This window comes from Anolis sagrei, chromosome 2 (assembly GCF_037176765.1).
Source record: "Anolis sagrei isolate rAnoSag1 chromosome 2, rAnoSag1.mat, whole genome shotgun sequence".
NCBI classification, from domain to species: domain Eukaryota; kingdom Metazoa; phylum Chordata; class Lepidosauria; order Squamata; family Dactyloidae; genus Anolis; species Anolis sagrei.
In genome coordinates this window covers 20,468,726-20,540,814 of record NC_090022.1, presented here as the reverse complement: position 1 = coordinate 20,540,814, position 72,089 = coordinate 20,468,726, and the positions used below count along the sequence as shown (strand labels likewise).

The 72,089-nt window shown below is 43.5% G+C and overlaps 2 protein-coding genes and 2 long non-coding RNA genes across 4 annotated transcripts in view; 2 read left to right on the top strand and 2 right to left on the bottom strand.

Annotated features, from left to right (window-relative positions):
- The first annotated feature begins 2,906 nt into the window (after nt 1-2,906).
- On the top strand, nt 2,907-19,571 carry LOC132766762 (lymphocyte antigen 6 complex locus protein G6c-like). Its single transcript, XM_060761068.2, has 3 exons — nt 2,907-3,076; nt 17,299-17,415; nt 19,309-19,571. Exons 1-3 carry the CDS (start codon nt 3,025-3,027, stop codon nt 19,440-19,442), a joined length of 303 nt encoding a protein of 100 aa, XP_060617051.1. The 5' UTR covers nt 2,907-3,024; the 3' UTR covers nt 19,443-19,571.
- Nucleotides 19,572-33,159: 13,588 nt separating this feature from the next.
- LOC137096007 (uncharacterized) lies at nt 33,160-45,459 on the bottom strand. Its single transcript, XR_010909122.1, has 2 exons — nt 45,164-45,459; nt 33,160-36,224 (listed from the first exon to the last, which is right to left on the bottom strand). It is a non-coding gene; the product is annotated as an uncharacterized lncRNA (long non-coding RNA).
- A 3,823-nt stretch (nt 45,460-49,282) lies between these two features.
- LOC137096373 (uncharacterized) lies at nt 49,283-55,332 on the bottom strand. The gene is made up of 2 exons (XR_010909406.1): nt 55,127-55,332; nt 49,283-50,142 (listed from the first exon to the last, which is right to left on the bottom strand). It is a non-coding gene; the product is annotated as an uncharacterized lncRNA (long non-coding RNA).
- A 15,729-nt stretch (nt 55,333-71,061) lies between these two features.
- LOC137096372 (uncharacterized) overlaps nt 71,062-72,089 on the top strand; it is a 5,843-nt gene continuing 4,815 nt past the window's right edge. Inside the window, exon 1 of the mRNA XM_067465526.1 lies at nt 71,062-71,129. The gene's annotated coding sequence lies outside the window, so the exon portion shown is untranslated. The remainder of the gene's footprint in view (nt 71,130-72,089) is intronic.

Here is a 72,089-nt window from a genome sequence, read left to right as displayed (position 1 = left end):
ATAGGAAACTTATGAGACTCCCCCTTCCATTCTCGGGACTCTTTCTTTTCTTCCTTTCAAGGGAGTCTGGGTTTGAAGAATGGGGTTAAGGAAGCACCCCTCCTGGGACCCTTTCTTTAGCTTATGTAAGACACGTTATGGCGTTCTTCTATTCTGATTGGCCCAACAGGGAGGCCTCACAGGGAAATCCCATGTGAGAAGCACGTGGCAGCATCTCTACACCGCGTGTTGCTGACTAGAGAAGGAGGGGCCATGATCAGCTGCCACATGGTCCAATAATGGTCCAATAATGGACGAAAAAAATATGATGGCTGAACCCTTACTGTTGGTCATCCCATCCAGCTAAGCCAACCAAACCGGATTGGCCAAAAAAGAACCAACCACTCCAAATTAGTGCACAAGTCTAGTCAATACTGCTAGTGGTCTATTGCACAAGTAGCATTGTGTAAATGAAGTGCTATTGGGAATTTGTAACAGGTTTCTCTAAAAGAATGAAAACATATGGCAAAGTCATGAAGTGAAACCTGAACAGTGAAAATATAGTATTGATGTATTGCAAAAAGTAATGCAATATGGCATTGTGATACACCCACAATCACACTGCCCTACCTTCTCTAAGTCCCTAGAGTTTTCTAGCTAATAATAATAATAATAATAATAATAATAATAATAATAATAATATCTGACTTTCCTCACTGCTTGAGAACATATTAATCAAAACCTCAAATAATCAAATCCACATATAATTAAATCTGCATAAAAGTGGAAGACGAGACTTTTAAAAGCAATGTTCTTGCCTCTCTGGAGTAAAGGAGGGAAAGGCACAGTCCCTGAGATTTAGAAATATGAATAAGAAGAAGACAATAGATTTTGATTGAATGCTCAGAGAAACATTTCAAGTAAGCAAAGTTGGACAGTGGCACCAATTGCCTGGAGGTTCTCGCTTACTGGATGTCTTCATACACCTCTGCTGGGGATCGTTTGGCTCTGAAGTTCTGAATCAGAGGTTGAATTCAGTCCTTCAAATGTAAGACTCTCGCCAAAACCTGCGCATAACCTCTTTACCAACTTTCTCATTCAGGTCCTGCCCATTAATCTGCCTTAGTTTGAAAGCATCCCAAGAATCTTTCTGGCTGTAGGGCACACCCAGACCGAGAGTCTGGTTGATGCAGGAATGTTTTTTAAATAGAAACTAGCGTGGTCTCCACTGAGCTAATTCCTGGAATTGCAAATGAACACACATTGGCAAATACATGGACGACACACTGTTTGTAACTCTGCTGTCTATCTATCCATCCAGTAAGTGAAATCAAGAGATCATTATATCAACATAGGTGATCCCTCATGATCGAGTATAATTGTTTTCCAGAAGTAGTCTTAGCAATGGGTCCGTAAGTGACTGTAGAGAACTTCTGTGATACCAACACTGGGACTAGGGTATTACAATCTGTGTCCCTTTTTTCTACAATGTGTTGAAAATAAGGATTCAGCAATGTTGGCAAAAGCATACCCAGTTCTATTATTAATGAAGGGTACATCGTACTTACTGTTGACTGCACTTTATGGCATTGAATATTTGCCGCTGTATGTTGTTAACCGCACTTGAGTCCCCATTGGGGAGATAGGATGTATATAAATAAAGCTTCTTCTTCTTCTTCTTCTTCTTCTTCTTCTTCTTCTTCTTCATCTTCTTCTTCATCTTCTTCTTCCTCTTCCTCTTCCTCTTCTCCTCCTTCTCCTTCTCCTTCTTCCATCTACACTGTAGAACTCATGCACTAATAGACTATCCACATTGCAGAATTTGAAGTGCCATGACTCAAAACTATAGCATTCTAAAATATGATATTTTTGTAAGGGAATAACACTCATTAGTGGAGAAAGCTAAAGACCTTGTAAAACTACAACTTCCATGATTCCTTAGCATTGAGCTAGGCCGTTCAAGTGGTATCAGATTGCATTAATTCTACAGTGTAGATACATCCTCAGAGGATTATCTCTGAAGCTTGGTTTAGATCAATGGTTTTTTGACCAGAGACCACTTGACCAGAGACCACTTTGACCAGGGACCACTTGACCAGGGACCACTTTGACCAGGGACCATTCTCTAACATTACTACCAAAAAGGTTACAAATCCGTTTTTGGTCAACTTTAGATTGGGTTTGGTTTTTGGGGTGCTGATTCAGATAAACCACATCAGCTCTAGTTTCTGATACAGAACATATGCCATCCAGTAGTCACCATCTGCTTGCACAAAGAAAACCATATTTAATTAGCCTTGAGACGACGCTTTAAGAGAATTTCACAAGACCAATCGCTCTCGTTGCAACAGTGGTGCATATTATTTTAGTTCTTGTGAACCACTGGTGGTCCACAGACCACAGGTTGGGAACCATTGGTTTAGATGTTCTGTGACACTTTTAACAGTGTGGGTCAACTCTGATTCCAGTTTTTCAACAAATCAAATTTTGACAACCTATATTTTGTACAGTCAGCCCTCTACTTTTGCTGGGGTTTGGGGCACAGGCCCCCCATGAAAGTGAAAAACCAATAAATAAAATTGCCTTTTTTACCTGAGAAAAAAACCTCTTTAGGAATTTCTGCTGGAAGTTGATCACAGAATCACATTGGAGAACCTTGAGATTCCTAAACAGAATATTCTTAATCAAATCCACCAATAATCAAATCTGTAAAAGTCAAAATGCAAAAGATATAGGTACTTCTTAGCAGGGTTCTGTGATAAAGGCACCCCATTAAGAATGGAAATATGCTTCAATTGGATTGCACCTGGATTCATGCACAATTATCTGCACTCACGTGGCATCATCTAGATACTTCTTTTTCAGTTTCTGTTGTCCTGGAGCCTTCATCCCATTGGTTGTTCCCAGATCTAGATGGACATAAATTCTTGACTCCAAACCTCCCATCTCTAAATCCACTTGCAGGGCTGATCTTTCTTCTTTCACTCTTGTGTCATTAACACACACATCTTTTCACTCTCTCTCTTCCTTAGCACAGTCCTCAAGATGAACAAATACCTTCTCCTGGGCTTCTCTGTTCTGCTCCTCTGTGCAACTGGTAAGAATATTTTTTAAATGGAAATATTTGCATGTTACTTTGCATGAAAGAGGAAGAATAAATAGATGGGCATCTGTTTGGATATGCCAGCCTAGATTTTAAAGTTTTAGAAAATTAAGATGGTGTGTTTCTTTATGTTGTATCCACTTTATCTCCAGACTTAGCGTCCAAACTGAGATTTTCCCCTGTCTACAATTATCTCAGGTTTGCAGATTTGATCCATTCTGGGATTGTTTACAAATGAGACTTCAAAAAACTTTTGAGGCTTAACATAATGAGTCTCTCTATGCATATTACTGTGTTAAGACTAATCCAAAAATTGTTGATGGGGAAAAGAGCCAGAATTATGTCAATGTGTTAAGGAGTTCAAATTGTTAAATAAGAGATGAATTATTTTCTCTTACACCTGCCTGCTGATTTTAATCTATAGTAGGGCTTCTTCAGCTTTTTCACATGTGACCTCTTTCTGCCGAATACTTTTTTACATAACCTCAGATATATTGGTATATAAAATAGGTATAAAATTGAACATTTGCTGATAATAAATAATCCTTCGCAATGGTTGCTAAACAAGCTGATTTTCCTTTTTGTGAAGTAAAGCTGAAGAATTTTCTACCAAAGTCAACTGTAAACACTGCATGTGTTGCTGCAAATGAGTGGTGCTCAGAAACCTTTTACTGCTGCCATTTTTTTCATGACCCCAACATTGAGCTAAAGTGACCCCATCTGGGGTCAGCATCCACACAATAACCAATGGCTATGGCACTTAAGTCAATTTTTTAAAGCTGCCATGATCTGGGACTGTAAACGTAGTAGAGATAGAAATAATATTTTTAAAATATTCAAAAAGTATTCTTAAAATCCAAGTTTCTCTCAAACTTGGCGAATGTTGACAAGAAGAGTCCTGGAGTGACAAGAAGCTTCACAGTTTGGGACTAATCCTTTGCAAAAAAAATAATAATTGACAATGGTTTGTGTGCACGTGCATGCAGAATATAGTATTGCAGAATAAATCCAAAATTGCAAACTTTTCTGTACTAGAAATCAAACTTTCTGTACAGATTTCTTCCATAAAACACTATTTTCAGCTAACACTATTTTCAGGGAAGAAAAACTAAGTGTAATGTTTGCACAGAAAAGGTCCTGAACTGTTAATACCTTTCAAAAACTGTACAGTCTGGGAAAACTTTCTCACAGTTTCATTCTTTAAGGGTAACATCAGCAAAGAATTACATCCCTAATAGGCATTCAGCAAACTCATGTTTCTGCTTTTGTCCTATGCAACTGAACAGCATATATTCAACTTTTCAAAACAGCCACCAAAAGTTAATTGTGTTTATATTACGGTGCCATCTAATGGCCAGTTAGACAATCTCTAATTTGATATACTAGTCTAGTATTTTTCAAACTCTGCTCCTCCAGGTGTTTCGGACTTCAGCTTCCAGAAATCCAAAACAACGGGAGAAGTAGAGTCTAGGCATTCAATGAGTAAAGAAATCAGATTGTAAAACCAAGCCAAAACAATTCTTTTAAAGGAAGCTTCATACAATGACCTCAAACTCTGTAATGTATATCATAGATATGATAGGGCACATCCAGTGCAAACTGAATAGCTGAAAGACATTACAGCTGGCTTGTGGTTCCAAAGTCTAATTAGATTCTCTGAGGGTTTTCAGCCACTTTGCCCTCTGCTAAGATTCGTTGCATAGTTTCTACAATACCTTACTGTACAATGTTTGGGGAACTCCTGTGGGTGAAAAACTGAGTAACAAATACTGTTGTAGTGGGTTTTGCACAACTATTTCTCAAGCCCTATCTACACTGGTGCATTAATCTGTGGCTAATCCAGAGCAGTGATATTTCAGGTCAATATACTCCATGCCTGACCTGCAGCAGCAGTGAAATTAAGTCTGTGTAGTCCAGTTCAGTCAAACTGATTTTGCCTTGTTGGACCATCATTTTATTGCCATTATTGGATTATGAGTACAGAGAAAAGAGATGGTGGACCAGCCTGCATGGACAGTAGACCAATTCACATTGAAACCACTCCTAGTTGTCCACACTCTTCCTGAAGTGCAGAGCTGCTCTGAGCTTCATCAAAACTCTGGAGCATTCTTTAACATTTCTTGGCACAGAGCTAAACTGGCTCACCCTCGTTCACCCCCATGTTAAGGACTGTAAGTCCTTGGATAGCATGTGGATTTCCAGGATCAACGTCTTGTCCACTTTGGTTTTTGGGCTGGTGTAGTTGACCGCTATGGATTAAGCATACCATTGCAGGTGTGGTTCCCCTAGCATGGTGGTTCTCAACCTGTGGGCCCCCAGATGTTTTGGTCTACAACTCCCAGAAATCCCAACCAGTTTACCAGCTGTTAGGATTTCTGGGAGTTGATGGCCAAAACATCTGGGGGCCCACAGGTTGAGAACCACTGCCCTAGCAGCTTAAGGCTCTCAGTGTGGTGTTTCAGGGCCATTTGGATACCTCCCCCAGTTCACTTCCCAAAACACACAATACAATGAACAACAGAGGATGTGCTACCCCTCTTTGCTTCTTTGAAGAAATAGATCAGGGATAGGAAAGGTGCAAGCCCAAGGCCCCATGGTGGATTGTTTCTTCTGGAAACCTCTGGGTGCAACAACTTCATTTTAAATCTGGCCTTAAGACCTCCTTGTAATTTTAGACATCAAAAAAGAAACATTTTTGGGAACAGAAGTTGACTTCCAAACATATTGGAGGGTTTTGGAATTTCATGCAGCCTCCTGAAGAGTCCTAGACTCACCCCTGGATATCCTGCAGTTACTGATACTTGAATCATAGAATCAAAGAGTTGGAAGAGACCTCGTGGGCCATCCAGTCCAACCACCTGCCAAGAAGCAGGAACATTGCATTCAAATCACCCCTGACAGATGGCCATCCAGCTTCTGTTTATTTATTTATTTATTTATTTGCTATACTTGTATACCGCTGTTTCTCAGCCTAGCCGGCGACTCAACGCGGTTTACAACACAATACAACAATCAACAGTATACAGTTTAAAACCATAAAAGCATTATACACAATATTTAACAGCTTCCAAAGAAGGAGCCTCCACCACACTCCAGAGCAGAGAGTTCCACTGCTGAACGGCTCTCACAGTCAGGAAGTTCTTCCTCATGTTCAGATGGAATCTCCTTTCTTGTAGTTTGAAGCCATTGTTCCTTGTCCTAATCTGAATTAGATGAGAAGAGTTATTGGTGGTCTTCTTTCCTTTTTTCTTTTCACTGCCTCTGTACCCACAGCCAAAATGGCTATTCACTGGCCTACAAAGTTTATTGAAATAGTACCAGTTGGATGTTGGGTCTGTCCAGTGATATCACCAGGGTGCCTTCTAGAACTTCTGCACAATACCTTGGAAATACAAAAGCAGAATTTCTGCAATATCAGCTCTTCAGTAGGGATTAAAGTCTTCAGCTAAGCCATCCCTCCTTCTATGAGGAAGCCCCTGAAACTACACTGTTTTTAATAATTCTGTGCCAAAATCTTCCGGTGGGGAAAAAAAAAATTCTGCAAAGAAAATTCCAAATTGTTTCACACAAAGAGAGGGAAAACACGGCTCAGTTTTCATGCAGAATAAATCCCAAACTATAAACAGCCTTGTTGGTTCAGGATTTTCCCCTCCTGAGTTTTCTCACTTGGGAACTTCCCTTTTCATTTGGATTTGAATATTCATGAGTAATATTTGCATGGCCTTCACAGGATCTCAGCATAATGCTAATACTAATGATGTTGCATGCAAGACTGCTTTAGCTCAGAGAGAGACCAGTTCCAAGTGGCAATGTTTGACATTTTTTGAATCCATACTAGCAAAAAGTCCCTTTTCCCTGCACTCCTGGTTCTTTTGTTGCATTGCCAGATATTGGACTATCTTGGAGCATCAGCAATGTTGACAAAGGGAAGTAAGGCCAAAGGGGAAATTCACTAGAATGCCTCCCTCAGGCAGCAGGATGCCCAACCTTGTTTGTCTTCATCCATTTCAAAATCTGCATTTTATTTATTGATGCCATTTGGGGGTCTCTAGTCACGACAGCTGTCTCTTAAGAGACTTATAAGATTCAACAAACTATCAAAAAATAATTTTAACTGCAAAACAAACAATAAGAGTTACAAACATCCAACTTACAAATGACTCATAGTTAAGAACGGGTCTGAGACAACAGGAAGTGAGAGAAATCTACCCCTTGAAATGGAAATTCACTCCTGAGAGAGTTATCATGCGGGAAAAGAGGTGTCTCCACTGAAACTTTATCAACAATCCTTGTTTCTATAACAAGCCAAATTTTCCAAAATCCAGTTATCACAAGTAAAATCTTCTGAACAGGGGCACAGGCAGCAAAACAAACACCACAGGGGTGTTGACCATTCCCTATGCTATCCAAAGTGTGTGTGTGTGTGTGTTTACACTGTATTTTCTGGCATATAAAACTACTTTGTAACCCAGGAAAAACTTCTCAAAAGTTGGAGGTCATCTTATACATCGGGTGTCATCTTATAGGGCAAGTGCTGAAACTTCTGAGCCGGACTGGAGAATCTGAGGTCACTTTATATGGTGGGAGGAGCTCAAAAATGGCCACAACTGCATCCCTGCCATATGCAGCGACAATATGAAAGCAGCAAGGGTGGGACTGTTCAAATACGGTAGAAGAAATCTACGCACCAGGATTTGTGGAAAGAAGTGACAAAGTGGTCCCGATGACGAGGTGATGGGGCGCCTCATGAGGAAAGTGTTAGTGAAGGGCGGAGAAAGCTGCAGGTATCCAGGACACCCAGGGTATGGAAAAAAGATATAGAGCAGTGCTGTGCCCAGACCTTGATGATGGGCAGGAATTGACGGAACGGAATGGATTTATGGAACTCTGAACACTGACCATGTTTACTATTGTGTTATGTACTGATGTTTTTAAATAAATAACTGTTTAATTGCTTTTATGTATGTATGTATTTTTGATATAGGAATCGAATTGTGCCTTCCTTTGTAAGTCGCCCTGAGTCCCCCCTTGGGGGTGAGAAGGGCGGGGTAGAAGTAACTGAAATAAATAAAATAAATAAATAAAAACATGCCTCTTTCACCCATCTGGCCCACCCTCGTATCCTATTACCGTACCTCCTTCTTTGCCTCTCAGATCTCACAGTGAAACGGTGCAGGCTCACATGTGTGAGATCTGAGAGGCAGAGAAGGAGGTACGGTAATAGGAAAATTACCATATTGAAATGGAATCTGATGTGTTTTTAAATTTTTATTTAGTGTGTGTTGGAAGAGGAGTACAGTATTCTCTCACTACTTCACGGTTCGCTTTACGCAAATTCACTGTTTTACAGATTTTTTTTAATAAGTATTAATATAAAATATTTACATTACAATTGGCCTCAGAAAAGGCGGCTGGTGTGTAGGCCAGGACTCCCTCCACCGGATCCGCTTGCCCTCCCTCAGCTTGGAGAGCTTGTGTAGCCTCTTCTTCTCCTGGCCCATCCTGAGGGCGCCTGCTTGCCTCCCTGGCCTCTGTGGCAGTCTGAGGCATGTCAGGGAAGGCCTACCTCCCTGGCCTCCATGGACCCCAACAGAGTGGTGGCCTGAGATGTGGCAGGAAAGGCATGCCTCCCTGGCCTGCTGCTGTCTGCATGGCTCTGGAGCTGGATAAGGAAGCGCGAGGGCTAGACTGCACATGCATCTTCTTATACATATGCTAAAATAATGTATAAATATTAAAATTTATATAGCATCCCTACTTCTCAGATTTTCACTTATCGCAGGTGATCTTGGAACACCCACGATAAGTGAGGGAACACTGTAGTCTTATACAGTGAGTATATACCAAACTCTATATTTTAACTGGAAAAGTTGGGGGTTGTCTTATATGCCCAGTCATCTTATGCGCCGGAAGATATGGTGTATGTGTATATGTGTGTGTGTGTGTGTGTTTATGTGTGTGTGTGTGTGTGTATGTGCGTGTGTATATATATATATATATAGAGAGAGAGAGCAAGAGCAAGAGAGTTACACCTAAAAATGTACCTGTTCTGACTTACATACAAATTCAAACCTGCAGAATCTATCTTGTTCATAACTTGGGAACTGCCTGTACACTGCAAACCACTGAAGGTTTTCTGATACAGTGATTACAAGCACATGAAAATTGGACCAGAGTGCTAGCTGAGAGTGATGCAAACATTGGGTGCTCCCTAAAAGACCACACATTGCAAAATTTCTCAAGGCTCATTTCCCATGGCAATAAATAATTGCTAGAGATCTTAATCTGCAAGATAGTTCCTGTGGGATCATATATTGGCTCAAACTATTACAGTTGGCTCTCCACATTTGCAGGTTTGATTGCAGATGTGGTTAAAATGTTCTCTCTACGTCCTCCAGTGTGACTATGGTCAACTTCTACTGGAAGTTGACTATAAAGTCACATTGATGGACTTTGTGATTCCTAGTGAGAACAGCTCTCTAGGGGTTTCTAGGTCCTCCAATCATAGTCTATTGTCAACTTGAGAATATAGATGTGTAGGAGGACTGAAAGATTATAAGAGAGGTGTTTTCTTGGGTTAAAAAAAAAAGTTCTGTCTGTGATTTTCCCACTTTTGTAGGGACCCCTAACTCCAGCAAATGTGGAGGCCTAACTGTATTTTAAAATCTGAAAGGGGAAAGGTCTGAAGGAATTCCTCACTATAGGATACCAGCCAAGTAAGTCCCTGGTGTAAACAGAGAGCCCAGCCCAGGGTGCTGCAACCAACAGCTGGAATGTGGAGGCGACTGGATGGCAACTTTCTGTTGAGTCTGCCAGGATGTGTTTTGTAATCTGAGTGATACCCAATTGTGATGCAGGGAAAAGGGAGAGAGGGAAGAGAGGGAAAATACCATAGTAATATATTGTGGGAAGACAGTCAGGACTCTTGGGCACTCTTGATAGAGCTAGAACACCCCTTATCCAAAAATCTTGAGACTCAATGTTTCGTATTTGCTTGGAATGCCTGTATTTGTATATACATCCAGAATGGTGTATTTTGGAGATGAGACCACCAAATCTAAACACAAATTTCAATGGATGTTTCATATACACATAGGCTGAAGGTGATTTTATACACAATTTTGTAATAATTTTGCACATGCAATAAAGGTTGTGTACCTTGAACCATCAGAAAGCAAAGGTGTCGCAATCTCAGATTACAGAATTGCAAATAAGGCAATCTCAACCTATGCTATCTTTATTTGTAAAGTCAGGGGTGGCAAAAGAGTAAATTCTACTCAGTTTAGCTGTGACATTTCCTGACCTGGAAGTTCTGGATCCATTTCCCAGATCAATGTAGCAGATGGTTGTGGCTAAGGGTTAAAGATGGTTAAAGTTCCATTTCCAGATCTGGATGAAGCTTCCATTGAACAGAAGATCAAACATGCAGAAAGAGGAGATATAACAGTAGGTAAAGTAAAGGTTTCCCCTTGACATTAAGTCTAGTCATGTCCGACTCTGGGCGGTGGTGCTCATCTTCATTTCTAAGCCGAAGAGCCAGCATTGTAAGTAGACACCTCCAAGGTTATGTGGCCAACATGATTGCATGGAGTGTCATTACCTTCCCACCGGAGCGGTACCTATTGATCGACTCACATTTGCATGTTTTCAAACTGCTAGTTTGGCAGATATAGCAGTAATGGAAGATTTCTACTATTGTGATATTTGTTGGAAAACAAACTCTACCTAAGAGGACAAAGTCCAACAAATTTCCCTCTCACCTTGCAGACAATTGTATTGTCCAGAAGGGGGAAAAGGCAACAAGGGGACCAGCTATTTTGGATCTGAGCCTAATCCATTACTGAGGGGAGAGTTTTTTCATGTTTATGGTAAAGAACTTACGGCCACAAGATGAGGGCAATGGCCACTAAGGCCTCAGCCACACAGCTGTATAAAATCCACATTGAACTGGATTATATGGCAGTGTGGACTCAGATAATTCAGTTCAAAGCATATATTGTGGATTATCTGCCTTGATATTCTGGGTTATTTGACTGTGTGAAAGAACTCTAACTTAAACAGCTAATTTGATAGACACCGCAATGAGTCGCCGTCAACACCGCAATGAGTCGCCGTCAGGCTGAGAATTGCGGTATATAAGTGAAGTAAATAAATAAATAAATAAATAAATCTACTATTGTATCTTACCATTATGAGAAAGGAGCCCCCAGTGGTGCAATGGGTTAAACCCTTGTGCTGGCAGGACTGAAGACCGACAGGTTGGAGGTTCGAATCCAGGGAAAGCATGGATGCGTTCCCATTGTCAGCTCCAGCTCCCCATACGGGGACATGAGAGAAGCCTCCCACAAGGACGGTAAAACATCAACACATCTGGATGTCCCCTAGGTAATGTCCTGCACACGGCCAATTCTTTCACACTAGAAATGACTTGCAATTTCTCAAGTCACTTCTGACAGCAAAACAAAAACAAAAAAACGAAAAGCAGTAGTAACCAAATGCCAGAGACAAATGGTAAGGGAGTTTGTACTTTCATTCCTTAATTCAGGGAGGAGGAAAGCATGGAGGATATATTACTGAACAATATGGCCTATTTGGTCTGATCCTGCAGAGAAATTACCATATATTTAAGGAAAACTTGGGGAGGGGGGCATTTCATGCATCTTTTCCCTTTCCTCCTACTGCTAGGTGCCACCTTTTATCATTATGAAATATGGTAAATATATAGTCAGTGGGAGTGATGGCTCTGGCATGTTTAAGTCAAGACACAATAAATAAAATATGCCAACTCCACCCTTACTTTGTCAGGCTGGATGCTGGATGTGGCAAAACAAGAGGTAGACCAGCATAGACAGTGGGTGAGTCACCCACTCGAAACCGTTCCCATGCACTTGAAGTTGACAGTGCAATTGAAGATGTAAACATCCCAAAGCAAAATATGCAATGCTGTTGAAATAAAGGAATTCCTAGAAGATTATGATGGTGTACTAGATACGTTAGAACCACACACCCAGAGTCATCGGACATAAAGAAAAGATCTGCGCTTCTAGGAAGCAGCCTAGACAATCCTCTAGAACTGCTGTAGGCATTAGGCAGCAAGAGATGATAAAGTTGCAAAACAGCTCTGAAACAATTGTATTATGGTTTCTGAAACCCGAGATTTTATCACACAAAGCCTTTCATCACAATTGTGTGATCACTGATAACACCAACATACCAACTTAAATACCCTAGCTATCTTGTGTCTCTGCTTTCATGCAGCTGTGTCGCTTTGTTGATTTGTGGTCCTGCACTCATACTTCGGAATACTCTTATAACCCTCCTGCACTTCTGCTGCCCTGCAAATTATAATATGCTCTCCACATGCTCTCCATTGAATTTAGGCCTAATATTTAATTCTTTGGGAGGTGCCAAATATTTAGAAAATTTAAATATCCCAAAATTTTGTTGGGCCAGAATTAATGCCCTTAAATCAGCCATAGTAGAGGGTAGATACAAAGGGACTGAATACGAACACAGAGTTTGCCCTTGAGGGAAGGGTGAAATCAAAACTGTTTATTTATTTATTGTGTCAGTAGCCACCAGACAATTGTATTACATTTTAAACAAATTTTTAACAAACAGACAAAACAGAAAGTTCTTGTGGGTTTTTTTGGGCTATATGGCAATGTTCTAGAGGCATTTCTCCGAAACAGAGTTTGCAAGCTTGGTAGTTGATTAAATGTCCTTTGACCAGTATCTGGCCACTTGGAGTGTTTCTGGTGTTGCTGCAAGAAGGTCCTCCATTGTGCATATGGCGGGGCTCAGGTTGCATTGCAGCAGGTGGTCAGTGGTTTGCTCTTCTCCACACTCACATGTCGAGGATTCCACTTTGTAGCCCCATTTCTTGAGGTTGGCTCTGCATCTCGTGGTGCCAGAGCGCAGTCTGTTCAGTGCCTTCCAAGTCGCCCAGTTTTCTGTGTGCCCAGGGGGAACTCTCTCATTTGGTATCAGCCATTGATTGAGGTATTGGGTTTGAGCCTGCCACCTTTGGACTCTCATTTGTTGAGGTGTTCCAGCAAGTGTCTCTGTAGATTTTAGAAAACTATTTCTTGATTTAAGTCATTGTGTGATGGCTGATACCCAAACAAGGAATGAGCTGGAGATGTCTCTGCCTTGGTCCTTTCACTATTGGCTACTACTTCCCGGCAGATGTCAGGTGGTGCAATGCCGGCTAAACAGTGTAATTTCTCCAGTGGTGTAGGGCGCAGGCAGCCCGTGATAATGCGGCATGTCTCATTAAGAGCCACATCCACTGTTTTAGTGTGGTGAGATGTGTTCCACACTGGGCATTCATACTCAGCAGCAGAGTAGCATAGCGCAAGGGCAGATGTCTTCACTGTATCTGGTTGCGATCCTCAGGTTGTGCCTGTCAGCTTTCGTGTGATATTGCTTTGAAACTGTAATACATGTACTTTTTATTTGCACAATTTACAAGGATGATAGACTAAGGTTAATATCACCTCTACTCTCCAAGTGGCCAGGAAGATCCCTAAGTTGGTACTGCACTTATTTACTGTCTGATCTTGACAAAAGGGTAACGGAACAGGTGGCCAAATTTCTCTTTGCAGCGGCAAAAGCCACAAGTGCTTCATGAATAACCTGTAAATGCTGAGAATGTAACAAAGAGTACTCAGGAGACTTATTACTAATTGGCAATCAGTTCTTGCCTTAGATTATAAAGACAGCTATTCAACTGATAGCAAATGGTGATACTTGTTTTCATTAACCATAAGCCAAATGTGATATTATTAATGGCTTAAATGTTGTATTCCATAATTCTACTTTCACTTGACTTAGCCGATGGTTTCTTGACCGAAATAAAGGCTACTGACTAATAGTTTTAAAAAGAAATTTTGTGATTCCAGTTACATTTAATTTTTTTAAATCAAATAAAACTTTAAATTCTGACCACTGCCAAAAGGCCAGAATAGAACAGAAACAAAATAGTCCCATTATAACATGTAAGTGATGGGATCTTGATGCAATCTGCCTCTATTGATTAGTTTTCTCATCAATAATGGGGGGCAGGTTTATCACATGGAGAAGGCAGACCAGCAATAGAATAGGTAAAGGTCCTGTTTCAACATCTTCTATATAAATAAAAATGTAATGTTCGTTTGTGGGATTAACAGAACTCAAAAAACCACTGGATGAATTGACACCAAATTTGATAAAAGACACCTAACAACCTAATGTATGTCCTTCACTCAAAAAATTGATTTTGTCATTTGGGAGTTGTAGTTGTTGGGATTTATAGTTCACCTACAATCAAAGAGCATTCCGAACCCCACCAACGATGGAATTGAACCAAACTTGGCACACAGTTCTCTCATGACCAACAGAAAATATTGGAAGGGTTTGGTGGGCAGTGTCCTTTGGTTTTGGAGTTACAGTTCACCTACATCCAAAGATCACTGTGGACTCAAACAATGAAGGATCTGGACCAAACTCTACACGAATACTCAATATGCCCAAAAGTGAACACTGGTGGAGTATGGGGAAAATAGAATCTTGACATTTGGGAGTTGTAGTTGCTGGGATTTATAGTTCACCTACAATCACAGAGAATTCTGAATCCCACCAATGATAGAATTGGGCCAAACCTCCCACACAGAACTGCCATGACCACCAGAGTGGGCCACAGCAACTCATGGCAGGGGACGGCTGTGGTTTCATAGAATCATAGACTCATTGAGTTGAAAGAGACCTCATGGGCCATCCAGTCCAACTCCCTGTCAAGAAGCAGGAAAATTGCCTTCAAAGCACCCCCCACCCAACAAGACTGATTGTTGGTACAATCAGTCTTCTGTATCCATGGATTGTACATCTCAAAATTCAAGCATATACAACAAAATTGTTTGTTTTGTTGTTGTTGTTGTTGTTGTTTTGAAAAATCCATTAGTCTACTTTGTGGCAGCAAATTTCATAGCCTGTGTGCTATAGAAAGAAATAGTCATCTCTTACCTCCAAATGTACAATTGTTATTTAACAGCTATTTCTCTTATGAGTGGCATGAAGCAATATTGCAGTTGCTTGGGGCATGTTGGAATAGGCATGTAATAATTGGCAAAGGACTGTGAATTCTGGAGGAAAACAACATTCCATTGGCAAAACATCACCAGACTTGCAGCCCTAGTACAATCATAGTATTATTCACTTTCATCGACTGCAGAGATGACACAGTCTCTCTGTTGGATATGGCCCAGCACCATTTCAATGCCTAGAGCAGTTTCAGAGTTGAATCCTTCTCTTTTCTTTTAAGAAGGCAGATTTTCTATAAAAGCGAACACTTTAAAAATACCCATGTAAAAAGCTGATCCCAGATATAAGTCCAAGGAAATGGAGATGAACCTTATCTAAAAGGGAATAGACCTACCACCTGTTAGGAATTGTGGGGGCTGAAGTCCAAAACACCCGGTGGGCCAAAGTTTGCCCATGCTTAGCATGGACTGTCTCTCCCTCTGTTGAGCTGGTGAAATATAATAATAATAATAATAATAATAATAATAATAATAATAATACATCCTTCTTTCTCTTTGATATTACTGAAATTAAGTAGACCCAAAAAGAAACCACACATAGGCTGGTCCCAGAAATATTTCTCTCCTGTTTATAATTCATTCTTTGAAATATTTCTGTCCTCTGCCCAAGACTGCAATAGCACAGAACATCACTGTAGAAACAATACATCAGTGATTCTCAACCTTCCTAATGAAATCATTCCTTTTTCTGATCCAAGGAAAACCACAGTGTGATTCCGATTTGGCCCAGTAGCATTGTCTATAGCAATTTTGGTCAGGCGGTATCTGACCATTGTCCGTAGAAACCATGGCTTGTTGACAATTGATGGTACTGCTTCATCCATCAACCCTTAATACAGTTCCTCATGTTGTGGTGACCCCCAACCAGTTGCTTCTTCATAATTATAATTTTGCTATTGTTATGAATCATAATGTAAAAATTTGATATGGAGGATGCATTTTCCTTCACAGGACCAAACTTGGCACAAATACTCAATATGCCCAAATGTGAACACTGGTGGAGTTTGGGAAAACTAGACCTTGACATTTGGGAATTGTAGTTGCTGGGATTTATAGTTCACCTACAAACAAAGAGCCCCTTGAACCCCACCAACGATAGAATTGGGCCAAGCTTTTGACCCACCATTTTGAGAGTTGTAGTTCACCTACATCCGTATGCATTTTCTAATGGGAGCATTAACAAAAAAAAAAAAACCAAAAGAAAAGACGGATTACAAATTATCTAAGCTGCTTCTGTTGCTGCTCCTCCTCCTAATGCTACTGGACCACTCTCAGTCCCACATCGCACGGGTGCTTTTCCCCCGCTTTGAAGGGACTCGGTGCAAGCCTCCCTCCAGCCTCATGCACTCTCCCTCACTCATGCACCACTCTGCCATGCCTGCTCTCCCCTCCTTGCTTGGGGTCTCAGAATATCCTTGACTGATATTCCAGCTGAGAGGCCAGCCAATCACAGATTCGCCATCTGTTCCCAAAAAGGAAGAGAAGGACAGGTGGAGAGATCTTCAGCCTTCTCTGCCAAAGGGGTTCCTAAGACCATCAGAAATATGTGTTTTCTGATGGTCTTTGGCGACCCCTCTGAAACCCCTTCATGCCCCCCCCCCCCGAGGTCTCGGCCCCCAGGTTGAGAAATGCTGCAATACATTGAAATTATATAGTCTTCCCACACAAACAAACAAGACTCCAGACAGCCACTGGCATCAAATATATTAAGAAGTAGAGTTTTGTGTAGGGTGGGGGGTGGGGGTTAAAGTTTGTATTTTGTCTGGATGCAAAGAAAGATGTCTTCTTGATTCAGTGACAGAAATAGGAAGAAATGGGGTAATACTTATCTACTGGTAAGCATAAAAGATTTTTGCCAGGCATATATTCTAGTTCAGATCTGATCCACACTGCATCATTGGGTTTGCTGGCTGATAAAGGGCCAGTCTCATTCGCTGTAATCTACATAACGGGGTTGTTGTGAAGATGAAACTTTAAGGGATTGAGAGAACCATCACATCTGCTTCAGTTCCTTGGGAAAAAGTTGGCATCTATATGTCTCTCTGTGTGCACGCGTGTGTGCATTAAAAAAACAGAAAACCATTACTTTATGATATATTTTTGACTGTCTGTCTGGTTTTTTTTCCTTTCCTCCAGCTCAATCTCTTGTGTGCAGAGTTTGCAAATATAAACTTGGTACTCTCTGTTTCAAGTCGGATGAGCCCTGCAGAGCCAAAGAAGGCCAGCTATGTGAGACAACCGAGGTGTACTCAGGTAAGACCAAATACAACGAGCCCTTGATATCCACTGGGTCTTAGGTCTAGAATCCCCATAGATACCAACATACATGGATGCTCAAGTCCTATTATATACAGTGGTGTATAAAATGTTGCCCTTTATATAAAATGGCAAAATCAAAGTTTGCTTCCTGGATTTTTAAAATCAAGATGGACAATGGAATTCTTTATGGTGTCAGAAAATACCTTCCCCACGTGTGTTAGTGGTACCCAGTTCCTCTACTTACAGCTCAAGCTATTTTTGAACTGCTTAGGTAAACATAATTGTGATGGCACACCAGGAAGATCTAATGAGAAACCTAAATGTGTCTGGCTATTTTCCCAGTGACCATCGATATGCCCTAATTACTATAATTCCCCCAAAATAAAACTCTATAAACAAGATTAAGTTCAACAATTGTTTACTAAATAATCAAGGTGAATTACAACAATGTACAAAGGTGTGAATCTGAGGTAAAAAACAACTATAATTTCTATGAGGTAAATACTCTATAAACTCTGGGGTATGTACTATCTAAACTATCTATCTATAACTATCTATAGGGCAAATACAAACTATCTATCTATAAACTCTAAGGCAAATACGTGATTAGGATGGCCTGTTCAAATTGCTAGGCCAGACCAGACACTATCTGGCAACTATCTATAAGCTAAGACTAACAAAGAATGGGAAACGAAGTTCTATAACCAGCCCATTCTGGCTCTGAGTCAGAATGGGCTGCACCAACTGAACTCGGCCTCTAGGGGGAACCTAAGCTCTCCCCTAAACTTGGTAAAATGGAACAGTCCAACTGAGAAATAAACAGGCCGAGACATCACAATAATCATCATCATCATCATAATCATCATCATCATCATCATCTTTATTTAATACCCCGCCACCATCTCCCCAATGGGGACTCAGGGCGGCTTACATGAGGCCAAGCCCAACGGCACATTACAATAAAGTAAAACCAAAACACAATAACAACACAGTAAAATACATACAACGTATGAGTACAAAAACGATAAAGCAAAATTATACACAGTAAAATAAAATAATATAACAATGAGCAGGCCGGAAGTGCAAGATAAAACTAAGATACTAAAAATACTAAAATCAGGATGAGATAGGTATGGAGCAGATTGTTTGTGGGGGAGAAACTCGGAGGGGGGGAACAGTAGGCTGGGCTGACAGTCAGGAGCTCACACAGACTTGGGGCTTCAAACTGGCAACCTTTCAGTTGGTAGATCTTATCACTGCTGGTGATTTTCCAGCTATGCTAAAGCCTAGCCCATCCCCTTATTATCTCTGATCATTGATGTCACATAGGGAAAATATCCAGTGTTAAGCTAAGGAGCTTCTGAAATGAACCCACTCCCCCATCCCTTCAGTCACCTATCTTATCACCTCCAGCCTCTTCTTCTTTTCCAAAGCATGGACAAAATGGGGAAGGGGGGTGAGGAGCAAAGCAGATCCTTGCATGCCAAAGACAACACCACAGCTTTCTTTTCTTCTACTTCCTCCCATATTTGAAAGCGGTCTGCTAGCACTGAAAATCCATTCCAGAGGAGCAGTGGGAAGACCCAAAAAGGAATGTTTCTAAATTTTGCATCTAATAGCATGATGGGATGAGACAGATCTTTCATATCACCTCATCTATTACACACAATTTCACAAGGAAAGCCATTCACATACCCTCCTGCCAAATCCTCAAGAATGAGGTATCATTGTTGTCAAGAGAGTCACCTATACATCTAAGGTGGGGTTCAAACAAGTTGATTTTCAGCAAGCCTGAACAGACTCTTCCAGTCAAACCGTGGTGAGATGACATAGCTATGGTTAACTCTTATTGTTTTTTCTCATCCCCTCCTGTTTTCTTTCCTCCAGATAGAGTATTGCTCTTCAAAACACACGGCTGTGGCAAATACGCAGAGCTCTGCAACAGGACCGAGGAGCGAGACAACGCCTTCAAGGTGTCCTATAAGCGCAGCTGCTGCGATGCTGACTTATGCAATGTTTGATTTGGCCATGCCTCCTCTTCCTAGATGGGCTCAGACTTGGAACTGGGGTGGTAGCTGATATGTTTGCTATAAAGGTTGACAGAGATGCCTCCTTTCACACTAAGGGTATTATCATGCTACACTATTATAGCACTTTTACTCCACTTTCATTGCCATGGCTGGATCCCATGTTTACTAAGGCCAAGAACTTTCTGGCTGAGAATTCGAAGTGCCTTGCCTTGAATTGTTTGCCTCAGGATTCTATAGGATGTCATCAGGGCAATTAAAGTTGAATCATAGAACTATAACCATTTAGTGTAACAGGATGCCAGGCAAAAGTATGATAGCTGGGACCCTACGCTGGTTGTGCACCGCGGGTCAGAATTCACGAAGGGAACACATGTGTGAGACAGCGCAACAAGTAATAGATGCAGCTGTGAGGGAGTGAGGAGGAGGAGGGTCTACAGTTCACATGTCCTACCCTCCCGGAGCCCCAGCTCTTCCACTGTCAGGAAACAGGCAGGGGAAAGCACAAGAAGACGGGGGGGGGGGGGGAGGAATCCGGTTCCTACCGCTCTGTTCACACTGTGCCTTGTAAAAACGTTCCCTGGCCGCCAGCACACTTTCTTCCCTTCGAAGAATGCAGCCCCAGCAGCTGGGAGCAGTCCAAGCGAACTTCCCTTTATCAGTTCTGACACGCATTGTGCATATGCAACCAGCGTATGCATTCCAGCTATGCATAGAGTCCCAGCTATCATACTTTTTGCCAGATCCCACAACATGCAATCAGTATCTTCCCAATCTCATCCCTTCAACCAAATGTCCTCCAAAGCCACACATGATTCTAGCCCAGTATTTCCCAACCTTCCTAATGCTGCGTCCCCTTAATACTTCTTCATGTTGTAGTGACCCCCAAACACAGCATTATTTTTGTTACTACTACATAACTGTAAATTTTCTTCTGTTATGAATTATAATGTAAATATCTGATATGCAGGATATATTTTCATTCACTGGACTAAATTGAGCACAAACCAGTTACTCCCAAATTTGAATACTGTTGGGTTGAGGCGGGGGGTTGATTTTGTCATTTGGCCATTGTAGTTGCTGGGATTTATAGCTAACCTAAAATCAAAGAGCATTCTGAACTCTACCAATGTTGAAAGTTGGCACACAGAACTCCCATGACTTACAGAAAATACTGAAAGGGTAACAGGTAAACAGCCCAGCCTACTGTTTACCAAACTTGGCACACAGAACTCCCATGACTTACAGAAAATACTGAAAGGGTTTGGTAAGCATTGACCTTGGGTTTGGGAGTTGTAGTTCACTTACATCCAGAGAGCACACTGGACTCAAACAATGATGGATCTGGAGCAAACTTGGCACAAATACTCAATATGCCCAAATGTGAACCCTGGTTGAGTTTGGGCGAAAGTAGATCTTGACATTTCGGAGTTGTAGTTGCTGGGATTTATAGTTCACCTACAACCAAAGAGCATTTTGAACCCCACAAACTATAAAGTTGGGCCAAACTTCCCACACTGTGTTTTCTGATGGTCTTTGGCGACCCCTCTGACACTCCCTCGTGACCCTCCCCAGGGCATGTGCTCACTGTGTGTTTCCTGAAATATGTGGGAAGCATTTCTGGGGGCTTATTCACATTACACAATAGCGGCATTATGCTTTCCCTTTAACTGCTATGGGACACGTCTACAAAATTTAAAAAACAATATCTTGAATCCAGCACTGGCAGTCTTCAGGGTGCATGGGGCCCTTGTATCCTTTAACTCAAATTATGAAGAAGGTATTCTGGAATTTGTAGGAAATTCCAGAGTATCCTAGAGCATCCTGACCATTGGAACTGCTGGATCAGTGCAATTTAGCCCAATCTGTTGTCCACACATTTTTTTCACCATTACCCTTTCTGTTTCAGTGCTGGGAAGGAAATGGGTTTTTAGCCTTCTCTGCCAACTCCCAAGCTTCCTTAGCATTGAATAATTCAAGAAGATGAAGAAAGGGAAACAATTTTTTGTCTCTAATAGGCAAATTCTTGTCTTAGCAAAGAAAGAATATGGGAAATAACTTTGTATCAGGCCCGTAGCCAGGATTTTGATTCGGGAGGGGCTGAGTTTGATTCGGGGGGGGGGGGGGGCGCTGAGTCTGAGTGAAAGAGGGTCTACCCTAGCAAACCTTTTGTATTGTTACCCCAATACCCCCATGCATATGGGATATATTGAGTATGGTGATCAGATCATGATATGAATAAACATAACAGTTTAAATAATGCACCAGTAAGGCCTTCTCGCGAACCACCATGAGAATTGGGGGGGGGGGGGCTGAAGCCCCTCAAGCCCCCCCTGGCTACATGCCTGCTTTGTATAGAAACTTCTTGCATGACATGCACATTTGCATTTTGATGTCTTTTTAATTTACTTGTTTTTTTCTTCCAAAAAAAAATAGCTTAAGCTTAAACATATTCCATTGACCCTCCAAATATCTAATATCACATTAGTTATATGGAATGCAGCTGTACAGTGGTATGGCCCTATGTTTTACATCCATGTTTCGCTTTTTGTATGAAGTGTTATGGCTTTCAAACTGTACTGTTTGCTAGAGTTTGGCTTGAAAGAATCAATAAAGTTGGTCGATGGACACAGTGTTTCTTCTGCTCAAAGCCTTTCCTACTTCCTTACATAAAAATAATTATCAGTCAACATGATCTTAAAGTAAAGGTAAAGGTTTCCCCTTGACATTAAGTCCAGTCATGTTCGACTCTAGGGAGTGCTGCTCATCAACTGTGCTTCAGACGGGGTGAGACCGAGAGCAGAGATGGCAGTACTTGTCACATACCAGGGCTGGACAGGCACCTTTAAATCTATCCCACACTCCAGAACTCAGTTTATAAGCAAAGCTGTTCATTGAGGAATAAATGTAGTTTCAGCAAAAAAAAAATAGTTAGATCAAAGTCAATGCAAAATATAATCCATGTAAAACAAGGCACTTGAAGAAACTTGAAAGAAATCATCCATAAGTCCAGGAAACAGGCAAGATCTTTAAACTGGAGTCTGTCACAAAACACAACACAAGCTCTATAAAATGAATCCAAAAATACTAAGACCAGGAAACCACTTGATACTTGGAGTAATATAGGAGACCATTAAATCACTTGATACTCAAAACCCATGAAATCACTTGATACTTAAAACATGAGTCCATGAAGATACACATGGGAAAACCCAAGACTTGAGTCCATGAACCCCATAAAAGGTAAAGGTAGTCCCCTGACATTAAGTCCAGTCATGTCTGACTCTGGGATGTGGTGCTCATCTCCATTTCTAAGCCGAAGAGCCAGTGTTGTCCATAGACACCTCTAAGGTAATGTGGCCGGCATGACTGCATGGAGCGCCGTTACCTTCCCACCGGAGCGATACCTATTGATCTACTCACATTTGCATGTTTTCGAACTGCTAGGTTGGCAGAAGCTAGGGCTGACAGCAGAAGCTCACGCCGCTCCCCGGAATCGAACCTGTGACCTTTTGATCAACAAGCTCAGCAGCTCAGTGCTTTAACCCACTGTGCCACCGGGGGCTCCTATGAACCCCATACACATGAGAAAACTTGATAGAGAAACTTGAAGCACTTAACTTGAATCCAGACATTGACTCCTCTAAGTAATAACCCAAATCAAACCTCATTTGTACTTAAGAAACTATGGCACTTCCCTTGGGAACTCTCTGAAGGGCCCCTTCTCATTAACAAGCACTGAGAGCACCGCCTTCCTTCAGCTGCTTGTCTTTGTTGACAAATTGCTCTTCTTCAATCTAACTCAGGAGAAACCGGGGAGTCAGGAGACACATCTGCAATTACCACATTCTGATCAGAGGCTGACCTTGGTTCTCTTGAGAAATCTAACTCAGGCCTGTCAACCTCTGAATCTGTCTCCAACTGCAAATCCATTGCTGGCCTAGCAATCCCAGAATCTCAGCCCCATCAGGAACAGAACCAGACTCCTGTGAGTTCTCAGATGCTGGCACAATGTCCGCTGTGAAACCTCAGACTGGTACAATCACAGGTTGAAGCACAACAGTACGCATGCTGGTTTGTATACAGAAATGCAGTTTCTCAAATAGTCTCAGGCTGAACCGTTTAGGTGTGTGGCCAAGCAGCATCACAGAGTGGTGAAGATATTAATAATAATAATAATAATAATAATAATAATAACAATGTATGGTTGAAGGCTTTCATGGCAAAAACCACTGGGTTGTTGTAAGTTTTTTCAGGCTATATGGCCATGGTCTAGAGGCATTTTCTCCTTACGTTTCGCCTGCATCTATGGCAAGCATCCCCAGAGGTAGTGAGGTCTGTTGGAACTAGGAAAAAGGGTTTATCTATCTGTGGAATGACCAGGGTGGGACAGAGGACTCTTGTCTGCTGGAGCTAGGTGTGAATGTTTCAACTGACCACCTTGATTAGCATATAATGGCCTGACAGTGCCTGGAGCCTGACAGTGCCTTTTGTCCTTTGCTGAACGTAGCATTTGTTGGATTTTCTTGGTTGGTCTGTAGATAGTTTGTATGTTGTGTTTCCTCATCATCATGTGGACAATTTCAACAGAAAGGAGGAAACCATGAAAATGAACAAAATCTGGCTACCAGTATTAAAAAAACTCTAAAATTACAACAGCACAACAGAGAGGAAACAAACAAGGACATCTAATCACCTCTCAACAAAAGTTTGCTCCAGGCACTGTCAGGCCATTATATGCTAATCAAGGTGGTCAGTTGAAACATTCATACCTAGCTCCAGCAAACAAGAGTCCTCTGTCCCACCCTGGTCATTCCACAGATATATAAACCCTTTTTCTTAGTTCCAACACACCTCATAGAATCATAGAATCATAGAATCAAAGAGTTGGAAGAGACCTCATGGGCCATCCAGTCCAACCCCCTGCCAAGAAGCAGGAATATTGCATTCAAATCACCCCTGACAAATGGCCATCCAGCCTCTGCTTAAAAGCTTCCAAAGAAGGAGCCTCCACCACACTCCGGGGCAGAGAGTTCCACTGCTGAACGGCTCTCACAGTCAGGAAGTTCTTCCTAATGTTCAGATGGAATCTCCTCTCTTGTAGTTTGAAGCCATTGTTCCGCATCCTAGTCTCCAAGGAAGCAGAAAACAAGCTTGCTCCCTCCTCCCTGTGGCTTCCTCTCACATATTTATACATGGCTATCATATCTCCTCTCAGACTTCTCTACCTCACTACCTCTGAGGATGCTTGCCATAGATGCAGGTGAAATGTCAGGAGAGAATGCCTCTAGACCATGGCCATATAGCCCGAAAAAACCTACAACAACCAAATAATAATAATAATAATTTATTTGTATTCTGCCCTATCTTCCTTAGGGGACTCAGGGTGGATTCCAACAACAAAAAACACAGAGGCAAACATTCAATGCCTCAAGACAGGTATAAACACGAATGCATTAACGGCCCACCCAATCCCACAGCAAATTGACATCAAACAACTAATTATAACATAAGACTTAAAATTGCACACAAAGTAAACCATAAAATTATACCTAACCATAAAAACATGAACTTCAATTAACAGATCTCCCAAGTGTTCATTAAAAGATTTAAAATTTACTATAATTCAATAATGTCCATGGTGCCAACTGACTTGCTAGGGCCAGAGTGTAGTGATAATATCCGGTCGGAGGTATATTAGCAGACTGTCATTCTCTAGTCCTCCTCCTCTCTATATGCTAGTGAGCACAAGTGAGGTTTTAAATATTTTTTTGATGGAGAGGAGGGAAGGGACCATTTTTATCTCTTTAGGGAGAGCGTCCCAGAGGTGGGAGGTGATCATGGAGAAAGCCCTCTCTCTCGTTCCCACCAGCCATACTTGAGACAGGGTGGGACTGAGAGTATTAGTGAAGAATAACACATAAGCTGGTGAAAGATGCTACAGTTCGCCTTTGCCTGAGGCAAAATTTTAAAAAATAATTTCAACAAAAAATGTGTACTATGACACCTAGGCAAAAAAAAAAAAATGAAATGTACACATATAGGATGAGAGATACCTGCCTTGAAAACAGTGCATGGGAAAGGGATCTAGGAGTCTTAGTACAGTGGTTTTCAAGCGGTGGATACCCAGATGTTTTGGCCTTCAACTATCAGAAATCCTAACAGTTACTAAACTGGCTGGAACTCTGGGAGTTGTAGGCCAAAACAACTGGACCCACAGGTTGAGAAACACTGTCTTAGTAGATTATAAGAATATGAGCCAAGAAAGTGAAAGTGATCCAAAAGAGAAAAGCTTCAGGTCTATAGATCATTTATTTGGAATCCTTTCCTTCCTTTCATGGACCAGCCCCACAACTACTTGATTTGGAAAAAAATGTTCTGTTCCTGGGAAAAATCCATCTCCATCCCAGTCCAAGAACTGGCTTTTGTCTTCCTCTGGAATGGACACATCATGCTCCATCACTCTCCAGAGGAGTCACCTTTCTGGACCATCATCTCCCTGTTGACCATCTGAAGATATCTCTAGAACATCAGATGGGGCTTGTCCTGCCTCCTCTTCATTTGCTTTTTCCTTGTCACTTGGTCTATTGGATGGCCCCACATCTTTCTCTGTTTCCTTGCTCTTTCCATGGACCAATACTACTTCTTTTGCTGTTCCACCAGATAAACTCAGTGACCCGGTAAGTTCTCTTTCTTTTTCATCATTATTGGACAATTTTCTCCTTTTATTAGATGATAATACATTTGACCGAAGAAGAGCGTCTCTTTCCAGTAGCCTGGAACTATTTGAGAGTCCTGTATCCACCCATTTCCCACTAGGAAATGTTCTCCCTCCAAATGATGTTGTTTCTTCCTCCCCTTTCCTTCTATTTGCTGCAAAATCCTCTATCTTAACTACATTGGAAGGCCATCTCTTAGCCATTTTTTCATCCGTCAGCTCATTTGACTTGTTGGAAGTTCTCCTTGCCTGAGTAGACGGACCTTCCTCTGCATCTCTCCTTCCTTCTGATCTTCTTACACGAAATGCTGTTCCTTCTTTCCCACGTTTCCCACCAGGAGATGATGTTACTCTGCTGGATGAGCCTGACTCTCCCAAAGCCAGCACAACTTCTCTGCGGCAATGCTGATCTCCAAGAATGTTGAATACAGAGATCCAGCTTTCTCCATGACCAGAAACCATCTTAAAGCTCTTCCCATCACAGTCAATAAAGATGGTGGCATTACCCCGGTGTTGTGGAGGTAAGGCATTAAACTCCTGCAAAGCTCGCTTGAGGCAGGCTCGGAGGTCCACTGTACATCCTTTCAGGTTTTCTACTTCTTTCCACACTTTCAGTAAGTTCTCGGTTGTGAGTGGAATTGCACGGCACCTCAATCTGTCTAGGTAGACATCCACAGAGGCAACTCGGACTCTGTACCGTGGCTGCTTATCAGAAAACAGGATGTAAATGTGAGACCTTCCCTTCCCAGAAATAAAATCCAAGCAGAAACCATGACATTCAATGGTCAGTTCAGCATCACTTTTTACTGATGATGGTTCCTTCCCAACCTCTGTTATGGCGACATCCAGGCAAGCACGGAGCTCCTTTGTTGCATCAGACCATTTAATTAGTTCCTGTTTTACCTTTTCAAAGCTCTCAATGGTCAGTGTAGGTGGAGAGAATGACAAGCGATCCAAGTACACCTCAAGATTGCAGATCTCAGTGTTATAGTGAGTTTTTCTCTTGAACCAACAGACCACTATCTTATTTTCTCCTTTGCCAGATACAAACTCCATCCTTTTCCTTCCTTTCACTTGAATTGTTAAAGTGGCATTGTCACGGAGACCACGTGGTTCACGAGGGAACTCTTGGAGGGCATGGTTTAAGCAAGCTTTCAGCATTTCATCGGCTTCCCGGTTGTCAGTCTCTAAGCTGTTTTGTGCGGACAGTAAACTGTCTACACTCAGGGGTGCTGGAGCTATCTCTTTAGGGATACAGGCACCCATACGAAGAAAGACCAAGCTGTATGGATGTGTCACCAAACATATCTTCCCATATAGTGAGTGACATCAATGGTCCTTCAAGACCTGGAAAAAAAAGCATTCATCTTAGAATTTAAGGTTATTTTTCTTTATAGAAGTGATATCTGAATAACAATGTGATAATGGAGTTAATAGTTTTTCTGTGGTAGGGACTGCCAGCTTCCAAACTACAAACCGAATCTAGGTTATAAGGGTCTTTAATCCAGGCCACAGTGCTCTCTTCAGAGGGTTGGACCCAGAAGGTGGAGCTGGGGGACTTCTGTTTGACTCCCTGGCTGGTGGCCTGTGGGGTCCCTCAGGGCTCAGTTCTGCCCGCCCCCCGCCCCCCAATGCTATTTAACATTTACATGAAACCTCTGGGAGAGATCATCTGGAGTTTTAGAGTTCACTGTCAAATTTATGTGGACAACACCCAACTATATTACTTGTGTGTGTATGTGTGTGTGTGTGTATCTTGTGTGTGTGTATGTGTGTGTGTGTGTGTGTGTGTGTGTGTGTGTGTGTGTGTATATATATATATATATATATATATATATATATATATATATTGTAAGCTGCTCTGAGCCCCCTTCAGGGTGAGAAGGGCAGCATATAAATGTTGCAAATAAATAGAAATAAATAATACTTCTTTATAACAACAACAACAACAACAACAACAATAAACTTTATTTATACCCTGCCACCATCTGATACTAGAGACAAAGTTGAAGTACTTTGGCCACATCATGAGGAGACAGCAAAGCCTAGAGAAGACAATTATGCTGGAGAAAGTGGAAGGTAAAAGGAAGAGGGGCCGACCAAGGGCAAGACGGATGGATGGCATCCTTGAAGTGACTGGACTGACCTTGAAGGAGCTGGGGGTGGTGATGGCCGACAGGGAGCTCTGGCATGGGCTGGTCCATGAGGCCACGAAGAGTCGGAGACGACTGAACAAATGAACAACAACACCATCTCTCCAAAGGGGAGTTGGGGCAGCTAACATGAGGCCAAGCCCAAAGATACATTACAGCAAAATAAAATACAGAATACAAACAACAAAAAATTACATCAGAATAAAATAGGTACAGAAGCAAAATAAAAGAAAGAAAGAAAATTAACACAATAAAATCAAACAGAATGAGCAGGCCAAATGGACAAAGTAAAATGATAAAACCCTGGATGAGGTAGGAATACAAAACATGTAATTGAGAGAGGCCAAAAAGAATAAACAGCGGAGTAGGCTTTCAGTTTGGGACAGGGGAAAGTGCATCACAGGGGCAACACTATAGATGGAGCAACCAGAAATGGGATAAATGGTCACTCTCCAAAGGCACATCGGAAGAGCCACGTTTTCAGGTTTTTCTTGAAGACTGCTAAGGGGGGGCTTGCCTAATCTCACCTGGTAGTGAGTTCTAAAGTTGGGGAGTCACAGTGGAGAAGGCTTTCTGCCTCGTTCCCACAAGTCTTGCCTGTGATAGAGGAAGAGGTGAAAGGAAGGCCTCCCCAGAGGATAGGAGGGATCATGCAGGTTGGTGTTAGGAGATGCGGTCACCAAGGTAGGTGGGTTCCAAACCATTCAGGGCTTTATAGGTAATAACCTGCACCTTGAATTGGGCCTGGAAGATGAACGGCAGCCAGTGGCACTCCTTAAACAGGGGGGTTGACCACGGAGGAACCAAAACACTCACTCCAACATTTTTAAAAAGCCAATGTAGTAGCTGGTCTCTCTGGCCTCAGTGTTTTTTAGTTTGTGTTGCACATTGCCTTAAAAGAACTAGATCTCCCATCAATTCAAGCCACTCTTTGAACACAAACTCTCCTTCCCAAAGTAGTGAAATCAGCTTCCAAGGCAAAAAGGGAAGGGCTGTTGGTTATTTTCCTTGTTTGCTGTGAGTTGCCTAAGAAGACACTAGAAATCTCATACTTTCATGCCTATGTTGTTCGCATATTGCGCAATTGCGTCCGCCATTAATGAAGCTATTTGAAAATTTCAGAAATTTTGGAAAGTTCCAAAAACCATTTTTTTTAATCAACCAAGCCTCCTGGTCACTGGAGATGGGCCCCAAGTGATCTGTGCCATTGCTGAATCCATTCTTTAGGTGCTAGTTTGTGAATGGGCGAATTATAATATCTCTGATTTTCTACCTTATATTTTTGTTTAAGTTTTAAATGAAGAACATCACCCAAAAGAAGAATATCTTCTGGCAATACTTTAAAAGAGGATAAGACGACCCAAATATGAGAAGCTAGGACATGGGTCTCAGAATCTGAGACTAATCGAGGGTGTAATACGGTGGCTAGGGATACCGAGTTATATGCTAAGAAGTCCCCAGTTTGATTCTCACCTGTGCTATAAATGCACTAGTTGGTACGTAGGGGCAAGCAGTCTCAGTTGTAGTTGGATTTCATCTGAGGAATAGTGACAGAAGAGCACCTTACCCAGTTTTCTGCTTGTGGGCTTGTAAGTGATGTAGTTTTGTCTTCCATTCCTTGCTGTTGTTTCTTGCTGCTTTCCAAAAATGAGAAACCTCTAGGTTAGGGGAGGGGACTGTAGTGTCAAACCCATAGGAATGAACTCACCTCGTTGTCTGGGTTCATAGCATCCATGGAAGTTGGGAAGAGGCTGGGGACCAGAAAGAATGTGGCTTGATCCTCATTGGTCTTTTTAGCTGTGATGTCATAGAACTGTCACATGGAGTTCCACTCTATTATGAATTCTATAGAAGAGAATGCTTTAGAGTGCCATTAGGATGGGAAAGGGAGGAATCTGATACTTTCACACCTTTCCAAAATTGCTCGTTTGTTTTTCAATTACAGATTCTTTTTCTCCAACACTTATTTATTTATTTCAAATATTTTTACTCCATTCTTCTCTACCCCCGAAGGTGGACTCAGGGCGGCTTACAGCCGGCAACAATTCAATGCCTCCCCATATACAAACAGATAAAACAACAGTTACATAATAAGTAAAACATTAAAATTAGATTAAAAACCATTTAAGAATTAGTTGGCATGTCTAAATCCAAGTTTTACTGTCAACAACTTAATCCGAAGCCTGTCCACAGTCCATTTTCCATAACATTGTTGTCATTTTTATTGTCCTCCTGCTATCCAAATGCCTGGTCCCATAGCCACATCTTCAACTTTTTCCTGAAGGAAAGGAGGGAAGCCGTTGATCTAATTTTGCTGGGGAGTGAGTTCCACAGGCAGGGGGCCACCGCCAAGAAGGCTCTGTCCGTCGTCCCCACCAAGTGCATTTGTGATGAAGGTAGGATCGAGAACAGGGCCTCCCCGGAAGATTGTAAGTTTTTAGGTGGGACGTAGGGGAAGATACGTTCGGACAAGTAAGCTGGACCAGAATCGTATAAGGCTTTATAAATCAAGACCAGAACTTAAAAACATTTACAATTTGGGCAAGCTCTTATTTGGAAAAAAAATAGGGAAAGTTATTATCAGAGCAGACAGGACTATTCTGTGTGTCCACTTTCCTTATATCTGTTGAAAAGGAGGTACTCAAAGCCAGACGTTTAAGAACTACCATATATATTCGAGTATAAGCCGACCCGAATATAAGCCAAGGCACCTAATTTTCCCACAGAAAAACCTGGGAAAATTGATTGGCTCAAATAGAAGCTGAGGGTGGGAAATGCAGCAGCTATTGGTAAATTTCAAAATAAAAATAGATACCAATAAAATTACATTAACTGAGGCATCAGTAAGTTAAATGTTTTTTTTAGTTGCATAAGACTGTAATTAGAGATAAGACTGTCCAATTCTGATTAAACCATTATTCTAAGCTTTTTCAATGTAAATGGCCTTATGTATCGTTTCAAAAATAAAGAGAGTAAAATAATAAATGTAATAATAATAATAATAATAGAGTAAAATAATAAATAATCTTGACTCGAGTATAAGCCAAGAGGGACTTTTTCAGCCTAAAAAGGGGCTGAAAAACTAGGCTTATACTCGAGTATATACCGTAAAGGGAGATGTTAAATGGTTGGCTTTGGAGACTCCCACATACATTTAAAAAAAAAAAAACCAAAATCTCAGGGGGTTTTTTCTACTGGTTTAGTATCTCTTATCCAAAATCTCCAAAACTGAAATACTTCAAAATCTGATTTTTTCCCCCACATAGATGGCTGAAATAGTGATACCTTTGTTTTCTGATGGCATAGAAACATTGTTTCATGCACATTATTTTAAAATATTGAATAATATTACCTCCAGGCCATGTCTATAAGGTGTATAAAACGTAAACAAATATATCCACCTCAGAGATATATGTAAATGCAAGTATTCCAAAATCCAACACTTCTGGTCACAAGCATTTTGGATAAAGGATATTCTATCTCTATCAAATTTAAGGGAAAATTTATATATATATATTTAAAACGATCAAAGCTGAGATAATAATAATAATAATAATAATAATAATAATAATAATGTGGATTACTAGGTACATATCTGGCAAATATCCAATGCCGTAATTGACAACGAAGACAGACACTACATAAACAGAGGCAAGGCTTCCCTCTTCTTTCATCTCTGGCATTGGAGGCTGTGCTTGACTTGGCCATGGAAGGTGCTGTTGTTTCATTTTTCCATGCCAAAAGGTTTGTTGTCCATGGACGCCTTCCTGATCAAATTGCCAGCATGTTTTCCAGGGGCGCCTTTTACCTCCCCGCCAAAGTGGTACCTATTTATCTACTCACATTGCTGTTTTTGAACTGCTAGGTAAGCAGAAGCTAGGACTGACAGTGGGAGCTTGCCCCAACCTGCAACTTGAACTGCCAACCTTCTGGACAGCAAGAACATCTATAGCTGGCATTTTAACCCACCGTGCTAGCCACACAGCTAGCTGAGCTAAGCAATTATTGTTATTATTTTATTATTATGTTTATTTACACCCCTTTTTTTCTCCACAAGTGCAACTCAAAGCAAAACTGTCATCCATGATGACTTTTCATGCAGCATACCGTGGCAGAAATTCAGTTGCTTAGCTGACTGGTTTATTTCTTGGTAGTGGGCCGAGAATTAGATATGAAAAGCTGATATGCAAAAATTATGCACCAGCCATTAATGTTTACTGCACCACAAACATCCAGTTTCTGTACTGATATAATGCAGCCTTTAAAATCCAATTACCTGAACTTGAATGAACCTTAATGGTCAATTTAAATACTTCCTTTTTACTTTGAGATCATTATCTCCAGAGTTTGGGAAAGTTTTTCTTTTTTGCACCACATGCCATTTGGGAGACAGCAGGTTATAGATGTACTAAAACTAATGCTTCCAAGATCTTGAACTCATCCATTTTGTTGTAAGAAAAATAAATGAAACGAATCAAATCACATCCCTCACAGCCAGATCAGTTTCCTATGACCAATACACATCGTGCATGACACAGGAACAAATCTCTTGACAGATGTTATATAATAGTAAACACAAACTACCAACAGCAGGCATGGGCAAACTTCGTTCCTCCGCGTGTTTCGGACTTCAATTCCCACAATTCCTACACTGAAGATTCCTCTCCAAAAGTGAAAATGAAGCATTTATTCTATAAAGAAAAGGATCTATTCTCCAGTTGATGGTCCCTCTTTTCAGGTCCTGCTTACTTTCTGAGACTTGGCACTGAAGAGATGGTGCCTTTTTGGAAATGAGATAAGGTACAGAACTTCCTTTGATCCACAAATCACTCGACCCAGATTTTCTGGATTTAATTGTTTAATAAAATTTCTGGACATATACATGAGTATATACAATACAATACGTGTTAATATAAACGACCTCTCCACCACCTTCTGTCTCCCAAACAACCTAAAAATACAGTTATTTGGTGATTGCAATCTCCAAAGCCCTTCAAACTGGCCTGAGGTGTAGAGTTTTTAAATTGATATATGTGTGATTTTTTTATGTTTCTATCTATATTTATGTAATTTGGGTTTATATAATGTCATTGTCTATATATAAGGTTGTGGGATGAGGGTTTTTGTACTTTGTATCACACTGGAAATTGCAATAAAAAGATCCTGTGCTTTAAAGTTATTGAAAAGTTATTCGTGACATTTTGGGGAGTCTGGCAGACCACATGAAGGCTTCAGGATACATGTTGCCCTTCCCACTATAGAAATTAGCAGTTAAGGGAAGGACTTTGGGCTTTTATGCAGAATTTAGGGCTTCACACACCCAAAACATGTTATTTAAACAGTGTATTAAAAATGTTACTTTTCTGAGAACACACCTATACTGTAGATATAATGCAATCTGGCCCCATTTTAACCAGCGTGTCTCAATGCTATGGAATTGAAAGACTCGTAGTTTGGTGAGGCACCGACACTGTCAGAGAGTTTATAAACCTAAACTCCTAGGATGCCATAGAATTGGGCCATAGCAGTTAATGTGATGTCAAACAGCATTGGAGGAAGTTCACCAAAGTTACATCGGAGGATCTAGATTCCTAGAGAGAATATTATAACCAAATACAGTAGAGTCTCAGTTATCCAACATAAATGGGCCCGCAGAACGTTGGATAAGCGAAAATGCTGGATAATAAGGAGGGATTAAGAAAAAGCCTATTACATTATGATTTTACCAATTAAGCACCAAAAAAAAAATCATGTTTGAAATCCAAAACACCTGGAAGACCAGAGTTGGGAACACACTCATATACTGTAGATTAACCAGAATCCCATATTGAGCATACAGGAATGGCAACACTGGAAAACCAAAGTTTGCTAAACACTAATATTGCTCAACTGTCTCCAGAATGTATTGCCGAATGCTTTCATGGCCGGATTCAACAAATGCTACGTCCAGCAAAGGTATATGGTAGACTCTGCAGGAGTCTACCGTATACCATGCAGCTGTGGACAAGTCTAGGTAGGGACCACCAAATGCAGCATTGCATAAACACGAATCAAGGAACATGAAAGGCACTGCAGACTACTTCAACCAGAGAAGTCAGCCATGGCAGAACACCCGATGAACCCACCTGGACACAGCATATTATTTGAGAACACAGAAATGCTGGACCACTCTCACAACTACCATGTCAGGCTACACAGAGAAGCCACTGAATTCCACAAGCATGTGGACAATTTCAACAGAAAGGAAGAAACCAGGAAAATTGTGTTTAAGTGCATGCCATGTTTAAGTGCATGCACCGATTGTGTTTAAGTGCATGCCAAGGTCTTTAGGCACTGCACCCAGTGTGCCAATCACCACTGGGACCACCTTTACTGGTTTGTGCCAGAGCCTTTGGAGTTTGATCTTTAAATCCTCATATCTTGCCAGATTTTCCAGTTGTTTCTCTTCAATCCTGCTGTCACCTGGGATTGCAACATCAACAATCCACACTCTGTTTTTTAACACGATCGTGAAGTCAGGAGTATTGTGCTCCAAAACTCTGTCAGGCTGAATTCTGAATTATTATTATTATTATTATTATTATTATTATTATTATTTTACTGACACAAAAGCACAGTATGTAACAGCAAACAAGATCTATATGCTGGATTTTGTATCACAAAATCACAAGTCAAACACTTCCCAAGCGTCTAGGACTGTGTGGTGTATTTTTGAATAATGCACGCAGATCCAAGTAAGATGGCCTTTTGCAGTTGACAGATCGTGATTTTGTCGATGTTTATTGTTTCCAAATGCTGACTGAAATCTTTTGGCACGGCACCTAGTGTGCCAATGACCACTGGGACCACCTGTACTGGTTTATTCCAGAGCCTTTACAGTTCGATTTTGAGGCCTTAATAGCAGTTGAGTTTTCCATGTTGTTTTTCCTCAACGCAACTGTCACCCGGTATGGCAACATCAATAATCCGTACTTTTTCTTTTCCACAATCATGATGTCTGGTGTATTGTGTTCCAAAACTTTGTCAGTCTGGATTCGAAAGTCCCACAATATTTTTGCATGTTCATTTTCCACGACCTTTGCAGGTTTATGATCCCACCATTTTTTTTACTGCTGGCAGGTGGTACTTGTGACATAAGTTCCAGTGGATCATCTGGGCCACAGAGTTGTGTCTTTGTTTGTAGTCTGTCTGGGATTATTATTATTATTATTATTATTATTATTATTATTGTTATTATTATTAATATTTGCTATTCTCTTTTTACTGAAATGAAACATACAGGTGCATTTTTCCTATCATCGTAAGTTACATTTATTACACGTTTGCCTTTAGCAGAAAAGTGCAGAACAATATCATCACAAAGTATTTGCACACTGTATGAAGGCTCTTTAGCTAACTTTTGCTTGGCTAGAAAAAAACATGCATCCACTTTTTCATTCTGAACCCCCAAAAACCTCAACTCATTTTGCACTGTCTGGAGATCCGACAGGGTGGCGTACACCGTTCCTCTCCATTTGAGGTAGATGTCAAGTGTTGCCACAACCCCTTCTTGAATGATTTTACCTCCGGAATTCATGATAGAGATGTTACAATTCTTCTTGCCATAAACTAATTCAAGTTTATCATATCCAAATGGTTCTTGATCCCATTGACCATCCTGTAAAGAATTGGGTTCTTGGAGGAAACGTTTCAAGATCAGGTAGAACATCAGCTTTTCATATTCATCCAACTTATAGCGTTTTTGCAATTTCTGTAAACTAAGGCCGGTGTCCCCCTTTGATTTGGAGTCATTCTCAAACTTTAGTAGGCTGTCTGCCATCTTTTTCTTGCAATTCTTCAGGTTCCTTTTAACCAGCAACCCCTTTATACTTGAGATCTTTTGGTGATCTGGTCTCAAGTAGAGTCCTGGAGAAGCAGAGAAAGAGAAAGTCATCATTTTAGCATTTGGAGTGATTCAGACAGTACCAAATGGTGAAAAGCCTGTCCTGAATGACACTGAAAGCATCCAGAATGCTCAAATGCTACATAACACTGGCAAATACACATCTGGGTGCCTCAGATATTAGACCTGTTTCTGGACGTATTTGACTAACTGATTCCAAAAATGGCATTGGTTTCCCCCTACGGGCTCTGGTTTTTCAGACACAAAACATATGCCATTTACTGGTCGCTATCTGCTCTCCCATGGAAAACCATGATAACCATATCTAAGAAACTAAAGCTGAAACTGTCTATCCAATGCAATGTCAGTGCCTCAAAAATCCATCAAAGCAGGCCTATAAACCAAGATACCAAGAAAATAATTTGTGTGTGTGTGTGTGTGTGTGTGTGTCGGGCTGCAAAATGCTTATAGCAGCGTTTCTCAACCTAGGAATCGGGACCACGAGGGGGTATCTGAGTGGTCACCAAAAACCATCAGAAAACACATATTTCCAATGGTCTTAGGACCCCTTTGGCAGAGAAGGCTGGAGATCTCTCTGCCTGTCCTCTTCCTTTTTGGAAAGACAGCAAATCCACTCACCAAAAGCCCTCCTCCGCTGTGATTGGTCAGCCTCTCAGGCAAGCGGAGGGCTGTTTCTGAGACTCCAAATGGGGAGGGGAGAGCAGGCATGCTTGGTGCATGGCATGTGAGCAAGGGAGAGCGTGCAAGGTTGGAGGGAGGCTTGCACGGGCAAGTCCCTTCAAGGCATGGGGGTTCTGTTTGGGAAGTTTGGCCCAATTCTATTGTTGGTGGAGTTTAGAATGCCCTTTGATTGTAGGTGAATTATAAATCCCAGTAACTATAACTCCCAAATGTCAAGGTCTATTTTCCCCAATGTTCATATTTGGGCTTATTGAGTATTCGTGCCAAGTTTGGTCCAGATCTATCATTGCTTGCGTCCACAGTGCTCTCTGGTTGTAGGTAAACTACAACTCCAAAACTAAAGGTATTTTCTGGAACGGTTTGGTGGGCATTGACCTTGAGTTTTGGAGTTGTACCATAACATTATTTTCATTGCTACTTCATAATTGTAATTTTGCTACTGTGATGACTTGTAATGTAAACATCTGACATGCAGGAAGTATTTTCATTCACTGGACCAAATTTGGCACAAATACCTGATATGCCCAAAGTTAAATACTGGTGAGGTTGAGGGGGGTTGATTTTGTCATTTGGGAGTTATAGTTGCTGGGATTTCCAGTTCACCTACAATCAAAGAGCATTCGGATCTCCACCAATGATGGAATTGAAGCAAATTTGATACACACGACCCCCATGACCAACAGAAAATACTGGAAGGGTTTGGTAAACATTGACCTTGAGTTTGGGAGTTGTAGTTCACCTACATCCAGAGAGCACTGCGGACTCAAACAATGATGGATCTGGATCAAACTTGGCACAAATACTCAATATACCCAAATGTGGACATTGGTGAAGTTTGGGGAAAATAGACCTTGATATTTGGGAGTTGTAGTTGCTGGGATTTATAGTTCACCTACCACCAAAGAGCATTGTGAACCGCACCAATGAGAGAATTGGGCCAAATTCCCCCACAGAATGAACAGAAAATGATGAACAGAAAATACTGTGTTTTCTGATGGTTTTTGGCGATCCTGATGACACCCCCTCCCAACCCCCCAGGAGTCCAACCACCAGGTTGAGAAGTGCTGCACTAAGGCAACCAAGGTTCTTTCAGTTCCATGTCCTTTCCTAAAGCCAGACTGCACCAGATCTAGATAATCAGTGTCTACCAAGAAGCCCTGGAGTTGCGAGGCCACCACATGTTCCATAAGGTTTAAGATGCGGCAACACTACAACTCTCATACCATTGAGTCAGGCCAGGGCAAAGTAGTATCACACTGCATTCATTCTACAGTGTAGACCCGTTTCCCCCCTTCTGCTCTGAATGAGAAACCAGTCTTTCCTAGGTCACTCTCCAACTTGACTATCCCCAAACTCCAAATTCTATGGGACTGCTGTAGAGGAAACACTCCAGACCACTGGTATGTTTCCCTTTCCTTCCCCTTGAGCAGAAGCTGTAGGTTTCGATTTCCTGAGGATGACGTTCATTTCCAGCAATCCGCAAAAAATACGAAATTCAGACTGTAGAGGGAGGCAGAGGGCACGCTAAGAAGAGAAACAACATCCTTTTCAGTAGGAAACATCTCCCATCTCAAATGGTGAACCTAGTTTTAGTCTAAACTTTACAAAACTTAGCCAATCTGTGAAATAAGTTGGGCCGTTGGATAGGTTTGAGCATCTTGGATGCCTCCTTTAAAGCCCAAAGGAAGCCCCAGACTGGATTCATTGCCTTCCTGGTAAAGACTTTGACAGGCACCGCAAGACCACTGAGCATGTGCAGAGTGAAACACCTTGCAAGGCATAACTTTCTGCTTGTGTGCAACCAGAAACTGAACTAAAGGTGTGTTTATGCTGTAGAATGAATGCTACTCAACCCCACCTTAGCTGCCCTGGCTCCATACTATGGAACCCTGGGAGTTGTAGTTTCACAAGATCCTTAGCCTTCTCTGCCAGAGAGTGTGTCTACACTGTGGAATTCATGCAGTTTGAGAGCAATTCAGCAGCTCTGGCTCCATGCTATGGAAACCTGAGAGATGTAGTTTTACAAGGTCCTTAGCCTTCTCCGCCACAAAGTGTGTCTATATTGTAGAATTCATGCACCTTAACAGCACTTGAACTGCCCTGGCTCCATGCTGTGGAAACCTGGGAGTTCTAGTTTCACAAAGTCCTTAGCCATCTCCACCAAAGAGTGTGGCTGTACTGTCAAATTCATGCAGCTGTAGGGCCCCTGAAATGCCCTGGCTCCATGCTATGGAAACCTGGGAGTTCTAGTTTCACAAGGTCCTTAGCCTTCTCCACCAAAGGTGTTTACACTGTAGAATTGATGCAGCTTTAAGGCACTTAAAATGCACTGGCTATGAAAACCTGGGAGCTGTAGTTTTCCAAGGTCTGCAACTCCCAGGATCCCACAGCATTGACCCAGGGCAGTTCAAGGGACCTGGGGGGGGGGGGGGGCTGATAAAGTTGACATCTTGTGGCAGCAAACTGCATTATTTCTACTGTGTGCCTGCTGTGCCCATACCTTGGGAAGTCTGATCTGGCCATGGTGGTCCACGCTCTGGTTACATCCTGGATAGATTACTGCTACATACTCTACGCGGGGTTGCCTTTGAAGACTGTTCAGAAACTCCAACTAGTCCAACCGGCAGCAGCCAGATTACTAACTGGTGTGACATACAGTAACATACCACCCGTTATGTCAGTTCCACTGGCTTCCAGTCCATATCCAAGCACCCTTGGCCTATAAAACTCTGTACAGTTCTGGCCCAGCTTACCAGTCTGAACGTATCTCTCTCTACGTCTCACCTCGGAAATTTAAGATTGTCCGGGGAGGCCCTGCTCTCAGTCCTGCCCTCTTCGCAAGTGCATTTGGCAGGGACAAAGGACAGGGCCTTCTCAGTGGTGGCTCCCCTCCTGTAGAATACTTTTTGTATTGTACTTTGTGTTTACTTTATGGTTTGTTTTAGCCACTTTGTGTCATGTGTAAACTGCCCCGAGTCCCTTTGGAGAGATGGAGGTTGGGTATAAAAATAAAGTAGTTGTTGTTGTTGTTATTATTATTAATATTATTATTATCCCAAACTTTGGAGTTGGATGGAGTTGTACTTAAAAATGTACTTGTTCCAATTTACATCTAAATTCATTCTAAATTCAATTTAAGAACAAATCTACAGAACCTATCTTGTTCATAACCTTGGGGCTACCTGTAATGCAGTTTGAACTGCATTGAACCACATTATATGATTCTACACAGATTGTGTAATTTACTGATTTATTGATTTGCTTACTTACTTCATTTCTACTCTGCCTTTCTCGACTCGAGAGGCAACTCAAGGCGACTTACAAATTCGGCAAAAATTCGGCCAATAAACAATAAAATACATATCATAAAAATATAAACAATCTAAACATATAAACAATTAAAACTCGTAACAATCTACCAAGCAGATTAAAACCACATATAAAACGCCAAGTCATGATCACATGTCCAAATTGTTTTCCAAAATCCTGTCCATTATTCTAGCTGTTAAAAGTCTCATTTCGTAGTTTCCTATTCACCAAATGCCTGCAAAAAACCAGGTCTTAAGTCTCTTTCTAAAAACCAGGTATGATGGGGCCTGCCTGATGTCACTGGGGAGGCAGTTCCAGTCGAGGCCCTGTCTCTTGTCCCAACCAAACACGCTTGGGAGGAGGTTGGGACAGAGAGCAGGGCCTCCCCAGCTGATCTTAAACCTCTTGTAGTCTCATAGAAGGAGATATGTTCCAACAGGTAAATTGGACCATAACTGTATAGAGCTTTACAGGCCAAGTCCAGCACTTTAATTGGGCTCGGTAGTGGACTGGCAGCCAGTGGAGCTGACGTAACAGAGCAATATGCTCCCTGTATGCTCCCCCAGTTGGAAATATGGCTGCCGCCCATTGAACTAGTTGAAGCTTTCGAGCAGTCTTCAAAGGCAGCCCCACATCGAGCACATTGCAGTAGGCTATGTGAGATGCCACAAGAGCATGAACTACCGTGTTCAATGCTGGTTCAAACTACATTATATGGTCAGACTCTTTGATATTGGCTCATGTATCATCCAGTTCTATGGGAAAGAACTGAACTTCTTTTGAAACCTGAAAACTAGTAGGAAATTTAGGTACCGCTTTATGCGGAGAGGCTAATTTAACTAATTTACAACACCATAAAACCTTCCAAGCAGCATGTAAGAATGAGGAAGTACTCGATCAAGGAGGGCGACTAAAATGATCAAGGGTCTGGAGAACAAGCCCTATGAGGAGCGGCTTAACGAGCTGGGCATGTTTAGCCTGAAGAAGAGAAGGCTGAGAGGAGATATGATAGCCATGTATAAATACGTGAGAGGAAGCCACAGGGAGGAGGGAGCAAGCTTGTTTTTTGCTTCCTTGGAGACTAGGACGCGGAACAATGGCTTCAAACTACAAGAGAGGAGATTCCATCTGAACATGAGGAAGAACTTCCTGACTGTGAGAGCCGTTCATCAGTGAAACTCTTTGCCCCGGAGTGTGGTGGAGGCTCCTTCTTTGGAAGCTTTTAAACAGGGGCTGTCAGGGATGATTTGAATGCAATATTCCTGCTTCCTGGCAGGGGGTTGGACTGGATGGCCCATGAGGTCTCTTCCAACTCTTTGATTCTATGATTCTAAGGACTCGGTGTCACAAATGGATAGTGAAGCGACAGCTCCCCCTGTGGCCAGAATCGAGTATGCCCTCATGAAGCCGAAAAGCTAGAACATTAAATTGTTTCTGTGTCTGTCTATGTATATTGTATGTCTAATGACATTGAATATTTGCCCTGTATATGTGCATTGTAATCCCCTGTGGGGTGAGAAGGGCGAAATATAAATACTGTAAATAAATAAATAAACTGCCATAATGGAAGACAGAACGAGGGCATTATTAACAAACCAAGCAGATTTATTTTCAGAAAAAAACCTAAACTGAAACACTAATTCCACCTCATCTTGAGGTTCAGCAGGTTCTCGAATAAGCCTGTTGGGAAGAGCAGACAGAGAGGTGGCTGTGAGAAAACAACTGAAATGGACACCAATCCCTTGTCATGCTATTGAATGTAATAGACAGCGTTATTCTCCTTTTCATCATACATAACTGTCATCACCTTGTGCCCATGACCAAAAGTCAGAACTGTTTCATCAGATATGCTCAGGGCGATAGTATACTGTATATTCGGAGGTTTTTGAATAAATCTTTGCTTGGCCACAGAAAAACAAGCCAGCGTTTTTTCATCCTGAACTCCGAGAATCTTGAGTTCATTCTGCACAGTATAGAGATTTTTCAGGGTTAGCTCTTCTATATGGTTTCCACGCCACTGGAGGTAGATATCCAGCGCAGCCACTACCATATCGTGTTCAATACCTTGGGGCTCCCAAATAACCTTGCAGACTTTTCTCCCATAAATCAGCCTGAATACACTTCCATTCTTTTCCTCTTCATGCCACATGCCTTCCTGCAAAGTGTGTGGTTCCCGGAGTAAACGTTTCAAGATACCAAAAAAGACACTCTTGTGTTCATCTGGCAGGGAACGGTATTGCACTGAGGGCTTTGGGGGCTCCAATTTTGAATTCTCACAAGTTTTCCGTAATGTTTTGTAGGCATTGTTTTGTCCTGCCATTGTTGTGTTGCTTCTTGGGCTGCCTTGACTTTTCTCTTTGATTTGTGTGATGTTGCAGGTAGCTGATGACATGCTTCTTTGACACCGCCCTTCAAGACACTGGTCTTGGTTAGACCACACCTGGAATATTGTGTCCAGTTCTGGGCACCACAATTGAAGAGAGATATTGACAAGCTGGAATGTGTCCAGAGGAGGGCGACTAAAATGATCAAGGGTCTGGAGAACAAGCTCTATGAGGAGCGGCTTCAAGAGCAGGGCATGTTTAGCCTGAAGAAGAGAAAGATGAGAGTAGATATGATAGACATGTATAAATATGTGAGAGAAAGTCACAGGGAGGAGGGAGCAAGCTTGTTTTCTGCTTCCCTGGAGACTAGGACATGGAACAATGGCTTCAAACTACAAGAAAGGAGATTCCATCTGAACATGAGGAAGAACATCCTGACTGTGAGAGCGGTTCAGCAGTGGAACCCCCTGCCCCGGAGTGTGGTGGAGGCTCCTTCTTTGGAAGCTTTTAAACAGAGGCTGGATGGCCATCTGTCGGGGGTGATTTGAATGCAGTTTTCCTGCTTCTTGGCAGAATGGGGTTGGACTGGATGGCCCATGAGGTCTCTTCCAACTCTTTGATTTTATGAAGTGGAAATCAGGGAGAAATTAATTGTCTTATTATTATTATTTTAAATGTTATTATGTTTATTTATATGCCACTTTTTCACTCCACAAAGAGACTCAAAACGGCTCATTTTATATTAATCTTTCTGAACAAAGAAATACAATTAACATATCTGGGGCTTCTGGGTGCTGAAATCCAACCCCACTGGCTCTTTCCGTTCCATGTCCTGTCCTGAAGCCAAACTGCACCAGCTCTAGATAATCAAGTGTCTTCCAAAGACCCCTGGAGTTGCGAGGTCACAACATGTTCCATAAGGTTTAAGACCCTGCAAAACTACAACTCTCATACCATCGAGTCAGGCCAGGGCAAAGTAGTATCACACTGCATTCATTCTACAGTGTAGGCATGTTTCCCCCCTTCTGCTCTGAATGAGAAACCAGTCTATCCTAGGTCACTCTCCAACTTGACTATCCCTAAACTCCAAATTCTATGGGGTTGCTGTAGAGGAAACACTCCAGACCACTGGTATGTTTCCCTTTCCTTCCCCTTGAGCCGAAGCTGTAAGTTTCGATTTCCTGAGGATGACGTTCATTTCCAGCAATCCGCAAAAAAATATGAAATTCTGACTGCAGAGGGAGGCAGAGGGCACGCTAAGGAGATAAACAACACCCTTTTCAGTAGGAAACATCGCCCATCTCAATTTGTAATGTGAACCTAGTTTTAGTCTAAACTTTACAAAACTTAGCCAATCTGTGAAATAAGTTGGGCCGTTGGGTACGTTTGAGCCTCTTGGATGCCTCCTTTAAAGCCCAAAGGAAGCCCCAGACTGGATTCATTGCCTTCGTGGTAAAGACTTTGCTAGGCACCACAGGACCACTGAGCATGTGCAGAGTGAAACACCTTGCAAGGCATAACTTTCTGCTTCTGTGCAACCAGAACCTGAACTAAAGGTGTGTTTACACTGTAGAATGAATGCTACTCAACCCCACCCTAGCTGCCCTGGCTCCATGCTATGGAAACCTGGGAGTTGTAGTTGCACAAGGTCCTTAGCCATCTCCACCAAAGAGTGTGGCTATACTGTCAAATTCATGCAGCTGTAGGGCCCTTGAAATGCCCTGGCTCCATGCTATGGAAACCTGAGAGTTATAGTTTCACAAGGTCCTTAGCCTTCTCCACCACAAAGTGTGTCTATATTGTAGAATTCATGCAGCTTAACAGCACTTGAACTGCCCTGGCTCCATGCTGTGGAAACCTGGGAGTTGTAGTTGCACAAGGTCCTTAGCCATCTCCACCAAAGAGTGTGGCTATACTGTCAAATTCATGCAGCTGTAGGGCCCTTGAAATGCCCTGGCTCTATGCTATGGAAACCTGAGAGTTATAGTTTCACAAGGTCCTTAGCCTTCTCCACCACAAAGTGTGTCTATATTGTAGAATTCATGCAGCTTAACAGCACTTGAACTGCCCTGGCTCCATGCTGTGGAAACCTGGGAGTTCTAGTTTCACAAGGTCCTTAGCCTTCTCCACCAAAGAAGGTGTTTACACTGTAGAATTGATGCAGCTTTAAGGCACTTGAAATGCCCTGGCTATGAAAACTTGGGAGCTGTAGTTTTCCAAGGTCTGCAACGACAGCTCCCAAGTTTCCATAGCATGGAGCCAGGGAAGTTCAAGTGCCCTTAAGCTGCATTAGTTCCAGTGTAGAAGCACCCAAACTACAACTCCCAGGACCCCACAGCATTGAGCCAGGGCAGTTCAAGGGACACCTGCCCTTTCTGATGGTTCAGTGGAAACACAAAGCAGACCATTTGTTTCACGCAGGGCCTTTGCTTATACGACTACTACACAAAGAGATACCTGTTTCTAAAAGGTACAGATGGGTCCCAAATTAATGTCTCCATTCTGATTTGGGTCCGATCTCAAAGGCACCTAACTGTGTACATATAAATAGAGGGATGGCACAATAAATAAACCAAAAATCCCAAAGCCTTCTGTCCCCAAAGATCTGGGAGAAAGGGATACTCAACCTGTTCTTGAATGGAAGCTGCAGTCCAGGAAGAACAAGGTGGAGTGAGCTCAGAAACGGGATGGCACCGGTTTACTCAAAGCGGATCCAGCAGTTGCCTCTTCTTGCTCGCCCAACGCCTTTGTCCTTTTGCTCGGGGCCACTCTCCAACCAGGCGGTCTCCTAACTCCAGCCTCTCTGGGGCCGCAGTGGAGAAAATCCTCCAATCCTCGGGTATTATTTATACATCCCTCCCCTCCTTCCCATCAAAAAGTTTAAGTTTCGATTTCCTGAAGATGAAATCGCAAAAAAACTTGGTTGCTGAACATGCGCCGCTCGGACGGCAGAGGGAGCCAGAGAGCACTCCAAAAAGATCAGCATCGTTTGAAGGAGGAAGCAAGGCTGCCATGGATGGGGAGAGGCAACCTGGCCTGATAGTTTGAGCCCTGGCCTATGGGTGCAATTCTCCTCTCCAATGCCAGAGATACAGCTTAATGGTGTAACATTCGAAAATGTTGACCATTTCCGCTACCTTGGCAGCCACCTCTCCACCAAAGTCAACATCGACACCGAAATACAACACCGCCTGAGCTCTGCGGGTGCAGCATTTTCTCGAATAAAGCAGAGAGTGTTTGAGTACCGGGACATCCGTAGGGAGCCTGGAACCCCAGGTTTCGGCGGTGGCCGGGAGAGCTTTTGCGCAATTAAAACTTGTGCACTAGTTGCGCCCGTACCTTGGGAAGTCTGATCTGGCCACGGTGGTCCACGCTCTTGTTACATCCCGAATAGACTACTGCAACGCTCTCTACGTGGGGTTGCCCTTGAAGACTGTTCGGAAACTTCAACTAGTCCAGCGAGCGGCAGCCAGATTGCTCACTGGAGCGACATACAGGGAGCACACCACCCCCCTCCTATGCCAGCTCCACTGGCTGCCAGTTCAGTTCCGAGCACAATTCAAGGTGCTGGTTTTGACCTACAAAACCCTGTATGGTTCCGGTCCAGTGTATCTGTCCGAACGTATCTCCCACTACGTCCCACCTTGGAGTTTGAGATCATCTGGGGAGGCCCTGCTCTCGACCCCACCACTGTCACAAGTGAGGCTGGTGGGGACGAGGAGCAGGGCTTTCTCAGTGGTGGCCCCTCACCTGTGGAACTCACTCCCGGGGGAAATCAGGGCATCATCATCCCTCCTCTCCTTCAGGAGGGTGAAGACATGGTTATGGGACCAGGCCTTTGGGCAACCAGGCAATTAAATAAGACAATCAGACGAGTAAGACCAGCAGGATTGACGAAGTGGAATCAAAAAACAGATCTATGAGACAGCAAACACTGACAGTGTAGGAGGAGGAATTGGGTTTATATTGGTTTTTATTGATTTTATTGGGATAATGCATGAATTGTTGGTAATTGTGAATTTGTTGTAGTTTTGTGATGATTGTTTTGTGATGCAGGCATCTAATCGTGCCTTTTCTGTTGTAAGCCACCCTGGGTCCCCTTCAGGGTGAGAATGGCGGGGTAAAAGAACCCCAAATAAATAAGGTGCTTGTCTATAAAGCTATTGTCCTCCCAACCCTGCTATATGCCTGCAAAACGTGGACTGTATACAGACGTCACATGCAACTTCTGGAACGATTCCATCAGTGCTGCCTCCGGAAAATCCTGCAAATCTCTTGGGAAGACAAGCGGACAAACGTCAGTGTGCTGGAAGAAGCAAAGACCACCAGCATTGAAGCGATGGTCCTCTGCCATCAACTCCGCTGGACCGGCCACGTTGTCCGGATGCGTGACCACCGTCTTCCAAAGCAGTTGCTCTGCTCTGAACTTAAGAACGGAAAACAGAATGTTGGTGTACAGGAAGAGATTTAAAGACAGGCTGAAAGCCAACCTTAAAACCTCTGGCATAGACACTGAGAACTGGGAAGCCTTGGCCCTTGAGCGCTCCCAGCTGGAGGTCAGCTGTGACCAGCAGTGCTGCAGAATTCGAGGAGGCACGAGTGGAGGGTGAAAGAGAGAAACGTGCCAGGAGGAAGACGCGTCAAACCAACCCCGACCAGGACCGCCTTCCACCTGGAAACCAATGCCTTCACTGTGGGAGAAGATGCAGGTCAAGAATAGGGCTCCACAGCCACCTACGAATCCACAAGAATATTGGAAGACCATCTTACTCGTCCAACGAGGGATCGCCTAAGTAAGTAAGTATGGGTGCAATTAATCTACACTGGAGAATTAATGTAGTTTGATCCCACTTCAACTTCCAAGGCCCAATGCGATAGAATCCTGGGACTTGTAGTCTGGTGAGGCACCAACACTCTGAATTAAAAGGGTAAGGACTTTGTAAAACTAAGTCTCCTGGGTAATCAGAGCCCCCTCCTCCCAGCAACAATATCTTCTATCTATATAAATAAAAATGTAATGTTCGTTTGTGGGATTAACATAATTCAGAAACCACTGGATGAATTGACACCAAATTTGGACACACTACACCTATCAGGCCAACGAGTGAGGAGGCTTGTCATGAGGAAGAACTTCCTGACTGTGAGAGCCATTCAGCAGTGGAACACTCTGCCCCAGAGTGTGGTGGAGGCTCCTTCTTTGGAAGCTTTTAAACAGAGGCTAGATGGCCATCTGTCAGGAGTGATTTGAATGCAATATTCCTGCTTCTTGGCAGAGGGTTGGACTGGATGGCCCATGAGGTCTCTTCCAACTCTAGGATTCTATGATTCCTTTGGCCCCTTCTGCATTGCCATATAATCCACATTAACAAATCAAATAATCCACATTATCTGCTTTGAACCGGATTATGAGAAAGAGAGGGGAAATCTTCTGAACAAGGGGTCAGGCAGCAAAACAAACACCACAAGGGTGTTCACCCTTCCTGTGCTATCTATATGGTCAAACTCTTTGATATTGGCTCATGTGTCATCCAGTTCTATGGGAAATAACTGAATTTCTTTTGAAACCTGAGAACTACTAGGAAATTTAGATACCGCTTTATGCGGAGAGGCTAATTTAACTAATATCCGACATTATAAAAACTTCCAGCAGCGTGTGAAAGAATGAGGAAGTCCTCCATCAAGGACTCGGTGTCACAAGTGGACGGTGAAGCGACAGCTCCACCTGTGGCAAGAACTGAGCATACCCTCATGAAGCCAGAAAGCTGGAACTTTAAATTGCCTCTGTGTCTGTCTATATATGTTGTATGTCTAATGGCACTGAATATTTGCCATGTATATTTGCATTGTAATCCACCCTGAGTCCCCTGTGGGATAAAAAGCGTGGGATATAAATAAATAAATAAACTACCGTTGTGCAGGTACAGCTGTACCAGGAGCTCCAATTTTGTTTGCTTTGCATTGAATGTTTGTTGTAGTCCTAAGTTTCAGGGACTCTGCAGATAGGTGGCTTCTTTTGGCTGCAATCATAGGGCAAGCCACCTGTCAATTATAGTTAGGTTCCTTGGTCCCGCCCCCTTTTTGGGGTTTTGGAGGGAATAGGAGCCAGTTTGGGTTCAGTCCACACAGAGAAGCTTTCCATGCAGGACATAATACCAAGAGCTCCTGTAGAAAGCTTCGTCTTCTACGGCTTGGCTGGGGAGATATACAGCCCACAGCTTGGCCGGGGTTATACAGCGCACAGCTTGGCCAAGGATCATACAGCCTTACAGCTCCTTTGCTGAGGGACTTCAGTCAGCCATCACTGAAACCTGAACTCCTTTTTCCCTGGAAGTCTACAAAGCTCTGCTTGGTAAGGGTCACTCGCGGAAGCCAGAAGCAGTTGGTACCGGGTGCAGGGGCTCCACGCCAACAGAGGCAAAGACAGACTGCCCAGATTAGAAGTTAAAGATTTCCCCATTAGTTAATGTACAGTTTATGAAGATAGTGCCTGTTCCCTGTGGACAAGGTTGAGAGAGAGCCAATAGACTGTTAAGAAAGCCTTAAAGTACCTGTTTGTTTTCATTAATAAAGAACTTTGTTGAACCTTTGAGCAATCTAGAGACTCTGTTTTAAGGAAATCCAAAGGCCTTTAATCTGAGGCAGCCCCGGCGACCCATTGGGCACACAGAATTTATGTCCTGTCTACAGTCTTATGCACAGGCCCAGCATGCGACAACACAACCGTCATGGAAGACAGAACGAGGGCATTAGTAACAAACCAAGCAGATTTATTTTCAGAAAAAAACTAAACTGAAACACCAATTCCACCTCATCTTGAGGTTCAGCAGGTTCTCAAATAAGTCTGTTGGGAAGAGCAGACAGGGAGGTGGCTGTGAGAGAACAAGTGAAATGGACACAAATGCTTTGGGCTTCAAATGCCTTGGGCATTGTCAGGCGATTGAATGTAATAGACAGCGCGGCTCTCCTTTTCATCATACATAACTATCATCATCTTCTGCCTAGGCGGACCAAAAGTCAGAATAATTTCATCCAAGATGGTCAGGGTGATATGCTGTACATTCAGAGATTCTTGAACAAAACTATGCTTCACCAGAGAAAAACAAGCATGTATTCTTTCATCCTGAACTCCAAGGGCCTTAAGTTCATTCTGCACAGTTTGGAGATTTTCCAGGCTTAGAATTTCTTGATAGTTTCCACGCCAGTGGAGGTAGATATCCAGCGCAGCCACTACTATATTGGTTCTATTACCTTTGCACTCGAAACTAACCTTGCAGCCTTTTCTCCCAAAAATCAGCTTGAATACTTTTCCATTCTGTTCCTTTTCATCCCACATGCCATCCCGCAGAGTGTATGGTACCTGGAGTAAACGTTTTAAGATACCAAAAAAGACACTCTTGTCTTCATTTGATGGGTCATGGAATTTCACATATGGCGCTGGGGGCTCCAGCAATGAGTTGTCATCCGTTTCCCATAGTGATTTGCTGCCATTGTTTTGCTTTGCCATATTTTATTTCTGATTCTTTGGGCTGCCTTGACTTTTCTCTTTGATTTGTGCAATTTTGCAGAGAGTTAACCACAAGTTTCTTGAATACCACTCTTCAAGACACTAAAAAAAGGGGGGGAAATAAAGTGCCATATCATTACTATTACATTTATTGATACACCACTTTTTCACTCCACAAAGAGACTCAATTTTATATGAACCTTTCTAAATAAAGAAATACAATCAAGCTAGCTGAGGTTTCCAACCCCTCTGGAGGAACCAAGCACACAAAATGAATTGAAACATGGGAGAAATATTGTGTCCAATTCTGAGCACCACAATTCAAGAGAGATATTGACAAGCTGGAATGTGTCCAGAGGAGAGCGACTAAAATGATAAAAGGTCTGGAGAACAAGCCCTATGAGGAGCGGCTTAAGGAGCTGGGCATGTTTAAGCCTGAAGAAGAGAAGGTTGAGAGGGGATATGATAGCCATGTATAAATATGTGAGAGGAAGCCACAGGGAGGAGGGAGCAAGCTTGTTTTCTGCTTCCCTGGAGACTAGGATGCGGAACAATGGCTTCAAACTACAAGAAAGGAGATTCCATCTGAACATGAGGAAGAACTTCCTGACTGTGAGAGCCGTTCAGCAGTGGAACTCTCTGCCCCGGAGTGTGGTGGAGGCTCCTTCTTTGGAAGCTTTTAAACAGAGGCTGGATGGCCATCTGTCGGGGGTGATTTGAATGCAATATTCCTGCTTCTTGGCAGGGGGTTGGACTGGATGGCCCATGAGGTCTCTTCCAACTCTTTGATTCTATGATTCTATGAAACAGGTAGTACAGTGGGAGAAAAATGATGTAGTCAGATAGCAATTGTACAAGTTTTCCCACTTACAAAGATGAGAGAGGCCTGCAATTGACATCATAGGGAGACCTCAACTATGAGAGACAACATGAGAAAACACATCCAGAAAATCACATTGTCAGATTTTTAACAAATATATTTGCAAATTATGGTGAAAATAAGTATTTGGTCACCTACAAACAAGCAAGATTTCTGGGCCTCACAGACCTGTAACTTCTTTAAGAGGCTCCTCTGTCCTCCATTCATTACCTGTAGTAATGGCACCTATTTGAACTTGTTCTCAGTAAAAAAGACACCTGTCCACAACCTCAAGCAGTCACACTCCAAACTCCACTAAGATGAAGGCCAAAGAGCTATCGAAGGACACCAGAAACAAAATTGTCGCCCTGCACCAAAATGGGAAGACTGAATCTGCAATAGGCAAGCAGCTTGGTGTGAAGAAATCAGCTGTGGGAGCAATAATTAGAAAATGGAAGAGATACAAGACCACTGATAATCTCCTTCGATCTGGGGTTCCACGCAAGATCTCACCCCATGGGGTCAAAATGATCACAAGAACAGCGAGCAAAAATCCCAGAACAACACGGGGGAACCTAGTGAATAACCTGCAGAAAGCTGGGACCAACGTCACAAAGGCTACCATGAGTAACACACTACAGTGCCAGGGACTCAGATCCTGCAGTGCCAGATATGTCCCCCTGCTTAAGCCAGGACATGTCCGGCGCCGACTGAAGTTTGCTAGAGAGCATTTGGATGATCCAGAAGAGAGAATGTCATATGGTCAGATGAAACCAAAGTAGAACTGTTTGGCAGAAACACAATGTATCATGTTTGGAGAAGAAAGAACGCTGAGTTGTATCCAAATAACACCATCCCTACTGTGAACCATGGGGGTGGCAACATCAGGCTTTGGGGCTGTTCCTCTTCAAAGGGACCAGGGTGACTGATCCATATACAAGAAAGAATGAATGGGGCCGTGTATCATGATACTTGGAGTGCAGACCTCCTTCCATCAGAAAGGGCACTGAAGATGAAACGTGGCTGGGTCTTTCAGCATGGCAATGATCCCAAGCCCACCGCCAGGGCAAAAAAGGAGTATTTCAAGGTCCTGGAGTGGCCTAGCCAGTCTCCAGATCTCAACCCTATAGAAAACCTTTGGAGGGAGTTGAAAGTCCGTGTTGACCAGCGACACCCCCAAAACATCACTGCTCTTGAGGAGATCTGCATGGAGGAATGGGCCATCAGACCAGCAACAGCGTGTGCCAACTTCGTTTGACCTCTGTCATTGCCAGTATATGATATATAACAAAGTATTGAGATGAACTTTTGTTATGGACCAAATATTTATTTTCCACCATAATCTATATAAATAAAAATTTAATGTTCGTTTGTGGTATTCACAGAACTCAAAAACCACTGGGGCAATTGCCACCAAATTTGGGCACGATACACCTAACAACCCAATGTATGTTCTTCACTAAAAGAAAATTGATTTTGTCATTTGGGAGTTGTAGTTGCTGGGATTTAGAGTTCACCTACAATCAAAGAGCATTCTGAACCCCACCAACGATGGAATTGAACCAAACTTGGCACACAGTTCTCCCATGACCAACAGAAAATACTGAAAGGGTTTGGTGGGCAGTGTCCTTTGGTTTTGGAGTTGTAGTTCACCTACATACAGAGAGCACTGTGGACTCCAACAATGATGGATTTGGATCAAACTCTACAGGAATACTCAATATGCCCAAATGTGAACACTGGTGGAGTTTGGGGAAAATAGAATCTTGACATTTGGGAGTTGTAGTTGCTGGGATTTGTAGTTCACCTACAATCATAGAGCATTCTGAACCCCACCAACGATAAAATTGGGCCAAACCTCCCACACAGAACTCCCATGTGGACCACAGCAACGCATGGCAGGGGACGACTAGTTTGCAAATAAATTTGTTAAAAATCAGGCAATGTGATTTTCTGGATGTGTTTTCTCATGTTGTCCCTCATAGTTGCGGTCTACCTATGTCATCAGTTACGGGCTTCTCTCATCTTTTTAAGTGGGAAAACTTGTACAATTGGGATCTGACTAAATACTCCCCCCCCCCCCCCCCACTGTATTTGCTTTTCTCCCACATTTCCATGTAATTATGTTATATCCTCTCTTGTCTCTCAGTTTTAAAACATTACTGAGGGTGGATCTACACAGCCATTTAATGCAGTTACAGCAGGGGTCCACAAACCTTTTAAACAGAGGGCCAGGTCACAGTCCTTCAAACTGTTGGCGGGCCGGATTATAATTCGAAAAAAACATGAATGAATTCCTATGCCTTATTTGTAGTGCAAAAAACACTTAAAACAATACAATAATTAAAATGAAGAACAATTTTAACAAATATAAACTTATTAGTATTTAAATGAGAAGTGTGGGCCTACTTTTGGCTGATGAGATAGGATTGTTGCTGTTGTTGTTTTTGTGTGCTTTCAGACTCAGGTTGACCCTGAGTGACGGCCAGGTAAATGGCCTTGGAGGGCCGCATCCGGCCCCCGGGCCTTAGTTTGAGGACCCCTGAGTTACAGAATGCAGATTTACTGGATTGTATGACTTGATCTCCGTTCTGAAACCACATTATATGGCAGTGTAGATCCAGCCTCAATCTCCTAGGATTACGTTGGGTCTTCTCTCTATGCCTTCTCTCTTTTCTTCCAGTATTGGGATTTCTGAAACCTTAGCAACTGATACCTCCCTACTCAAATGGTGAACCTAGTTTTACTCTAAACTTCACAAAACTTACCTAATCTATGAAATAGGCCATACAATAAGTTTGAGCATCTTGGTTGCCTACTTTAAAGCCCAGAAGATACCCTGGAAGTTGTAGTTTCACAAGGTCCTTTGCCTTCTCCACCAAAGTGTGTGTTTACACTGTAGAATTCATGCAACTTTAGGGAACTTAAACTGCCCTGGCTCCATGCTATGAAAACCTGAGAGTTGTAGTTTCACAAGGTCCTTAGCCTTCCCCACCAAAGTGTGTGTCTACACCGTAGAATTCATGCAGCTTTAAGGCACTTAAGACTGCCCTGGCTCCATGCTATGGAAACCTGAGAGTTGTAGTTTCACAAGGTCCTTAGCCTTCCCCACCAAAGTGTGTGTCTACACCGTAGAATTCATGCAGCTGTAGGGCACTTAAGACTGCCCTGGCTCCATGCTATGGAAACCTGAGAGTTGTAGTTTCACAAGGTCCTTAGCCTTCTCCACCAAAGTGTGTGTCTACATTGTAGAATTCATGCAGCTTTAGGGCACTTAAGACTGCCCTGGCTCCATGCTATGGAAACCTGAGAGTTGTGGTTTCACAAGGTCCTTAGCCTTCCCCACCAAAGAGTGTGTCTACACTGTAGAATTCATGCAGCTTTAAGGCACTTAAGACTGCCCTGGCTCCATGCTATGGAAACCTGAGAGTTGTGGTTTCACAAGGTCCTTAGCCCTCTCCACCAAAGTGTGTGTCTACATTGTAGAATTCATGCAGCTTTGGGGCACTTAAGACTGCCCCGGCTCCATGCTATGGAAACCTGGGAGTTGTAGTTTCACAAGGTCCTTAGCCCTCTCCACCAAAGTGTGTGTCTACATTGTAGAATTCATGCAGCTTTGGGGCACTTAAGACTGCCCCGGCTCCATGCTATGGAAACCTGGGAGTTGTAGTTTCACAAGGTCCTTAGCCTTCCCCACCAAAGAGTGTGTCTACACTGTAGAATTCATGCAGCTGTAGGGCACTTAAGACTGCCCTGGCTCCATGTTATGGAAACCTGGGAGTTGTAGTTTCACAAGGTCCTTAGCCTTTTCCACCAAAGTGTGTGTTTACTCTGTAGAATTCATGCAGCTGTAGGGTACTTAAGACTGCCCTGGCTCCATGCTATGGAAACCTGAGAGTTGTAGTTTCACAAGGTCCTTAGCCTTCTCCACACTGTAGAATTCATGCAGCTATAGGGCACTTGAAATGCCCTGGCTATGAAAACCTGGGAGCTGTAGTTTTCCAAGGTCTGCAACTACAGCTCCCAAGTTTCCATAGCATGGAGCCAGGCCAGTTCAAGTGCCCTTAAGCTGCATTAATTCCAGTGTAGAAGCACCCAAACTACAATTTGGGTCCCATCTCCAATGTATGGAGATGAGACCCAATGACATATAAATACAGGGATGGCACAATAAATAAACCCAAAAGCCTTCTGTCCCCAAGGACTTGGGAGAAAGGGATACCCAACCTATTCTTGGATGGAAGCTGCAGTTCAGGCAGAACAAGGTGGAGTGAGCTCAGAAACGGGATGGCACCGGTTTACTCAAAGCGGATCCAGCAATTGCCTCTTCTTGCTCGCCCAACGCCTTTGTCCTTTGGGTCGGGGCCACTCTCCAACCAGCCGGTCTCCAAACTCCAGGCTCTCTGGGGCTGCAGTGGAGAAAACCCCCCAAACCTCGGGTATATATCCCTCCCCAACTCCACCCCACTTCAGAAACGTTTAAGTTTCGGCTTCCTCAAGTGGTGAACATTTACCACTCAGACGGTAGAGGGAGCCAGAGAGCACGCCAAGAAGACCGGCATCGTTTTAAATAGGAAGCAAGGCTGCCCTGGGAGGTGAGAGGCAGCCTGGCCTAATAGTTTGAGCCCTGGCCTATGGGTGCAATGAGTCTACACTGGAGAATTAATGTAGTCCGATCCCACTTGAACTACCATGGTCCAATGCTATAGAATCCTGAGACCTGTAGTTTGGTTTTTCTTTATTTCTCGTGTCAGGGCAGCCAGTCAATTATATTACATTTCTAACAGAACAAAGCAAACAAACAGAGAAAATACACAACTTGTGAGTTTGGTAGCTGGTTAAATGTCCTTTGACCAGTATCTGGCCACTTGGAGGGCCTCTGGTGTTGCTGCAAGAAGGTCCTCCATTGTGCACGTGGCAGTGCTCAGGTTGCATTGCAGCAGGTGGTCAGTGGTTTGCTCCTCTCCGCACTCACATGTTGTGGATTCCACTTTGTAGCCCCATTTCTGAAGGTTGGCTCTGCATCTCGTGGTGCCAGAACGCAGTCTGTTCAGCGCCTTCCAAGTCGCCCAGTCCTCTGTGTGCCCAGGGGGGAGTCTCTCATTTGGTATCAGCCATTGGTTGAGGTTCTGGGTTTGAGCCTGCCACTTTTGGACTCTCGCTTGCTGAGGTGTTCCAGCGAGTGTCTCTGTAGATCTTAGAAAACTATGTCTGGATTTAAGTCGTTGATGTGCTGGCTAATACCCAAACAGGGGATGAGCTGGAGATGTCTCTGCCTTGGTCCTTTCACTATTGGCTGCTACTTCCCGGCGGATGTGAGGTGGTGCGATACCGGCTAGACAGTGTAATTTCTCCAGTGGTGTGGGGCGCAGACATCCTGTGATAATGCGGCATGTCTCATTAAGAGCCACATCCACTGTTTTAGTGTGGTGAGATGTGTTCCACACTGGGCATGCGTACTCAGCAGCAGAGTAGCACAGCGCAAGGGCAGATGTCTTCACTGTTACTGGTTGTGATCCCCAGGTTGTGCCAGTCTGCCTTCGTATGATATTGTTTCTAGCACCCACTTTTTGCTTGATGTTCAGGCAATGCTTCTTGTAGGTAAGAGCACTTGTGATTCCCAGGTATTTGGATGTGTTGCAATGCTCCAGTGGGATTCCTTCCCAGGTGATCTTCAGAGCTTGGGATGCTTCTCTGTTCTTGAGATGAAAGGCACATGTCTGTGTTTTAGATGGGTTGGGGATCAGCTGGTTTTCCCTGTAATAGGCAGTAAGAGCACCTAGAGCTTCGGAAAGCTTCTGTTCTAACATCTCAAAGCTCCCTGCTTGAGCAGTAATGGCACGGTCATCAGCATAGATGAAACTCTCTGTCCCTTCTGGCAGTGGCTGGTCATTTGTGTAGATGTTGAACATGGATGGAGCAAGCACACTCCCCTGGGGTAGTTTGGTGAGGCACTAGCACTCTTTGACATAAGAGACTAAGATAAAGTAAAGGTAAAGATTTTCCCCTGACATTAAGTCAAGTCAAGTCCAACTCTGGGGGGGGGGGGGGGTGCTCATCTCCATTTCTAAGCCAAAGAGCCAGTGTTATCCATAGACACCCCCAAGGTCATGTGGCCAGCATGTCTGTTACCTTCCCAGCAAAGTGGTACCTATTGATCTACTCACATTTGAATGTTTTCGAATTGCTAGGTTGGCAGAAGCTGTGGCCAATAGTGGGAGCTCATCACACTCCCTGGATTTGAACCACCGACCTTTCAGCCAGCAAGTTCAGCAACTCAGTGGGGTAATAGGATGAAAGCTGGGTCCGGGAGCTCTGTTTCCGCTTGGCACCTTCAGGAGCGCTGTTTGCGCAACACAGTACGAAACACAGATATTATAGAAGGAATGTAGAGTTCTTTAATGGTAAAACCCTAACCCTTACCCTCAACCAGGGGTCCTCAAACTTTTTAAACCGAGGGCCAGTTCACTGTCCCTCAGACCATTGGAGGGCCGGACTATAGTATTTTTTTAAAAAATCAATTTAAAAATTCCTATGCGCATTGCACATATCTTATTTTGCTGTGTGGAAGGGCCCTTAGAGGGGTTTCTTTCTAGCCCTCTTTAGGCAGTAATTCCAGGAGCAGAGAATGGGAAATCTTCCTATTTCTAGTCTGAACAAAATCTGGCTACCAGTATTAAAAAAACCTCTAAAATTATAACTGTAAATAAAGAACAACACTCAAACACAGGGGAACTCCAGACAAGAAACGATCAGGGCCAGCTAATCACCTCTCAACAAAGGATTCTCCCTAAAAACTGTCAGGCTACGAAATGGCAATCAAGGTGGCCAATTGAAACATTCATACCTACCTCCAACAGACAAGAGTTCTTTCTCCCACCCTGGATCTTCCACAATTTCCCTAGTTAAAGGTTTTCTTCTGACATGAAATCCAGTCGTGTCTGACTCTGGGGTGTGGTGCTCATCTGCATTTCTAAGTCAAAGAGCCAATGTTGTCCATAGACACCTCCAAGGTCATGTGGCCGGCATGACTGCATGGAGTGCCGGGGCAGTGACCCTCCAAGGGAGGAGCAGCCCCGCACGGCCTACTCACGCGTAAAGCACCTCGCGAGGTGCTTTACGCATGAGTAGGCCATGCGGAGCAGCTGCCCTTGGCATGCTCACGTTGCCTGTTGGGTTCAATGGGCAGCGTGAGCCAGCCAAGGGCAGCTGCTCCGCATGGCCTAGTCTCACATAAAGTACCTCGCGAGGTGCTTTACGCGAGGTGCTTTACGCGATGGGCAGCCTGAGCCTGCCAAGGGAGGAGCAGCACCGCACGGCCTACACTCGCGTAAAGCACCTTGCAAGGTGCTTTACACGAGAGTAGGCCATGCGGAGCAGCCGCTCTTGGCTGGCTCACACTGCCCATCGGGCCTGACGGATAGCATGAGCCAGCCAAGGGAGGGGCACTGTGTGTGTGTGGGGGGGGGGCGCTCCTCCTCCGTGGGCTGGATAAGTGCCCTTGGCGGGCCGGAAGTGGCCCGCGGGCCGTAGTTTGAGGACCCCTGCCCTAAACCTTACCCAAACCCTAAGCCTACCTTACCCTAACCCTAATCCCCTCCTTTCTATCCTGCCACCAAATGCAATTACGAAGTATATTCCCACCCTCACTGTGCCACTCTCCCCTTCCCTTATTCACAACCGCTGTTGCGGAATGTGCGGAATGATCGGAGCTTCCGCACCCAGCTATCATACTATCACCCTCAGTGGTTTAACCCACTGTGCCACCAGGAGCTACAAAGATTTTATAAAACTACAACTCTCAATATCCCATAGTATGGAGCCATGGCAGTTTAAGTGGTCACAAACTGCATTATTTCTACATTGTTGATGCACCCCAAGTTGGAGGGACCTGGTGAAAGCCATCATCAAGCAATAGGATGAATTGGGAAGGCCATTTCCATGTCTCACCAACTGCTCCAGCAAACTACAAATCCCAGGCCCAGGTTAAGAGTGGAATAGAATCAAAGAATCATAGAGTTGGAAGGGACCTCAAGAAGCCACCCAGTTTGACCCCATTCGGCCAAGCAGGAAGATGCCATCCACACAATCTCAGAAGGTGGCCACGCAGCCAGTTGGAATCCTATAGTATCCTGGGATTTGTAGTTTGTTGAGATTCAAGAAAACTTGGAAAACTACAACTCCCAGGATTCCATATCATTGAGCAATGGGCATTGAAGTTGTGTCTTAGTACTTTACCCTAAGAGTGAAGTGTTTTTGAGCAAATCCAAAGGCAGCTTCCTTTGTCTCCCAACTGTGATAAGGAAACATTTTTCTAAATTCATATAAGGGCAGAGTGTAGACCAGTCTGTCTGCAAAGTGCCATCTCCCAAATAAAGGGACAGATATTCCACTTTTCGCTTGCTATTCCTCCCTTTCAGCACTGTAGGTCAACTTGGGGGTCGCACAGTGGTGTCAGAGAGTTCACAAAAAACAATCAGAAAGCACAGTCTTTCTGTTGGTCATGGGGGTTCTGTGTGGGAAGTTTGGCCCAGTTCTCATTGGTGGGTAGGTGAACTATAAATCCCAGCAACTACAACTTCCAAATGTCAAGGTCTATTTTCCCCCAAACTCCACCAGCTTTCGCATTTGGGCATATTGAGTATTTGTGCCAAGTTTGGTCCAGATCCATCATTGTTTGAGTCCACAGTGCTCTCTGGATGTAGGTGAACTACAACTCCAGAACTCAAGGTCAATGCCCACCAAACCCTTCCAGTATTTTTCGTTGGTCATGGGAGTTCTGTGTGCCAAGACTGTGGGCAGTGTGAACCCTGGGTCCTTTCACACAGCCATATAACCCAGAATATCAATTTGCTGGGATTTATAGTTCATCTACCATCAAAGAGCATTCTGAACTCCACCAACGATGGAATTGAACCAAACTTGGCACACAGAACTCCCATGACCAACAGAAAATACCGGAAGGGTTTGATGGCCATTGACCTTGAGTTTGGGAGTTGTAGTTCCCCTACATCCAGAGAGCCCTGTGGACTCAAGCAAGGATGGATCTGGACCAAACTTGGCATGAATACTCAGTATGCCCAAATGTGAACAGTGGTGCTGTTTGAGGAAAATAGACCTTGACATTTGGGAGTTGTAGTTGCTGGGATTTATAGCTCACCTACAATCAAAGAGCACTCTGAACTCCACCAACGATGGTATTGAACCAAACTTGGCAAACAGAACTCCCATGAACAATAGAAAATACTGGAAGGTTTCAGTGGCCATTGATCTTGAGCTTGGGAGTTGTAATTCACCTACACCCAGAGCGCACTCAATCAAGGATGGATCTGGACCAAACTTGGCATGAATACCCAGTATGCCAAAATGTGAACACTGGTAGTGTTTGGGGAAAATAAACCTTGACATTTGGGAGTTGTAGTTGCTGGGATTTATAGTTCACTTACAATCAAAAAGCATGCTGAACCTCACCAATGATAGAATTGGGTAAAACTTTCCACAAAGAACCCCCATGACCAAGAGAAAATACCCCTCTGACAACCCCTCACGATCCCCCCTGGGGTCCCCACCCCCAGGTTGAGAAACACTGCACTAGAGTTGAAAGAGGAGACAAAGAGTATGCACCCCATTTGAAATCCTGTGGCTGCCTATTGTGGATTGTAGTTTAGTGAGACCCTGAACTTCTCTAGCTGAGCATTTTAAAGGGCCCTTCCTAAATTACACATCCCAGTTTACACTTGTGTGATCATAAACTGAGGCAGCTGCGAAATGCAGAAGCTTAAAAAGCCAATGCAATCCGAGGTGCTGCACCAAGAGGAGCATAGTGTCCACAGGGAAAGTAACAATCACTCAAGGGTCTGGAGAACAAGCACTATGAGGAGCGGCTTAAAGAGCTGGGCATGTTTAGCCTGAAGAAGAGAAGGCTGAGAGGAGACATGATAGCCATGTATAAATATGTGAGAGGAAGTCATAGGGAGGAGGGAGAAAGCTTGTTTTCTACTGCCCTGGAGAGTAGGAACATGGAACAATGGCTTCAAACTACAAGAGAGTCCATCTGAACATGAGGAAGAACTTCCTGACTGTGAAAGCCGTTCAGCAGTGGAAGTCTTTGCCGTGGAGTGTGGTAGAGGCTCCTTCTTTGGAAGCTTTTAAACAGAGGCTGGATGGCCATCTGTCGGGGGAGCTTTGAATGCAATTTTCCTGCTTCTTGGCATAATGGGGTTGGACTGGATGGCCCATGAGGTCTCTTCCAACTCTTGGATTGTATGATTCTATGGTCACTTAAGGAGAAGTGAGCAGTATAATTCAATATTGACTTCTCTGAGAAAGGCGACCAAAATAAACATAAGAGGTTTGGCAGGCAAGTCCTTCTATGATTCTATGAAGGCTGAGCATTCCTAGTACCTTATTTTTTCCACTCCAAGAAGGATCCTGGTCTTGGTCCTGAACCAATAGGGAAAGATGCAAACCTGCCTTGAGTATGCCTGGCTTTGCAATCTGAGCAATCTTGAGTTTCGATTTCCCTTACTAGATGCACTTTCTGGAAGGCTCTGAGTCATCTGCATGCAGATACACCACGCTGACGCTAGGGGGCGAAGAGAGTCTTCTCCCCATCTCATGCCTCCTCGGCTGGAGCCACACTGACATCTAACCCAGGCCCTTGCCATATAAAATACAGATTATCTGCTTTGAACTGGGATATATGGCAGCGTGGACTCAGATAACCCAGTTCAAAGCTGATATTGTGGGATTTTCTGCCTTGATATTCTGGGTTATACTTTACTTACTTACTTACTTACTTACTTAGGTGACCCCTCGTTGTCTGAGTAGGATAGTCTTCCAGGATCAGTGTGCTGGCCGTGGGCCCATAGGTGACTGTGGAGCCCTATTCTTCTCCCGCAATGAAGGTAGTGGTTCCCAGGTGGAAGGCGGTCCTGATCGGGGTTGGCTTGACACTCCTTCCTCCTTCTCTTTTTTGCCCTCTATTCGTGCCTCTTCAAATTCTGCAGCACTGCTGGTCACAGCTGACCTCCAGCTGGAGTGCTCAAGGGCCAGGGCTTCCCAGTTCTCAGAGTTTTTAAGGTTGGCTTTGAGCCCATCTTTAAATCTCTTTTCCTGCCCACCAACATTCCGTTTTCTGTTCTTGAGTTTGGAGTAGAGCAATTGCTTTGGGAGACAGTGGTCGGGCATCCAAACAACGTGGTCGGTCCAGCAGAGCTGATGGCGGAGAACCATGGCTTCAATGCTGGTAGTCTTTGCTTCTTCCAGCACGCTGGGTTATATGGCTGTGTGGAAGGGCCCTCAGATAACCAAAGCAGATAATTCTGGGTTATATGGCTGTGTGGAAGGGCCCTCAGATAATCAAAGCAGATACTCCAGATTATCCCCTTTGAACTGGATTATATGAGGCCCCTTCCACACAACTGAATAAAATCCCACATTGTCTACTTTGAACTGGGATATATGGCAGTGTGGACTTGGATAACCCAGTTCAAAGCAGATATTGTGGGATTTTTTGCCTAGATATTCTGGGTTATATGGTTGTGTGGAAGGGCCCTTGGGTAATCAAAAGATATGATCCAGATTATCTCCTTTGAACTGGATTATATGAGGCCCCTTCCACACAACTGAATAAAATCCCACATTATCTGTTTACAGGGATATATGGCAGTGTGGACTTGGATAACCCAGTTCAAAGCATATATTGTGGGATTTTTTGCCTAGATATTCTGGGTTATATGGTATAAATAAAGTGTTATATTATTATTATTATTCATAGAATCATAGAATCAAAGAGTTGGAAGAGACCTCATGGGCCATCCAGTCCAACCCCCTGCCAAGAAGCTGGAATATTGCATTCACATCACCCCTGACAGATGGCCATCCAGCCTCTGCTTAAAAGCTTCCAAAGAAGGAGCCTCCACCACACTCCGGGGCAGAGAGTTCCACTGCTGAACGGCTCTCACAGTCAGGAAGTTCTTCCTAATGTTCAGATGGAATCTCCTCTCTTGTAGTTTGAAGCCATTGTTCCGCGTCCTAGTCTCCAAGGAAGCAGAAAACAAGCTTGCTCCCTCTTCCCTGTGGCTTCCTCTCACATATTTATACATGGCTATCATATCTCCTCTCAGCCTTCTCTTCTTCAGGCTAAACATGCCCAGTTCCCTAAGCCGCTCCTCATAGGGCTTGTTCTCCAGACCCTTGATCATTTTAGTCGCTCTCCTCTGGACACATTCCAGCTTGTCAATATCTCTCTTGAATTGTGGTGCCCAGAATTGGACACAATATTCCAGATGTGGTCTAACCAAAGCAGAATAGAGGGGTAGCATCACTTCCTTAGATCTAGACACTATGCTCCTATTGATGCAGGCCAAAATCCCATTGGCTTTTTTTGCCGCCACATCACATTGTTGGTTCATGTTTAACTTGTTGTCCACGAGGACTCCAAGATCTTTTTCACACGTACTGCTCTCGAGCCAGGCGTCCCCCATTCTGTATCTTTGCATTTCATTTTTTCTGCCAAAGTGGAGTATCTTGCATTTGTCACTGTTGAACTTCATTTTGTTAGTTTTGGCCCATCTCTCTAATCTGTCAAGATCGTTTTGAATCCTGCTCCTGTCCTCTGGACTATTGGCTATCCCTCCCAATTTGGTGTCGTCTGCAAACTTGATGATCATGCCTTCTAACCCTTCATCTAAGTCATTAATAAAGATGTTGAACAGGACCGGGCCCAGGACGGAACCCTGCGGCACTCCACTTGTCACTTCTTTCCAAGATGAAGAGGAAGCATTAGTGAGCACTCTCTGTGTTCGTCCACTTAACCAATTACAGATCCACCTCACCGTAGTTTTGCCTAGCTCACATTGGACTAGTTTCCTTGCCAGAAGGTCATGGGGGACCTTGTCGAAGGCCTTACTGAAATCCAGGTACGCTACATCCACGGCATTCCCCGCATCTACCCAACTTGTAGCTCTATCGAAGAAAGAGATCAGATTAGTCTGGCATGACTTGTTTTTGATAAATCCATGTTGACTATTAGCGATGACTGCATTTGTTTCTAAGTGTTTGCAGACTGCTTCCTTAACAATCTTTTCCAGAATCTTGCCCGGTATCGACGTGAGGCTGACCGGACGGTAGTTGTTTGGGTCATCCTTTTTTCCCTTCTTGAAGATTGGGACCACATTGGCCCTCCTCCAATCTGCTGGAACTTCTCCCGTTCTCCAAGAACTCTCAAAGATGGTTGCCAATGGTTCCGAAATGACTTCCGCTAGTTCCTTCAGTACTCTTGGGTGTAGTTGATCTGGCCCTGGGGACTTGAACTCATTTAGAGCGGCCAGGTATTCCTGGACGACTTCTTTCCCAATTTGGGGTTGGATGTCCTCCAATCCCTCATCCACTCCATCTTGCTGAGGTTGAAGACTCTCTTTTTGTGAGAAGACCGAGGCAAAGAAGGCATTAAGTAGTTCTGCCTTTTCCCTGTCCCCTGTCAGCATTGCCCCATCTTCTCCTCGAAGAGGTCCTATCGCCTCCTTGTTTTTCCTTTTTCTACTGACATAAGAATAGAAGCCCTTCTAATATGCTAATATTGTTGTTGTTGTTGTTGTTGTTACAGAGTAAATAATAAATGTAATAATGATAATAATAACTAGAGTAAAATAATAAATAACCTTGACTCGAGTATAAGCCAAGGGGGACTTTTTCAGCCTAAAAAGGGGGCTGAAAAACTAGGCTTATACTCAAGTATATACAGTATATGACAGTGTAGATTCCTTTTGTGTGTGTGTCAGGAGTGACTTGAGAAACTGCAAGTCACTTCTGGTGTGAGAGAATTGGCCGTCTGCAAGAACATTGACATGGGACGCCCTGATGTTTTGATGTTTTTACCATCCTTATGGGTGGTTTCTCTCATGTCCCCGCATGGGAAGCTGGAGCTGACAGAGGGAACTCATCCATGCTCTCCTTAGAATTGAACCTCTGGCCTTTAGTCCTACCGGCACAAGGGTTTAACCCATTGGGCAATGGGAGTTCCAATTCAAAGAAGATAATATGTCATTAGATACTGGGTTATATGGCAATGTAGATCCAGCTTTGGTTAAAGTTAAGATACAGTATTTACATTGACCCATAAATAAGTCGAAATAGATTTTTGCAGACCATTTTATGTCCAAAATTCCTAGCGGAAGCTTCCCACAGTGTTGGTTGGAATTCCCCCAATGCTAATATGCAAAACAGATGTCAGAAAAAGCTTCCAGTGGTTTCCCTCCCTTCCTCCTATAATTTCTCTCAGGAAAAAAAGATTTCAGAAGCATGGTCCTTCTACATTGAGAGTGGCGTTTCTAACATGCTGGTTTCCTTTCCCCTTCATCTCCATGGTAACTAAACAAAAAAATTGGCAGAGTTTTATTGGGCAAGCAAACAAAATTATCCATCTTTTCTTGAGCAGAATGAAAGTGAAAGTAGGCACCCACAGACAATGTTAGGAAATGTTGTGCATTGGCAGAAACATAGTTTCTCACAGACTGGTTTGGGGAGATGGTGCCTTTCTGAACTGGGTGCTGCAGGCACTCCTAAATTCATGGAAATCCAGGTGCCTCAACCTTGTGTTGATTCAAGGTAAGTTTAGAGTGTGGTGGAGTCAACTTCTTTGGGAGGGTTGGCTATCTGTCAGGAGTACGTGGATTGGGTGTTCCTGCCTGGCAAAATTGGGTTGGACTGGATGACCCATGGCATCCCTTCAAACTCTATGATTCTATCATTCCTTGCCTTTCTTCCTTCCTTCGATAATAGTATGATAGCTGGGTTCAGAAGCTGAGAGCGTTACACTATTTCTGCTTCGCTCCTTCGAGAGCACTGTTTGCACAACGCAGAACAGAACACAAATATTATAGAAGGAATGTAAGAGTCCTTTAATGGTAAAACCCTAACCCGAACCCTAACACTTACCCTAAACCTTAGTAAAGGTGAAGGTTTTCCCCAGACATGAAGTCCAGTCGTGTCTGACTCTGGGGTGTTGGACACGACTGGACATTTCTAAGCCGAAGAGCCGGCATGATGCATGGAGCGCCATTACCTTCCCGCCGGAGCGGTATCTATTCATCTACTCACACTTGCATGTTCTTGAACTGCTAGGTTGGCAGAAGCTGGGGCTGACAGCGGAAGTGCATGCCACTCCCTGGATTCGAACCTGGAACCTTTCAGTCAAAAAGCTCAGCAGCTCAGCGCGTTAACCCACTGCACCATCGGGGCTCCCTAAACCTTACCCTAACCCAAATCCTAATCCTAACCCTTACCTTAAACCTTACCCAAAGCCTAACCGCTAACCCTTATCCTAACCCTTATCCTAACACTTACCGTACCCCTAACCCTAAACCTTATCCTAACCCTCCCCTCCTTTCTCTTTGGACCACGTGGTCCGTTCCCTTATTCACAACCACCATTGCAGAATGTGCATAACGCTCGGAGCTTCTGGACCCAGCAATCATACTATCACCCTTCATTCCTTCCTTCTCTTTCCCTCAAGTGCCTTCTTTCTTATTACATTGGACTGATAACACACCACCAAACTTGCACTGCCCCTTTAAGAGGCAGTCTCCTATTTTTTTCAGAGAAAGAGAGAGAGAGAGAAATTGATTGGCTCTGAGGCTGAGAGAGTATGACTTGATTCTCCCTTCCATGGCCAAGAGGGGATTTGAACTTTGGTCACCCAACATCCTGTTGTCTCTGTATTGTAGAATGAATGTAGTTTGACACTGCCATGGCACAATGCTAAGGAATAATGGGTTATAGTTTGACAAGGCCTTCTCTGCCAAAGTGTATGGTTGCCTAACTAAACTACAAATCCCAGGATTCCAGAGCATTGAGCACCAGCAGTTAAAGTGGCGTCAAACTGTATTAATCATATTGTGTACACCAATGGTTCTCAACCCTCCTAATGCCAAAACCTCTTAATACAGTTGCACATGTTGTGGTGACCCCCAACCATAACATTATTTTCGGTGCTACTTCATAACTGTAATTTTGCTACTGCTATGAATTGTTATAAATATGCAGGATGTGTTTCCATTCACTGGACCAAATTTGGCACAAATATCCAATATGCCCAAATTTGAATTTGAGGAAGGATGATGTTGTAGTTGCTGGGATTTATAGTTAACCTACAACCAAAGAGCATTCTGAACTCCACCAACAATGGAATTGAACCAAACTTGGCACACAGAATGCCCATGACCAACAGAAAATACTGGAAGGGTTTGGTGGGCATTGACCTTGAGTTTTGGAGTTATAGTTCACCTACATCAAGAGAGCACTGTGGATTCGAACAATGATGGATCTGGACCAAACTTGACATGAATGCTCAATATGCCCAAATGTGAACACTGGTGAAGTTTGGGGGAAATAGACCTTGACATTTGGGAGTTGTAATTGCTGGAATTTATAGTTCACCTACATTCAAAGAGCATTCTGAACCCCTCCAACAATAGAATTGGGCCAAACTTCCTACACAGAATCCCCAAGACTAACAGAAAATACTGTGTTTACTGATGGTCTTTGGCGACTCCTCAGACACCTCCTCGCTACATGCCTGGCCAAAGAGTCTGGTTGCTTCACTAAACTAAAAATCCAAGGATTCCGAGAGCATTGAGTTATGGCAGTGAATGTTGTGTCATGCTGCATTGATTATACTATGTAAATCAGGCATGGGGAAACTTTCTAGCTTAACGACCACCGACCACCCGGTGGAACGGAGAAGGATGTGTGGGTTGGAAGGGAGGGGTTCTCTCCAAGTCCCCCCCCCCTTTCCTCTTCTCTTTCAGAGACAGAAAGTGAAAGAAAGACAGGAAATGTCTGTATCCCAAAAGAATTGGACTTGGTCAGGATGAGTTGGTGGATGGGAGAGAAAAAGTGTATCCATTTTAGACCCTGTATTGCCTACTCCTGATATAGAATCCTGAATCTTAGTGCTGGAAGAGACCTCCAAGGGCCATCCAGCTCAAACCCCTGCCATACAGGAAGGCACAACTAAAGCACTCCCGATAGACAGCCTCTGCAGGAAATCCTCCAGAGAACGAGACTCCACCACACCCTCAGGCAGCCTACCCCACTCTCCAACAGACCTTACTCTTCCTAGATCTTCCTAGTATTTTCAATTGAATCTCTTTCCCTTCCATTTTAATCCATTGTTCCCTTGTGCCTTGGTCTCCAGAGCAGCAGGAAGTCAGTTTCCCCCCTCCTTCCTCCTCAATAGGACACCCTTTTGAATCTTGAAACATGATTCTCATGTTCCCTCTCAGTCTTCTCTTCTCCCAGCTAACCATCCTCCAGGAGGAAAGGAGGAAGGAAAAAGAGAAGCAAGGAAGAAAGAGAAGAAGAGAAGGATGGAAGGAAGGAAGTGTGGAAGGGAAGGGAGGGAGGAAAAAGAGATGGAAGGAAAGACAGAAAGGAAGGAAGGGAGGGAGGAGGGAGGGAGGGAGGGAGGAGGGAGGGAGAGAGGGAAGAAAGAGGAACGAAAGGACAAAAGAGTGGAAAAGAAGGGAAGGAAGGAGGGAGGGAGAAAGAAGGAGGGAAGGTGTAAGGAAAGAGAAGGAAGAAAGGATAGGATGGTGAGAGCGAGGAGGATCTGAGAAAAGAGCCCAAGGGCCACATCCAGCCCCTGGGCCTGGGTTTGCCCAATGTAGATGCACCTTTGGTCCAACAGTCAAACCACTACAGTATGTAGGCTTTCTGAAAAAAGCTACCGAGCACTTGCTTGATTTTTTGTTGGATGTTTAAGGCAAGAGATGCAGAAAGATTATGAAATCTCAGTTTCCTGTAATGTCTATGCTAGTTTTCGCCATCTCCTTGACACCAGAACAAAGAATTTGGCAGAGCTCCCTCTGCAAGACAAACAATGTGTGTGTGCAGGAGGTGAAAGCAGCCTCCCTAACTGCACACACACATTAACTGGGAATTTACATCACGGGCAGAAACATAACTTCTCCCACCCTGTACTGTTGAGCTGGGGGCCCTTCCACACAGCCATATAACCCAGAATATCAAGGCAGAAAATCCCCCAATATCTGCTTTGAACTGGGTAATCTGAGTCCACACTGCCATATATCCCAGTAAGCAGATATGTGGGATTTTATTCAGTTGGGAATGCTTTGATTGTGCCTTTCTTGCATGGCAGAGGGTTGAAATGAATGGCCCCTGGAGTCTCTTCCAGTTCTGGGATTCTGTCATTCTAAAACCACCCAACATATTTCTTTGTTGAACTTGGTACTTTGACAGCATGCAGTCCAAAATTCAAACCACTGCATCATGCTGGGCTCCGTGAAAAGCTACCAGGTAATGTGTTGTCGAAGGCTTTCATGGCCAGAATCACTGGGTTGCTGTAAGTTTTTTGGGCTGTATGGTCATGTTCCAGAAGGAACACTGCCTTCTGGAACATGGCTATACAGTCCAAAATACTTACAGCAACCCAGCTACCAGGCAGTTATTAAACTGTAGAATTAAGGCAGTTTAGCTCCACTTTTACTTCCATGGCTACATTCAGTGTAAATCTTTAGTCTTTTCTGTCAAAGAGTGTGGTTGCTCCACTAAACTACAACTCCCAGGATGGCAGTTAAAGTGGAATCAAACTGCATTAATTCTGTGGTATAGACACAACCTCTGTTATTGGATGATTAGTAACAACAATAGGAAACAATTACGGTTTTCAAGTGACTATTACATGTGACTCTTGCCCAGGCCCGTAGCCAGGATTTCATTTCGGGGGGGGGGGGGGGGGGCTAAAAAAATTTTCAGGGGGGGTTTCGGGGGGGGGGGCTGAGTTTCGGGGGGGGGGGGGCTGAGTCTGAGTGAAAGAGGGTCTAGCCTAGCAAACCTTTTGTATCATTACCCCAACACCCCCATGCATATGGGATATATTAAGTATAGTGATCAGATCATGATATGAATAAACATAACAGTTTAAATAATGCACCAGTAAGGCCTTTTCGCGAACCACTATGAGAATTTCCGGGGGGGGGGGGGGGGGGGGCCGAAGCCCCCCGAGGCCCCCCCCCCCCCCCGGCTACATGCCTGCTCTTGCCTCTTTCATAGTTATGTTGAAGGAATTGCTATTACTTATATAACAAGCAATCTCTGCTCAAATTCTGTCATCTACACTACTGTTAAAGGGATAGGAGCTCTGTCCTGGTGTTTTTCTTTTTTTTTTGGGGGGGGGGGGGGTCTGGCAACTAGGGGCCCATCCACACAACTGTATAAAATCCACATTGAACTGGATTATATGGCAGTGTGAACTTGAATAACCCAGTTGATTATCTGCCTTATTTATTTATCGTATCAGGAGCGAACCAAGGGTACCGTTGTATTTATAAAAACAGAAAGTTTAAAAACTTGGTATTCTATTAAATGTCCTTTGACCAGTAGCTGGCCCCTTGGAGTGCCTCTGGTGTTGCTATAAGAAGGTCCTCCATTGTGCATGTGGCAGGGCTCAGGCTGCATTGCAGCAGGTAGTCTGTGGTTTGCTCTTCTCCGCACTCTCATGCCATTGATTGAGGTTCTGGGTTTTAACCTGCCACTTTTGGACTCTCGCTTGCTGCGGTTTTCCCGTGAGTATTTCTGTACATCTTAGAAAACTATTTCTTGACTTAAGACATTGGCATGCTGGCTGATATCCGAACAGGGGATGGGCTGGATATATCATTGCCTTGGCCCTTTCATTATTGGCTGCTACTTCCCAGCAGATGTCAGGTGGTGCAATACTGGCAAAACAGTATAATTTCTCCAGTGATGTAGGGCGCAGAAACCCTGTGATAATGTGGCTTGTCTAATTAAGAGCCACATCCATTGTTTTGGCATGGTGAGATGTGTTCCACACTGGGCATGTGTGTATTCAGCAGCAGAGTAGCAAAGGGCAGATGTCTTCAATATCTGGTTATGATCCCCAGGTTGTACCAGTCAGCTTTCATATGATACTGTTTCTAGCGCCCGCTTTTTGCTTGATATTCAAGCAGTGCTTCTTGTAAGTCAGAGAACGGTCCAGGGTAACTCCCAGGTGTTTTGGTGTGCTGCAATTCCCCAGTGGGATTCCTTCCCAGGTCATCCTCTGCCTTGATATTCTGGGTTATATGGGTGGGTGGAACGGCTCTAAGAAAGATGATTGTGAGATTTTCTTCCTCCTCGGATACACTAACCTGTGGAATCAGTGGAGCACCATTTCCCACACGTCCTCGGGCAGCAAAATGTCTTGGTAGGTTACTTCCCTTTCTTGTATGTCATGAGTTTCTAGCTACACCAGATCTTCTGTATGGTCAAGTCAATAGAATCATGTTGGTTGACATAGCCCCCTTCTGCACAGCTGTAAAACATCTAGATTATTTGCTTTGTGAAAAGCCATGGCAAAGTTTCAGTATAAGGCAAATGCACTAGGCTTGTTTGATCAAAAAAATATATTAAAAACTCGCTTCGGATATTGGGGTGATTTAATTCGGAAATGAATTCTGAATTCAGAAATTTCCGAAATTCCCGAATCGTTTCATTAATGGCCATTTTGACTTTTTGAAGTTGATTTCACCCCTTTTTGAAGGATAATATTTTGACTATATGGGATTTGTAGTGTGTCCTCAGTAGCAACACAAAGCAAGTAAGCACACAGGCCTTTTTGGCTTTTTGAAGTTGAAGTTGAAGGATAATATTTTGACTTTTTGGCAATGCAAGGCAAACTGAGGAAATAAACTACACCCTCACACCCCAATATTATACCCTCCCGCGTGTCGCCCACCCGTCCCAAACCCCAACAGCAAACACACACAAGCGGCTGCAAGGTAGCCCAGGCAGGCAACAGCCCTGCTCCTAGCCCTTCTCCGCTTGCCCTGCTCTTCCAACCTCCCTTCACAACCTCCCTTCCCTTTCTCTTTCCTCTTCCTTTCCCGGGCTCGCAATGAGCCTCTGACCCATGTGCTTCCCTTTTATAGCGCAACTAGCTGTGCCCTGCCACGCGTTGCTGTGGCCTTTAGTAAGAGTTTTGAAGTCTCTGCCTGGCCTCTCTTCCTTCCTTCACTCACCCTCTCTCTCTCTCTCTCTCTCTCTCTCTCTCTCTGGCATCCCTCCTTCCTCCCCCTTCTTTATGCTTGTGTGTAAACTTGAGTATCTTCTGTTGGTCATGGGGGTTCAGTGTGGCATGTTTGCCCCAATTCTGTCGTTGGTGGGG

What these genes read in the sequence shown, in the direction of transcription:
- LOC132766762 (XM_060761068.2), top strand. Translation starts at nt 3,025, where the DNA reads ATGAACAAATACCTTCTCCTGGGCTTCTCTGTTCTGCTCCTCTGTGCA. An exon ending in TCTGCTCCTCTGTGCAACTG is followed by an intron (nt 3,077 to 17,298) that starts GTAAGAATATTT and finishes CCTTTCCTCCAG; the next exon opens with CTCAATCTCTTGTGTGCAGA. An exon ending in GACAACCGAGGTGTACTCAG is followed by an intron (nt 17,416 to 19,308) that starts GTAAGACCAAAT and finishes TCTTTCCTCCAG; the next exon opens with ATAGAGTATTGCTCTTCAAA.